The 72089-nt window shown below is 43.7% G+C and overlaps 2 long non-coding RNA genes across 3 annotated transcripts in view; one reads left to right on the forward strand and one right to left on the reverse strand.

Annotated features, from left to right (window-relative positions):
• Positions 1-1071: 1071 nt before the first annotated feature.
• On the reverse strand, positions 1072-60060 carry LOC137374897 (uncharacterized). 2 transcript variants are annotated; one of them, XR_010975913.1, is made up of 5 exons: positions 59991-60060; positions 58404-58504; positions 34634-34827; positions 3098-3155; positions 1072-1549 (listed from the first exon to the last, which is right to left on the reverse strand). It is a non-coding gene; the product is annotated as an uncharacterized lncRNA (long non-coding RNA). The 2 variants fall into 2 exon arrangements; XR_010975914.1 differs by lacking the exon at positions 59991-60060 and adding an exon at positions 59096-59179.
• A 2178-nt stretch (positions 60061-62238) lies between these two features.
• Positions 62239-72089, forward strand: part of LOC137374898 (uncharacterized) — a 26021-nt gene continuing 16170 nt past the window's right edge. The window contains exons 1-2 of the long non-coding RNA XR_010975915.1: positions 62239-62555; positions 68557-68603. This is a non-coding gene — a long non-coding RNA (uncharacterized lncRNA). The remainder of the gene's footprint in view (positions 62556-68556; positions 68604-72089) is intronic.

Genomic DNA, 72089 nt, shown 5'->3' on the forward strand with positions numbered 1-72089 from the left:
GGGTAAGAGCCCTTCATCGAATCATAGAATCCGACAGCACAGAAGAAGCCATTCTGCTCTTGTGCCTGAGCTGGGTCTTTGAAAGAGCTGTGCAATTAGTCCCAATCCCCTGCTCTTTCCACTGCAAACCTGCAATCTTTTTCTTTTCAAGTATATATCAAATTCCCTTTAACTTTTTTTGGTTATTCTGCTTGTTCATTATAGTCCAGTGACTGTTTAAATTGTTGCTATAAATACAACACCATTGTGGTACCTCCTGAAAAATTGTTAATGAGATGCTTGCAATATTGCATCAATGTAGTTACCATCAGTATTTGTAAGTTGGAATGTGACAGGTGTTTGGAGAGAAATTCCAATGAAGTTTATAGTGTTATGCTCATGTGAAGTGCAGCAATTGAAAATACAAGAACTCAAACTGAAAAGTTATAAAAATGGGCGTTTCTTTTTAAAAAGTGGACAAAGTGCTGGAAAAAATGGTCACTGAAGGTCAAAACTATCTTACTGTCTGGCAAGGACAAAAGGATAATTTCAAAGCTAAGAGGTGTCAATTACACCCATCCTGAAACCAACAAGAGAAATCTTTGAATTGAATGGGTTCTTTTGAAGCAAAGAAGGTGTGAAGTAGCCACATCCTGGGCCACTGTTGGTCACCACAGGAAGGAAGATCTATGTCTCCCAACATAGGCAAGATGTGAGCCCATTTTAATCTTAAATATAGCTCTCTGAAGAGAGAAAGAGAGAGACACCGAGGTAAACATCACAAAAGACTGTTCAGCTGAGAGCTGGGAGAAAATCCAGCAAAAAATTACCCTGCTATGAATTCTACACTTCACCTATCTATACTAAGGGCAATTTATAATGGCTAATTTACCTATCAACCTGCAAGTCTTTGGCTGTGGGAGGAAACCAGAGCACCCGGCAAAAACCCACGCGGTCACAGGGAGAACTTGCAAATTCCACGCCGGCAGTACCCAGTATTGAACCCGGGTCGCTGGAGCTGTGAGGCTGCGGTGCTAACCACTGCACCACTGTGCCGCCCACTGTGTGAGCGTGAGTGAATGTGTGCGTGGGTGCGGTTGTGATAATTTCAGGATAATGAATATTGCTAAATAAATAATTTTAAACCGACAAGAAAACCTGTCACCGCCTGTTTATTTGACAAATAAACCACAAAGGGGTTAAAACTCTAGTACCAAAAACACTTGCTGTGGTCAATTGGGAGTTGAACAGTGGGGCCATCCACATCCCTCACCACATGGCTGTGACAATAGGTATACATTATGCTAAAATAAAAGCAAAATACTGCAGATGCTGGAAATCTGAAATAAAAACAAGAAATGCTGGAAATAATCAGCAGGTCTGGCAGCATCTGTGGAGAGAGAAGCAGAGTTAATATTTCGGGTCAGTGACCCTTCTTCGGAACTGGTATGCATTGTGTTTGAACTTTGTGGATGACCAGATGGGCTGAAATAGTCTTCCAGTGTTATTCATTTGTACATTTCTGTATAAAATTGACAGTCAGGTAATTCAGGCTGTTCTGATCATTAATCTGCAGAAATATTCATAAAGACAAATGTAAATATACATATGAAAAGATGGACAGGAAAAGACCAGCTGGTCCATCAAGTATGTCCAAGCAGACACAATACACCTAAGTATCGTGATTCCCAATGTACCCTTCCATTTATAGTCATGTGATCTCCCAGAAAATAATACATAAAATACATTAAATGGCATTGATTTGCTGATGATGTAATTTATTTTTTTAATGATAAAACCATTTGCTGAATTCCAGCAGATTGAAATTAGTGTGTTTTAAAAAGAAAAGTAATGGTGCATCCATTATAGTAAATAAAAGCTTTAAATACGTAATAGTTGAAAGAGGCACTCTAATGAAAAGTGTCAACCGATTGTGTTTTTAATTTTGTTCAGCAAAGTACAAAGCCACAAACTTGTGATGTTACGATGAAAATAATCCAAGATTCTTTTGGCTCTTCTACTCTAGAAAACCTTTTAATGAACCATAATTAAGTTGATGTCCCTTTTAATTGGCTTATTGGAGGGATTGGACAGTATATATATATTTTTTTTAATTTAGAGATACAGCACTGAAACAGGCCCTTTGGCCCACTGAGTCTGTGCCGACCATCAACCACCCATTTATACTAATCCTACACTAATTCCATATTCCTACCACATCCCCACCTGTCCCTATATTTCCCTACCACCTACCTATACTAGGGGCAATTTATAAAGGCCAATTTACCTATCAACCTGCAAGTCTTTGGCATGTGGGAGGAAACCAGAGCACCCAGAGGAAACCCACGTAGACACAGGGAGAACTTGCAAACTCCACACAGGCAGGACCCAGAATTGAACCTGGGTCGCTGGAGCTGTGAGGCTGCGGTGCTTACCACTGCGCCACTGTGCCACCCCAACACTATCTAGTTCCTGATAGACATTAATCCAAATTGACGATTGCAATAATCTTTTCTCAAAGAGATCAGATTGGACAGAACATGTTGAAATTATAAATCTCCGACGTGCTAATCGGGTGCATTTCTGAATTGTGACAGATTGACAGTATAATATAAAAGGAGCCCTATGCCATTGCTAATATGGAATTATTGGACAATGCTAGTGAAGATAAACTGGCTAAATAGAACACTCCCACCACTATTGTCTATCTGTCTGTCTCTTTCTCTCTCTCTCTCAATTCCTCTTCACCCTCCTTGGGTCAAATAGGAATAAATAGGTCCCTAAAATAGTTTCTCAAAAATGTTTTAACTAATTTATATTATGGACTCCTTTGTTAAATGGAGAAAAGAGGAATCAAATTCCTCAAATAAAGAAATATATTGGTAGCTTGGCTGACATACATAATTTCCTGAGTATTGGCTGTAGTAAGAGGATAATTGCCTATGGGTTGGAGGAAATACTGAATGGCCTATACAGCTGTTCAAGTTTTCCAACAGGTAGGCCATCTACTAAGCCATCTTTTAAAAAAAATCCTCATGTGTAAGTGCGTGTTTACAAAGTGACTGCCAAGTAATTAATTATAATGTGGTTGTCATAAACATTTGCTTAAGCTTATTACCTGTAAACTGCTCCCAGGTTCACTTTGTCTTTTCTCCCAATCCCAACAGAGTAGCTGTCTGGAAAATGAAAAATGGGTATGTGCTGCAGTGAGTTGAAGCAAAAGGTGCTATCTTTCACAGAGAAAACATATGCTTCAAGTAAGGAGGTAAAAACATCTTGCTTCAGTTTGCCTTTTGCATATTTGTGCTATAGTGTAAGATGTGAATTTTACTGCAGCTTCAGTCTATTTTCCCTATTGTCATAAGCTTTGAAGTGGGGAGCTATGCTTATTAGCGCTTTACCGTCTGTATATGGTCATTCATCACTGGTCTTTTTGTATTCATTACTGTGACAGTGCATGACATGCAGTTTAAATGAGATATATGGGTTTTTCTTTCCATCTTCTGTTTCTTTCTGATCATGGACTACACATCTTCCCATTTGTCTACTCACTGCAGAAGACCTTTTTGAAGTTCAGCACACACAGTTAATATTGAATACTAAAATCAAGTTTTATTTTTCAGTACAATGTTAAAATATTTCACGTAATAATTAACTGCATTAATGTAATCAAGTCATTATTAGAGCAGGCACTACAATCGAGTGCTGCTGTACTGAAAAGTAACAATGTCAGTAGTCATTACTTTGTCTTGATTAAAAGAACATTCTTTTTTGCATTTGGTATGGTAGATTCATATTTGCATGTCTATAGAATAGGTCCATGATTTTGCGGCACATAGCACAAAAGGAAGTCTTTGTCTAAGGTTCTTAGAAGTTGACTTTATAAGTTAATGGCTAGGAAATTCCTTGGAGCTGTTCCCGCTCCACCAGTTTTAGTTTGCAATAAGCGTGACGGAAACGCTGCTCTCACGTGTAAGCGGGGTTTCCACCACACATCCGGTGAAGTAATTCTAGTGGAGTGGGAATGACTTTAAGAAACTTCCAGAACAAAGGGTGTGCTTAATGGTTACAAATTGGGATATAGACAACAAAAGGTCTAAATATTAGTGCCTTGCTGTTGTAGGACAACTGCCAAATGTTAAGAGATGGATTACGTTATTTTTAATTCACAGTTCAAAAAAATGAAGTGATACAATCATCACAGCAATGAGATTACAGGAAATGACTCAGCCACCCACCCCACCCCCACCCCACCTGGTGATATTTACACTGCACAATACATTTGACTATGTCAGGTATTGAAAGTGTAAAGTCAGACAAATAATTAATTTAGGTACCAATATTTTACAAGGCTATGCACTTTAGATAACAGTATATATTTAAAGATATTTGGATGTGCACTACTTTTAGACCACATGTACATGTACCACGTTTAGCATCTTTATGGATTGTGGTGTTTCATATCTACACAAGCTGGGCGTTTTGGCACAGATCATGATTCTAATTCAAACACGCATTTGAAAGTCTGCCGAGTGTAGGTTTTTATTTTACACTGAAAATTACAAAGTGACTTAATTGCTAACTTTCTTTTAGTTAATTTTAGTAGAAGTAATGGGGGCAATGCAGATTAATATGAAAAGGCATTGAGGGGCTTTACACTGTCACCTGACTTCATTTAAATATTTTAATTAGGCGACATCCATTATCGATGGGAGCACTGGGCACTTAAATCAAGGTCTTCCCAAAACTTGGAATAGATGTTTCTCCAGTGGTATAAATTGGTGTTCTATTCTCTCAATTTTCGCCTTGCTATCACAGCATTTACAGGTGTAAATGGGACTGTTGTGAGGCTCATATTGGCCCCATTACATCGAGCTAGCTTATTGCTTCTCTGAATGTGACTGGTAGTTAACTGCTAAATATTGATCATTTTTGTATTGGGGATTTGTTTCTAGTAAAATTTGGGTTGAGATTGCCAAAATTAATTTCAAGGAGGAATTTTATTGCCAGCCAAAGGAAGGCCAAACTAATCTGGTTGGGTTCATGCTGAAATTCAGAGATAAAAATTCAATGCCCCACCTCTCACATCACCTTTCCTTTTCTGTAATTTTTAAAATTCATGCCAATGTCTCTATGGTGGACAGAGACTGCAGTTTGAAACCAGAGCTTATAATTTCTATGCCAAATCATAAAAGCGATATTAAGAGCAACAAACTGTAGCTGACAGTACATACAAACAATTTTTAAAAATTCATTCATGGGATGTGGGCGTCGCTGGCCAGGCCAGCATTTATTGCCCATCCCTAATTGCCCTTGAGAAGGTGGTGGTGAGCTGCCTTCTTGAACAACTGCAGTCCATGTGGGGTAGGTATACCCACAGTGTTGTTTTTATTGACTTTGTAGTGGTTAGATACAACTGAGTGGCTTGCTAGACCATTTCAGAGGACATGTAAGAGTCAATCACGTTGCTGTGGGTCTGGAGTCACATGTAGGCCAGACCAGGTAAGGACAGCAGATTTCCTTCCCTAAAGGACATTAGTGAACCAGATGGGTTTTTACAACAATCGGCAATGGTTCCACGGCCATCATTAGACTAGCTTTTTTTAATTCCAGATTTATTAATTGAATTCAAATTCCACCTTCTGCTGTGGTAGGATTTGAACTCATGTCCCTAGAGCAATACCCTGGGGTCTCTGGGTTACTAGTCCAGTGACAATACCACGATGCCACCACCTCCCCAACATACATACAAACGTACAAATCAGGAGCAGGAGTAGGCCACACGGCCCCTCAGAGGGAGACCATCTGATCTATTGTGCTTGTGTGGAGCCATCTAATTAGTTCTGCTTCCTTCCTCTTTCCCCATTGCCCTGTAAATTTTCAAGCATTTATCCAGTTCTCTTTTTGAAGTTACATCGCATCTGTTTCTACCAGCCATTCAGACAATGCATTTTATCAGCCCCCCTGAGGTGGTGGGTGGCGGGGGGGGTGGGTGGTACAGAGTATTGTGTTGGGGTGGAGGGCCCATCACCAAATGATCTTCCTGTGGCAGACCAGGCCAATATGGCCTTCCCTCTCAGAGGCCAATTGAGGCCCTTAAGTGGAAAATTAAGGGCCTGGTCCTGCCGCCGCTGGGATCTTACCAGCAGTGGGAGGGCCTTGCCAGGCAAGGCACCCTCTCTGTGGGCTTCTGAGGGGGTGGGGGGGAACCGTCCTCCTTGGGGAATTTGTGGCCCATGGAGGATCCCTACCAGGAACAACTTTATCCCCTGGAACTACCCTCCCATCCCCCCTCTCCAGGGCTTTCTGGACTGGCCCCGGTGACCCTGCCTCACCTACCTCTTGCCCAGGGTTCTAGTCCTGGGCCAGGTTCCAAGGCCTCTGCAGTACAGTCAGTGGCTACCGCTCCTGGTGGCGTTGGCAATACTGCTGAGCTGCCGGCTCTCTGATTGGCCGGCAACTCATGGAGGTGGGATCCCTGTCTTTAAAGAGACAGGGATCCCAGCTTGTGAATCCTTAACTGAAAAATACCGGAGGATCGCTCTGGGGGGCCGGTGCCGGGAGACCCACCTCCTACACAAAATCCAGCCCTAGATCAGAACAACTTGCTGCATAAAAAAATTTCCTCATGGCACCTCAGGTTCATTTGCCAAACACCTTCAATCTGTGTCCTCCAATTAGGGACCCTTTTGCCAGTGGAAACAGTTTCTCTTTATTTACACTATCAAAACTGTTCATGATTTTGAACACCTCTATCAAATCTACTAATAACCTCCTCAGCTCTAGAACAATCACAGTTTCTCCACATAACTGAAGTCCCTCGTCTCTGGTACCATTCCAGTAAATCTCTTCTGCACCCTCTCTAAGGCCTTGACATCCTTCATAAAATGTGAGCCCAGAATTGAACACAATATTCCATCTGAGGTCTAAACAGAGTTTTATAGAGGTTTAGCAGAACTTCCAGACTTTTGTACTCTACGCCTCTATCAATAAAGCCAAGGATCCCATTTTCTTTAACAGCCTTCTCAACTGTTCCTGCCATTCAAAAATTTGGCTACATATACCCCAAGATCCATCTGTTCCTGCACCCAATTTAAAATAGTACCATTCATTGAGAATATTGAAAATGAGATTAAGGTGTTTCTGAGTGTACATATAAAGCAAATTACAGGCCTAAAAGTTGTACACATATTTTGTTGCGGGAAGGTAGATGATATTGGGGAAAAATTGGATGAGGCCCAAAAACGGGTGCAGGGATTGTGACATACAATTAAACCCTGCCTGTTTGTTGTGATGCAGGCAAACTCACCTACAAACAAGCTCTATCAAGCACGACTCCTAGTTCACATTCATAGCCTCACCTCACCCTCACACATTTAGCACTGCTGCAAGCCACACATCCACATCTCACAGCTTACACACACTGCTAGCTATTTAACCATGACAGACACATCACCCAAACACATTGCACAACACTCAAGCAACACACTTCCCTCTCTCTTGCAGGACAAGGTGGCACATAACTGGAGACAGCAACGCCCAACCAACAGGGGCAAGCTTGGCTGCATATCCTCACCCCAAATGTGAAGACAATGCTGGCTATAATTGGTGCTGCTACGACTGAGGCCGTGGCCAGCAAGGGGCTGAAACCATTAATGAGGGTGGCATTGTCCTACCCAATCCACCTTGCCACATCCCACGTCCCCTCATTCCACAATCTCTTCTCATTTCCAAGCTGCAGATTTTGTAAGCATCTACTTCTTGCTTTCCCACCCTACCCCCACTCTCTCACCACCACCACTGTTCTCACCACAACTTCATCCTTGTGCCTTTCTCGTTTCAAGTACCCAAGAACTGCCACCTGGTCAGACACAGGTACAGCAGTGCAAACTCCAAGAGGAACCAGAGACTGATGGTGATGAAAGACCATCACTCAATCTCACAGTTGCAGCAACAAGCTCAGATACTGGCACTGCACATATTTTAGAGGGTAGTTTAGAGGTGAGATCTGCACATGGTGGGACAGAGGACACAACTGGCCTGCAGCCAGGGCAGGGGAAATGGGACCCACAGGTGCCAGCTCCATGAAGGGCAAGGTCGCACACGAGTTCTGCTGCAGAGGTCTCAGATGAGCACTGGATAGAATGGCAGACAGAAAAAGGCTGATGGGCATGCACAATGAAAGATTTGGTGCATTGGCATGGTCTGTCAGTCAGCCATGTAACTGTTGGGGAGCATGGAAGAATCCAGCACCAACTTGGCTTTCAGCAGAACTTGGAGCCCATCCTTTCCAGCATGGAAGTGATGGCCAACTCCATGACAACTCTTTCAGACCTAACCACTGCAGCATCTGTTGGCCGATGTCTCAGCTTCCATGGCAGCACAAGCAGAGGCTACCCAAAGTCTGAGTGCTGCAGTGGAATCTCAGACTGAAGTCAAGCAAGCCCAGCTTGTTACCATGCAGGGTCAGGCTGTTGTCATGATGGCTCAGATATCAGTGCTCAGAGGAGCTTGCAAGGGCACACAGCAGTCCAGGAATCTGTGCTCCAGAAGGTTAGTAGGATTGCTGAGGCATCCCCTGGGTGAATGGCAATGGTTTTGCGGATCATGAACATCCTGTTTTTTCTCAGGATGACAGCATTCTTTCTCCCAGCATTTTCACTCTGCCAGTGCCCCTGACTTTCAGCCAGCCAGTCTAGACTGCTGCCATCCACGCCGAGATGGTGCAGTCTGCAGCCAGGCCCTCAAGGCCCAGAGCTGCTTGAGGTTGTTCTGCAAGGCCATTTGCAGTCTGCTCCACTGAAAGTCAGCAGTCTTCCACCAGATATGCTGCAGTCACCGGGGTAACACTGAGTAAGAGCACAAGGCCAGGCAAAGGCACACAGAAAACAGGCACTAAGGGGATGCACAAGGGTGATTAGTTGACTTTTGTATGGAATATTCAATGGTTTGTTTGATAAATTTAGTTTGGAATGTTTATTTTGTGGTGGCTTTTATTTCAGCATTTTGGCCAAAGGGAAGCTGTGATGGTCAGTAACAGAGGGAAAGTGAGGTGCGGGACTGTGGTTGAATGGAGAATTGGGGTTGTGTTCAGTGGTACCTTAGTTGGCTGAGGCAATCATGGACAGCCCAGCCGGGAACAGGGGTGTTGATTGCCTCTTCTCTCCACCTCTTCAGCTGCTGATCATATCCATGGAGGCAAGGATTGTGCCCACATGATGGTGAGATTGTGCAGGAAATAGCAGACCACAATGAGTCATGGCACATGCTTCGGTGAGTATTGCACAACTTTTCTAAAGCGGTCCAAGCAGCAGAAGCTTTGCTTGAGTACCTCAATGGCTTGTTGGATGTTGTTTCGGCTGGTAGCTTGGCTCTCATTATTTGCATGCTGGCCACATCTGGTTGGAGGCATGAGCTGGGGTCAGTAGTTAGCCCTTGTCACCCAGCAGCCACCCTCTGGTTTGACATGATGGCTTAAATACTCAGGGAACAGGGGACTAGCGCAGAGTAAAGGTATCATGACTGTTGCCAGGATAATGAGTATTCACCTGCATGATGTGCTGAACATAGTCACACACCTACTGCACATTCAATGAGTGGAATGATTTGTGGTTGTGGTACATCTTTCGTTTAGATGTGATTCCCCCAACACCACGTGTGCAGCCAATGGCACCCAGCACCATGGGGAAACCCACTATCCTAGTGAAGCAATGTGCATGCTCAGCCTACTTCTCTCTGGTCAGAGAGAGTTCAATGTATTCCCCTTTCCTGGCAGAAAGAGCATCAGTCACCACCCTTATGCAGTAGTGGATAGTGAATTGGGAGATGTTACAGATGCCACCTCCTCCAAATTTCGATACGAAGAAATTCATGGCCATGGTCATGGCCACTTTCACATCCACTAGCAGCCTGTCCTTGCCCTGCTCTGAGGTCTGCCTGCAAGAGGTGCCAGACTTCAGTGAGCAACTGTTTTCTAAAACAGAAATGATGCACACATGCGGGCTGGATTTTACCAGTCCATTGGGGATCGTCTGGGAGGTGGGGCAGTTGGCCCCGTAAAATGGTGAGGGAAGGTGGGGGGGGTGGAGTGCCAGAGTGCCCATCGTCTTCCCGCCACCATGGTATTTTACAAATGGTAGGGAAGATGGAGGACGGCCCTCCCACCCAGAGGCCAACTGAGCCACATAAGTTGCCAATTAAGACCTTCTTCCCATCACCACTGGTAAGGGTAGGCCCTCTGCGGTGTGGGGAGACCACCTGGTGGCCTTCCAGTGAACTTGGGCTCTCTCCTATTTAGCCACTCTGTGGCTCATGGAGGGGCTCCCCAGTGGCAATGGCCACCCGTGTGGCAACCCCCTCCTGCCCACACCAACCAACCACCCCCCCTATCCTCACCAACCATACCCCCCACCCTCGTTAGGGCATGTTTGATTGGCCCCGGCACACCCAGACCCACTTAACTGGTTGGGAGGCCAGCCTGCTTCCATGATGTCCTCTCTTCCAGGCGTCGTCCCTCCAATTGGCTAACAGTTCCTAGGGGCCCAATAAGAGCCCCAACGACAATAATTAGTTACCAGATGGCCGAATAATGCAGCCAGGAGTCCCACAAAAGGCAGAGGCGGGGTTGCCCCTGGCTTTCGGGATCGTCGTTGGGGTCCACAGTAAAATTCCAGCCACCGTTTCTGGCATAGGTTGAGATAAGAAAAATGCACCCTGAGCACCTTGAGTAGACATGACCTCCTGCTGAGAGCCCTTCTCTCCCTCCTCCCTCTGCGAGCAGCTTGTCTCCCACTGTGCTGCCTCTGCAAAATCTTCCTTTCATCCTGGAGGCCAAGGGGATGATAACTATGGCACCAGTGACTGGGAGCGAGTGGTCTGAAGTCAGAACCAAGGATACTTATATTCTTTCAATGCTCGTTCATAGGATCCCATAGAAGCTCACAAGCATTTTTCCCATAGTTGAATTAGGCTATCTGCACTCTAATGGCCCTACCTCTCCTTTTCTGGAGCTACATTTACCCTCCTCCAATTGTCTGGTACTTCAATGTTTAAGAAGCTCTAGCTGCACCTGTTTTACACATTACTGGCAGTTGTAAATACATAAATCTGAAGCCACATTGTAATGTGAAGAAGATTTATGCCATCCAGTTTCTGTGTTGCTGAGGTTTCATTGCTGTCGTTATATCGCCTTCAAGTTTTCTGAAGCAGCTTAGTCCTGGTCACAGTAATTTTCTTTAAATGGTACCACTTTCTCAGATTGGTCATGTAGGTGCTTGCACAAATGACCTATTTATGGTTTCAAATTCCCTTCCAGTAGATTTTGATCAGTTCCTCTAAGGCACAGATTGTCATCAAGTTACAGCCTCACTCCTCTGTCAAAAAACACATCTGGAAGATAATCTTGCAATAGAACTAGCACAATGATGATGCATTTCAAGTTAACATGAAATCTCTGGAAACTTTTGGATGGAACCCTTTGAGATTTAACATATTAATGTTCTCCACAATAAAAGTGATTCTCCAAGTATTCTCCCTGCAGGGTATTTTGTTGCCTCAACTACCTTCCCTCAGAACCCTCCCCCCTTCCCTCCGCTACTTTGACAAAAAAGGATACAGGAGTTTCCTGTTGGTTTTCTCTATTTCAAATCATCATAGATGTCCGCCAATTTGAAAATGTGCATCTGTGTGACTCAATATTGTAAAAGCTACAAAAATAAATTGTCCAATTAAGCTGATGACCTGGTTTTATGTTCACCCCTATTTATAACACCAGAGCAGAGCCGCTGAAAGCTGTTGGACAATTGCACCTTTCCAGTTTAAATTCATAACTGGGTCATCTCTCAGTGCTTCTTCAAAGAAGATTGGTGAGGGAGCTATACCTTTTACATTAATTGGTAAAGGAAGCACATTGATTAATAGGTCCGTGCTCTGACTGAAACAAGAAGTGCAGCCTGGGTGAACGTGGAACATGGTCACAGCCTGATACATTTTTAATAGGAATAATGCTTCAGGCATATTACTACTGGCCTTCTGGGACCTGAGGGGAAGGCAAACTCATTTCATCCTCCTTTAATCAGAAATTCTCTTAATAACTTGAGGAATAAAAGAGCAAAGCCTAGTGGGATGTGGCCCATTTCTCACAACAAGGTCATGTTGCAGTGGCAGGTAATAAGCTCCAGTGTTGCTCTACACCTTATGTTCTGACATTACATCCTATTAGCTGACACAGGGCTCGAATTTAGAGTTGACATAATTTCATTTGTCTGATAGCTACATTTTTTTAAAATTTGGATTTTATAGCAGCGAAAGCTGACAAACCCTGACTGCTCTTTGTACAACTTCTCAGTAAAAGGACAGGTGTTTAATTAATGCCATAATTTCATGGATGGAACTGAAAAAAAGGATACGCTGGCTGGATGATGTGATTTCTTGGGAAAGAAAATTTCTGCCGACGTCAGCAAGAATAACTGTAATAAACATTTGCACTGGAAAATATTTCTGTTGGCATATGCACAACTTGGTGTATACTAATGTTCAGTACAACTGCTTGTCATGAAGTCCTTTCTTGAATGTGCATTTAATATTTGAACTCATTTTAACCCTATAAATACTTTGGGATACAAAATGTCAGAAACGTCAGCAAGAATAACTGTAATAAACATTTGCACTGGAAAATATTTCTGTTGGCATATGCACAACTTGGTGTATACTAATGTTCAGTACAACTGCTTGTCATGAAGTCCTTTCTTGAATGTGCATTTAATATTTGAACTCATTTTAACCCTATAAATACTTTGGGATACAAAATGTCAGAAATGCTCCATCCATCAATATTGGCGACCACGCTCTGGAAGTGGTTCAAGAGTTCACCTACCTAGGCTCAACTATCACCAGTAACCTGTCTCTAGATGCAGAAATCAACAAGCGCATGGGAAAGGCTTCCACTGCTATGTCCAGACTGGCCAAGAGAGTGTGGGAAAATGGCGCACTGACACGGAACACAAAAGTCCGAGTGTATCAGACCTGTGTCCTCAGTACCTTGCTCTACGGCAGCGAGGCCTGGACAACGTATGCCAGCCAAGAGCGACGTCTCAATTCATTCCATCTTCGCTGCCTTCGGAGAATACTTGGCATCAGGTGGCAGGACTATATCTCCAACACAGAAGTCCTTGAAGCGGCCAACATCCCCAGCTTATACACACTACTGAGTCAGCGGCGCTTGAGATGGCTTGGCCATGTGAGCCGCATGGAAGATGGCAGGATCCCCAAAGACACATTGTACAGCGAGCTCGCCACTGGTATCAGACCCACCGGCCGTCCATGTCTCCGTTATAAAGACGTCTGCAAACGCGACATGAAATCGTGTGACATTGATCACAAGTCGTGGGAGTCAGTTGCCAGCATTCGCCAGAGCTGGCGGGCAGCCATAAAGACAGGGCTAAATTGTGGCGAGTCGAAGAGACTTAGTAGTTGGCAGGAAAAAAGACAGAGGCGCAAGGAGAGAGCCAACTGTGCAACAGCCCCAACAAACAAATTTCTCTGCAGCACCTGTGGAAGAGCCTGTCACTCCAGAATTGGCCTTTATAGCCACTCCAGGCGCTGCTTCACAAACCACTGACCACCTCCAGGCGCGTATCCATTGTCTCTCGAGATAAGGAGGCCCAAAAGAACAAAATAAGATCTTATTTTAGGTTTCTGTACCCCTCTCGTGAAAATGGTGACTCTCTGGTATCTTGCCCAAGTAGACATTACTTGGGCGGCACAGTGGCGCAGTGGTTAGCACTGCAGCCTCACAGCTCCAGCGACCCGGGTTCAATTCTGGGTACTGCCTGTGTGGAGTTTGCAAGTTCTCCCTGTGTCTGCGTGGGTTTTCTCCGGGTGCTCCGGTTTCCTCCCACAAGCCAAAAGACTTGCAGTTTGGTAGGTAAATTGGCCATTATAAATTGCCCCTAGTATAGGTCGGTGGTAGGGAAATATAGGGACAGGTGGGGATGTGGTAGGAATATGGGATTAGTGTAGGATTAGTATAAATGGGTGGTTGATGGTCGGCACAGACTCGGTGGGCTGAAGGGCCTGTTTCAGTGCTGTATCTCTAAAACTAAAAAAAAACTAAAAAAACATGTGAACTTAAAAATCAGTGGCAAAAAATATTTGGGGCCATCACATCCAAGTCTAATCTCCTCCTCATCTGGCATCCACCCATTCACAAACTTACAGCAGGGCTCGCTGGATAGTGATCAGGAGAGGGAATGTTGGCCAATATTATCTTTCCTCCTTCTGGGTATATTGAAGTCAATTGCTGTGCTGAAATATAATCCCTGAAAATCTGTTGGCCTTTGGTCTGAGAGTAAATGCCAAAGATATCCATCCAGAACTCTCTGTTACTGACCCTTCTGGAACATCTGAAGTCAGGGAAAGGTTCCCTGTTTTGTTAAAAACTGGCAAGTGCTGGCTGAACTGTGGGTGCATCTCAAGGGAGCCAATATCTCACTGCAGCTTGTGGATTTGCTTTGAAAGAAAAATAGTACTTGCATTTATATAGTGCCTTTTATGACCACAGGACATTTCAAAGCACTTTGCAGCCAATTAAGTACTTTTGAAGTGTAGTCACTTTTGTAATTTTGAAATTCTGGCAGCCAATTTGCACACATGCAAGCTTCCATAAACAACAATGTGATAATGACCAGGTAATTTTTTTTAAATGATTATTGAGGGATAAATATTGGTCAGGACACCAGGGGTAACTCCCCTGTTCTTCAAAATAATGCCATGGCATATTTTACCTGAGAGGGCAGATAGGGCCTTGGTTTCGCATCTCATTGAAAGACAGCACCTCTAACTGTGCAGCACTCGCTCAGTATTGCATTGGAGTGTCTGCTTTGATTTTTGTGCTCAGGTCCTGGAGGGGGACTTGAACCTACAAACTTCTGAAGTGTTACCAACTGAACCATGGCTCTGGGTCCTGAGTGTAGTCCTGCTCATCCATCAGCTGGTAGATTTAGCATGTCTCGTTTCTCCAGCCAGGGAATTTGCACTCATAGAATCATACAGCATAGAAACAGGCCCTTCGGCCCATCGCGTCCATGCCGACTCCTTGGGCTACAACCCACCCTGACATGAGGGATCACATTTGGGATTGATTGAGAGTTTGTTTCAAATAAGGTGCCCTGGAAACATACAACAAAGACTGAGACTTGGCATATCCAGATCCCAGCCTACTTCACAGACCGTCTGCCACACTTCCAGCTGAATTACACCAGGAGCGCATTGGAAGACCTGCAGATCTTCAGATCCATGATCTCTTGTGTGAATTTGATAGAGTCAGAGAAGTGAAGCTAATATTCACTGTTCCAAACAATGAAAACTCAAATTATTTGAGAATGTTTTGCGCTTTTAATTAGGGACAAAGAATTCAGTGTTTGGTTGGCCAGAAAATTATATGATGAAAAAGATTGTAAGTGATTTATTGGAATTCTTGGCTTAGATCAGATTATGTTTTGATCAAGAATTTATCTGGAATCAATTGTGAGGCTTCCTAATGGACCCAAACTTTGGCACGTCATTTCCTATTGGAACAAAATAAAGATGTGTTTGTTATGTTGAATCCTTCGTGGATGTGGGCACTGAGATTGGTCTAGTGCTGTGCCATGACTTCTGCTATCTGTTTCAGGTTCTCCTTCTGGTCTTCAGTGACTCCACATCAGAGTGGTAATTATTCAAGATCCATCTGTCCTCTATGTGTGCGAATATATAGTACCTTTCATGATCTTAGGACATCCAAAAACACTTTGGGGAGAATTTTACACTGTCCCCGACAGCGGGTTTGGAGGTGGGGAGAGTATATAATTGGGTGGGATGGTGGCAGCGGGGGAGCCCACCACCTTCCCACCTTCACCGAAATTAAGTCCAGGGAGCGAAGGCCTATGAACAGCCTTTCCGCCCCGCCACTGATGGAGAAGAGCCTCATCCCATAGCCACCACAATTAGCCGAGCGGTGGGTGGCCCTGTCACCACACGGGAAGCGCGGTAAGAAAAACTGTGCAGGCTGCTTGCCAGCTCCGCGACGTGGGGGGTGGGGGTGTCCCTCATTAAAAGGCTCCTCAGCTAATATGGGAATGAAAAACCCAAACCTGAATTTCTTTTTATTTAATTGATAATTAAATTAACTGTAGCATTAATTAGTACAGAGATGTAAATAAAAGCTTGGGAGAAAATTTCTTATTTTTCACGTACACAAAATAGAATTTGTTACGTCTTGGGGAGATTAGTTAACAGACAAATGGTTTAAATATAAACAACACCAGCAACATTCTAGGACGTTACTTGCTGAAGTCACTCAAAAAGCTAATTTCAACAATACCTTGCTATAACTTTGTGCATATACACTCTGAAATAATTTGTTCTTGTTTTATACCAGAACTGGAACGATGTATTACTGTCAATGTTATTCCATATTATTAGCGTGCATTACTAAGCATTTGATTTAACATGGAAGCCTTGATTCACAGACTGTTTTTGGTTTAAAATTCCAAGATGACCAACAAAGTTCCCTCTTGTTGTACTTCATTGCTTTGCTGGTACATTATCACAAAGTAAGGCATTAATATTGTACATAAGAAAATGGAACTGTATGTATCTTATCTTGCATATCTGTAATTATGTAGGCACATCTGCAGTTCATGAAATATGGTTAGATTCAGAATGATCAACTCCACAAACCTAAAATACAGCTTTACGTAAGTTGCCCAATACTCATAAAGGCACAGTTAGTCTTTAAAGAAGATTTTAGGGAGACTTCATTCCAAATCAGCCTGATCTGAAAGCTTTGGCCTAAAACTTGGATTGCCCTGTGCCTGTTTTTCAGGCATCTGCATCTGGCTGATCTCATGTACAAGAGGCCCAAGGCCCAATATCAGGCATGCCTCAGACCTAACTGCTTCAGCGCAGTGATATATCAGTATGAAAATTTCCTCGTAGTTTTCCCAAAATATAAGTAAGCTGAAAAAGCTAATTGTAATGTAACCCAACACATATGAATGTGAGAGCAAAATACTGCAGATGCTGGAACTCTGAAATGAGAACAGAAAGTGCCGGAAATACTCAGCAGGTCTGGCAGCATCTGTGTGGAGAGAAACAGAGTTAATGTTCCAGGTCTGTGACCCTTCATCAGAACTAGCAAAAGTTAGAAATATAACAGTCTTTGAGCAAGTGAAAGGGGAGAGGGGGAAAGAAGAACAAGAAGGAAGGTCTGTGATAGGACGGAGGAGGGAGAGATTAAATTAACTATGTGCTAGTCTTAAACTTATTTTTCATGTTTTTGTTTTCATACAGAGTTGTTCATTATTCTGCCATTAGCACTCTCTTTGGTCTCATACTTTGTCTTTTGCTGCAACTATTTAGCACCCCATTTGCACTCTCTGTTCCACGACATCTCAGTTATTTAGCCTCTCCCCCCTCCGTCCTATCACAGACCTTCCTTCTTATTCTTCTTCCCCCCCTCCCCCCTTTCACTTACTCAAAGACTGTTACATTTCTAACTTTTGCCAGTTCTGATGAAGGATCACAGACCTGAAACATTAACTCTGTTTCTCTCTACACAGATGTTGCCAGACCTGCTGAGTATTTCCGGCACTTCCTGTTCTTATCACGTAAGAATGTGATTCATACAGTATTATATAAAAAATGTCAATGTGCTGGATTTTTAGGCCCGGCTGGGTGTGGGCATGGGGGTGGGTATGCCTTAACAATAACACCGCTGGCCGGTGTGCTGTTCCCTGGCTCCATCCAGCCTCGGGCCATTTTCCTGGAAGTGGGATAGGGGTGTTGCAGAGGAGGTGAGAGCAGTGAGGCTAGCCGCCCGCAAGTGGTGGGTAGCCAATCGACACTTAAAGGCCTATTAAGGCCCATTGTCGGAGGCTGACAGGGATTTTCCAGTCAGCCTCCAGGTCCCCATAGGAGACTGGGGACAGTGCAGCTGCCCGGAGGCAGCCTCCTGGCAGAAGACCTGGGGAGGCCAGTGCTCCAGGCAGGCTTAGAGGCCTTCCCTGCCTGCCTGACTTCAGCTGCAGGTGCAGGCCACCTGGTGGAGGACCACCCTCTCCCCCCTACATCCTGCCCCTCAACCAACACCACAATGGTGGCCTGGCTGCAAAGGTATTTTTTATTTTAAATTTATGAAGGTTGGAGAGAGGGCACCTCCATTTTGGGGCGCCTTCTCCCTCACTTACCTGCCATGGCATCCTGCTGCTGCTTCCGGGTGGAGGGCGTCTTATTGTTTCTCCAGCTTCGAGAAACCATTTGCCATCCTTAATTTGATGCCGAGCCTGCCCTTTGGTCATTAATTGACCAATTCAGAGAATATCACAGGTGAGTAACTGTGAGTAACTGTTCCCACACAGTGCAGGCTTCGGACACTCATTTGAGCCTGACGGACGAGTCCCGAAGCCCACAAGGAAAATCCTGCTCAATATTTCTGAAGTGATTTCTCTTTTCGGAATTCACTCAGTAAGGTCTTTAGTGTTTAGTGTAGTGTGTGCAAAGAACTGTGAAAGAAAGAAGGCCTGCATTTACATAGCACCTTTCTTGACCATATGACATCCTAAAGTACTTTATAGCCAATTGTTGTAATGTAGTAAACACTGCAACCAATTTGCACAACAAGTTCCCGCAAACAGCAATATGACAGTGACCAAATAATCTGTTTTTGTGTTGTTGACTAAGGGATAAATATTGGCTAGGACACCAGGGATAAATTCCTTGCTCTTCTTTGAAATAGTACCATGGGATCCTTTATATCCATCTAAGAGGGAAGACAGGCCTCAGTTTAACATCTCCTCTCAAAGACAGCACCTCTGACAGTGTAGCACTCCCACAATACTGCACTAGAGTGTCAGCATCAATTTTTATGCTTAAGTCTCTGGAGTAAGACAACCTTTTGACTCAGAGGTGAAAGTGCTACCAACTGAGCCACGGCTCTGAGGGTGAAATTCGTCTTCGTCAAAAGCACAAATTGGGTAGGTGTGAAATGGATTTCTAATTCACTACCATTCATTTTGCTCTATTGCCGAAGACCAATTTTACCCCAACTGTCTTTTACCTTTTTAAAGCTCTGCTTTCAGTGCAGCCTGTTAAGAGATGACTCAGTATTGTATAACTGAGCTAAGTAAAAATACTTTGAAGTGGTTTTCAAATGAAATGCATGCTTTATCTATTCCCACTGAATGTACATTGCAAGAGGCTGGTCAGATTTATCAATACAGGAATTCCCTCAGGCAACCACTGATCTTCTTACTTACAGCAGAAAGCTTAAAGTGAACAGTGACATGCACTTTGTAAATTTAACTGAGCAGTTCACATATATCTTACCATTTTTACCTACTGACCTCAACAGGCTCACCAATCACCATATTCCTTTACTTATCTTATCTCCTGGCTTAGTATTCATTATTCTTTAAAATCCTAAACTCTAATCTTGCTAACTCTCCCTCAGTAAGATCTTATATCTATTTTATATCCTTTTACAATGTTACTTCTGACGCGATAACCATTGACCTTTTGCTTCAAAATTAATTTATTAGTAATCTAAAGGTTATTTTCTCTTCCAAGAGAGAATATTCTCCAAGGGTTTTAATTTTTGCACTCAGCAGCCAGTGTTTTTGTACTTGTGAAAATTAGTTGCTGGAAGATTGGAGATCAGAAAGTGTAGAAATGGATAAACCCAGCCCATTACTCTTCTTTCTTGATTGGGAATCATCATCTTTGAGAGTTTGCATTCTTTCTCAAGTTAGATCAGGAAGTAGACCTGGACCATTCTGGTCTGTTTGTAATAATACATGAGCATTGCATTTAGCCATCATGGAGCTTCTGCAACTGCTGATTACTCAATGTTTGTTGTTTTCCCTGGCTACACTTTACGGACAGGCCAGGAATGGCTGACCTAATGTTTTGTGTAGCCCTTCAGGTAACTATCAAACTGTCAATGCCTATTAACAGTTGCTGAGTTTATGCTCACTGTCTCTACACATTACTGTTGCTTACTTTTCTAGTTGGCAAGTTTAATGTATTATATAAGTGAAATCTGGTGTAAAAATCTGGCATTGCATAGCTAAGGTAGTATGGTTAGGACTACTAGTTAGTTATGTCCTTAATATTTCAAAAACAAGAGCAAGTTGAAAAGCTAACAATCAATAATTGTTTATGATTTTAATAACTAAGTGGAGCAGCTTTTGCCAAATATTTTAGGCACTAAAGAAGTAAAGAGGTGACCAAAGTGGGTCTGAAGCTGAAATGCTGGTTTACCCCCATTTAGTGCAAGGCACCATCTTGGTAAAGGTGCTAGGAACAGATATCCAGAAGCTTGTTAAACTTTTTTTTTCCAAAAATATACTTCATTCATAAAAATTAGCAAAAAATTACATTACAAAACAGTTTAAATTTGACATTTCAGAAAGTGCAATAGAGATCAGATTTCTTCAATACAGAACACATGAAGTGCCTCACAACTCTTGCCATTCCATTTTATATGCAATGTACATTGGCATTATATAGCAAAAAACATTTTGATGCATACAGCCCGAAGGATTTTACACAGGTTCCAGACCCTGGATATACTATGACTGGAGGACCTTACACAGTGGCCTTTCCCCATTGAACCATGCGGCGGCTACCCCAAGCTTTAGTGCGTCCCTCAGCACGTAGCCCTGGAACTTGGAATGTGCCAGTCTGCAACACTCGGTCATGAACAACTCTTAGCTCTGGAAGACCAGTGTTACGACCAGGTGAGAAAGGGGTCTAGGGCTCCCGTATCAGCCTCTTCCTGGTTTGACCGTAACAGGGTTTAACTTTTTAAACACCATGTTTTTAGCTTCCCCTCAGTGAGTCCTTGCTCACTGCTGTCAAATTGTAATTGCAAAGAAATCAATCAGACAGGTTTTCTCAGATTTAAACAAGAAAGGTATAAGTTTATTAACCTTAAAACTCTAACTCAGTTAAAACAACTAAAAATACGCAACACACCACGCTAGCATGCATACATGATACACACGCAAATAGAGACAGAAAAGGAGAAAGAATCAAAAGGGAAAGATTTGAAGCAATAGCTGGAGTTCAGTTACTGGCTTTGGGTTTGATGTAAAGTCTTTGATTGAAGTTAAGTCTTGCAGTTCTTGTTGGGGCCCAGTGCACACTTTCAAACTTGTTTTGCTGGTCTTCTATATTGAGGCTTAAGTTACAGCCATGGGTCCCTGGAACTTTGTGGGAGAGAGAGAGAGCTGCTGTCTTCTTGAAGTTCAGTTGCAGTCCCTTCCCAAACTGTTCTGTGTCAGGCACAATTCAAAAAACCCCCAGGTTGGCCAGCAGGCTAGTCATATGACTAGCTCCTTGTTTAGAGCAGCCTCGTCTGTGAGATTTGTGGATTCCTTCAAGCTCACCAGACACTCTCAGTGGGGGGTGGTGGCGGTAGGATGCTGGATCAATGACTCCCAAAGTCTCTTGATCATCACGATGGATAAAATCCATCTGGCTAATTGAATCAGGGAATAATCCCATTGTCTCCTTCATGCAACTGTCTTTTAGAATGCAAATATGCAGCCATGCTTTCAGGGACTGTTGTGGTCTTTTTAAACAAGTTATTTCAAGTGCAGTAACAGTTCAAAAATAACGTTCCATATAACAAAATTAATATGTCTCATTTCGGCAGGTGTGGTTTCTGTCACACCAGCAAGTTTTGGGACCAAAGTGCGTCTTTCACCGAGATGATGGTCCTCCAGTAGCAGTTGATGTTTACCTTGGTGTGCGTTCCTGGGAACAGCTCATAGAGCACAACATCCTGCATTATGGAGCTGCTCGGGATGAATCGCGACAAAAAACACTGCATCTCTTTCCACACCTGTTTTGTAAAGGCACATTCCAGAAGGAGGTGGGCAACAGTCTCTTCCCCACCACAGCCACCTCGAGGGCAGCATGGGGAGGTGGTTAGATTCCAGGCATGCAGGAAGGATCTGACGTGGAGGGCTCTTCTCACCACAAGCCAAGCTGCATCTTGGTGCTTGTTTGAAAGTTCTGGCGATGAGGCATTCTGCCAAATGACTTTGACAGTCTGCTTGGGGAACCATCCGGCAGGATCCGCCATCTCTTTTTTTCTTAGGGCCTTGAGGACATTGCATGCAGACCATTGTCTGATGGATTGGTGGTCAAAGGTGTTTTTCTGCACAAACTTTTCCATGAAGGATAGGTGGAGTGTTCCATGGCATTGTGGCCAGACCAATCCTTTGCAACACCGGGGACAGATGGAACCTCAGCACATAGTGACACTTGGTGTTTGTGAACTGGGGTTTTACACACAGCTTGATGCAGCTGCACACAAAAGTGGCCATCAGGATGAGGGCGACGTTGGGTACGTTTTTATCCTCTTTTATCCAGAGGTTTGAACATCGTGTCCCTGTGGACACGGTCCATTTTTGATCTCCAGTTAAAGCAGAAGATGACTCAGGTGACCGCCAAGGCTCAGGAGTATGGGCCAGACCTGCACCACGTACAGTGACAATGTGAGCGCCTCGCACCTGATGACCAGATTCTTAACCACAATGCAGAGAGAACGCTGCTCCCACCTGTCCAGTTTCTGTTTTACCATTTTTGTGGAGCAGTATACATGGGATCCTCACATCCATTTCCACTGGAGGTGTGAAGTGGACTGCCGGCACACAGGATGGTTCAGACACCAAGCAGAGGACACATAGGTTCTCACACACACCTCCTTCCAGTTTTTGGTGCATGCTCCGGCCCCTCATAACCATATCCCTAGCACCTTCAGGTAATTTGACCTGATGGTGAAGGGAACAAGGGATCGGTCAGGAAACAGATGATTGCCACTTAAAATGCCTGCCAGCACTGACAAAAGAGGCTACACTGCATTTTGGCAGCTAGCGCTTAAACTAACAACTTCTGCAATCAGTGACCAGCTATTTCGGAGTACATGTGATGCTGCTGTCAATTTCAAGTGCTGTTTAAAGGATACTTTCCATTTAAAAGGATGCTCACCTTTCGATGTTCACTTGCTACTGGAGCAGTGAAGACCTCTGAAACACATTGGGAGACTTTCTGGGACACTTTGTCAAGATTTCACCAACACTTGAATAACATTTATTCTGGAAATTCTCTGAGGACTTCACATTAAAGGAATAATTGCTGTTGTATTCCACTTTATTGGACACCTCATAAGATTCACCAGGAAAAACACTTGGTCATTGGCATCTTGCTCGGCGTGCCCCTTGGTCTGGATGAAGAATGGGAGGAGGACATGAGGCCAGACAGAGCAGCACTGGCTACAGTAGGAGAGAGGGTACAGACTGCCTCTGCTTCTTTGGACCTCCAGGACCTCCAGTGCTGTGCGTGAGAACCTGTGTGTCCTCTGTTTGCTGTCTGAACCATCCTGTGAGCTGGCAGCCCGCTTCACACCTCCAGTGGAAGTGGATGTGAAGATTCCACGTATACTACTCCACAAAAATTGTGTCTGATCAGCACTTGAGCGCTAAATCTGCCGGTGTCTGTTTAGCACCTCCAGACAAGTTCAAATTAGAGTCAGAGTCATTTACAGCACAAAAGGAGGCCATTCGGCCCGTCGAGTCTATGCCAGCTCTCCACGGAGCTATCCAGTCAGTCCCACTCCCCTGCTTGATCCCCATAGCCCTGCAAGTCTATTTCCCTCACATGGCCATCCAACTTCCTCTTGAAGTCAATGATTGCCTCCATTTCCACCACCCTTGTTGGCAGCCAGTTCCAGATCATTACCACCCTCTGTGTAAAAAGGTTCTTCCTCTCATTCCCCCTACATCTCTTACCAAAAACCTTCAATCTGTGTAATCAGCAATTAAGATCAATACTGATAAATTCAGAGTTTCAAAGAGCTTGGCTTATTAGAATAGCTCCCATTTTGCATCTGTTTTCAACCTTTGACCAAAATAGCTCCCAAGATCTTTAATATCTGGACCTAATTGCAATGCCACACAATAGCACATGTTCTTTATTTTTCATTGCTTATAAACTTTGAAGGTGAATTTTAACATACCTGCCTGGCAGAAACTCACTCTCACTCTCCCAAACAGATACAGGCTGACAAAGAACTAACAGTACTCACCCACAGGGGACAGTCAGGCCCAAAAATAAAACGAAGATTCAGATCTGGTCTTTCTCCTGGGATCCAGGGCTATAGCTCTTACAGCTACAGGGCAGATTCATGAACTTAAAATTGTCAGGCTGAAAGCATCTGAAATAGGAAGAGGAAATGGGGGAGAATGCTCAACTTTATTGTGTCAAAAGCCTTTTCGCATCCCGGGAGGATATTAATGCAGTTGAGTTGGTCCTGTTGTTGTGGCACATCACATTGATGATATCACTCATTAGATGGCCCAATATAAAATCTGTTTAGTTAGTATGGATCATCCCAAGGTTAACTGTTTCTAGTCTGGAGCCCAGGATCTTGTCCTGTGCTGTATAACTAGCAATGAGGAGCTATAAAGGTCTCTAACACAAGCACTGGTCAGTCTCTTATCTTCTTTTTTAATATGATGATGGTTCCCCTGAGAATCTCTGGAAGGATCTTAGTTTACATACCTCAGGGGACCTTTAACCCCCAAGGATGGTTGGGTTTGGGGCAGGTGGGAGCTAAAAAAAATTTTTAAAGTCTGAACCCCAACCCCAACCCTCCCACCACTTCCGGTTTTAATAGAGGCAGGCCAGGGGCAGGCGACCAATCTGCTCTCAGGAGGCTTTTCGGTCAATAAAATCTTTCAAGGAGGCTGCATTCCTCCATTTTAACAGAATTTTTATTTTCAACCCACGGAGGCTGAATTTCTCAGAGCTTGGGAATCCCAGCAGGTTAAAAGAGGCGAGAAGGGCCAAATCCCTGTGTTAAGTGCATTGGCAGCACTGCTTGTGGCCAGAAGATGCAGGAGGTTCCTCCAAGCCCAGCAAGCTTATTTTTGATACACCCTGCCATTGGCCTACTGCCTCTCATATCCCCTCTGATCTCCGACTCCCCTCCACTTCACTGTCCCACCCCCTGCAATCGCCTATTTACCTGGCATCTGCTCCTCGTCTGCTTTCCCACCTGACAATTCTACAGGACGTCTGGAACCTATCTGGAAATCCTCTCCCCCTTGCCCCACCCCATCCCAGCACCCATTTCTGTCTTGTCACGGCCCAGTAAATATTGGGCCCATAGTGTATGAGTTTCAATAAGAGGAAGTAAAATCTGGGAACGGGACTTTGTGAAACTTTATACAGTGTTTTCTTGATTGGAGGGTTTTGCAGCCAGCTGGTGTTTTTTTGTATTTTAAATGTTTTAGGGCCTACACTATACCATCCTTTTTTTGCAGCTGTCTTAACATACCATTACCTCTCGTGTCCCTCAAGGATCGATCCTTGGTGCCCTTCCATTTCTCGTCTACATGCTGCTCTTTGGCAACATCATCTGAAAACACAATGTTAGTTTCCCCATGTACACTGATGACACCCACCTCTACCTCACCACCACTTCTCTTGACTCCTCCACTTTTGCTAAATTATCAGGCTTCTTATCCGACATCCAGTATTGGATGAGCAAAAATTTCCTCCAGTTAAATATTGCGGAAACTAAAGCGATTGTTTTTCGTCCCTGTTCCAAACTCCATTCCCTTGCTACTGACTCCATCCCTCACCCTGGCAACAGTCCAAGATTAAACCAGTCTGTACGCAACCTCGGTGTCACATTTGGCCCTGAGATGAACTTCCAACCACATATTCACACTATCACAAAGCCCACCTATTTCCACCCCTGTATCATTGCCTGAATTCACCCCTGTCTCATCTCATCTGCTGCTGAAACCCTCATTTATGCCTTTGTTACTTCCATACATGATAATTCCAATACACTTCTGGCTGGTCTCACAAATTCTACCCTCCGTAAACTTGAAGTCATCCAAAACTCTGCTGCCTGTGTCTTAACATGCACAAAGTCCCATTCACCTGATCCCCCCCCTGCGCCCACTAACCTACACTGGCTTCCAGTCAGGCAATGTCTTGATTTTAGAATTCTCACCTTTGTTTTCAAATTGTTCCATGGCCTTGCCCCTCCCTATCTCTGTAATCTCCTCCAGTTCCACAACCCTCCAAGATAACTATGCTCCTCTAATTCTGGCCCCTTGAGCACCCCTGATTTTAATCGCTCCACCATTGGTGGCAGCGCCTTCAGCTGCCTAGGCCCTAAGCTCTGGAATACCCTCCCTACCCCGCTCTGTCTCTCGGGTTGGTATCATATTTTGTTTTATAATGGTTCTGTGAAGCGCTATGGAACATTTCATTACATTAAACGTTCTATATAAATAAATGCTTGTGATAGTATTCCTGCCTAGTTATCGGGTGTTACGAATTTATTGCATAGACTAAGGAAAGAAATATGTGGCTGATCCTGCAGTGGCTATTCAAGCTAACGTTTCTCTGACTTCCATAACTGGCACAAATTATACTCACAACTGGCACAAATTATCTGATGGCATGGGACCTCACATCCCACATAGTAAGTGATTTCTCCATATGCTTTTCATCATTCCCACTGGCGCATCACTGCTTCCACCATGTGGTGTGTGTGATGTCCTGTAATGTATTCCCTTCCATATTGGATTCTGCCAAGATGAAGATTCGGAACAAATGTTTGACCCAGTTCTGCTCTTTTTAAAAGAAAGTTGGTTTAGGCAGTTGGACAAAATGCAAAATTTTAGTTTTAAGTATTTTACCATATGACTGTTTAACAGGAAAATTAACCAGTTTTTGTATCGGGAAGGGGATATCAGGGTCAATTTATTACAATTATTAAAGGGGCCTCTTCCAATCTATATCTGTAATTTGAATGAATGGAAACTCATGGCCTGTGCTTCTTAGGTTTATCAAAGTATAGTCCCTGTTGGGGTACCAGATAACAGAAGCACCCCTTTATAATTTAATATGAAAAATATCCAATAATTCAATAATAACACAAATATATCTATAACCTTTCACATGTAATCTTTAATTTGTTCCAACTTCCCCCCCGCCCCAACTGTGCCCCCACTGTCCATGACCCAACAACACTCATGAAGATCATCAACCTCTTAAATACAATCTTCTGATACTTCATTACCCAGCCTACCTAGTTCAGACCTTATGTTCTGAATCAACTAATTGAACTACAATTCCCATGAGCTACTGTGCAATCCAGCCTCCATCAAAGTGCAAGGACATGGAATGTGTCAAGCAACCAGACTGCAACTCTCAAAAACCATCAGGGGTTCCCAGACTTGGACTTTCCTCTCCCTATTGTCTTCCTACCCATTCCACTGCAACCGCAGATCCCATATGTTACCATTCCCTCATGCCCTCAACTCCAATCTGGTTGCATTCTACTCCTTAGCCTGTCTCCTGATTTATGGGCCCTACTCAATTTGTGTTTGCTTTTCATATTAGCCCCCCCTCCCACTGCTCTACATCCAGATGGCAGTTTCCACTGTTCCTACCATTCTCTTGACTTAACAAGAATAGAATGGACATATAACAAAAGGCTTTAGTTAAAAAAAAGTATTAATCACAATTAAGGGATAATCACATAATTAACTGCACAGGCTGTTAAGCACAAAATTAGTTTGCAAGAGCAGAGATTTGAAAGTAATGGATGACATCGCAAGACAAAAATTGCTACATTGAAAATAAAAGTAAATTGAGGATTGAAGGTTAATTTTGCAGAAAGAAAATATTTGAAAAACAGATTGATATGGAGAACAATCGGAAATAAATAAGTTACCTGATAAAAATTCTAAAATTATGTTTACTATTTTTAACTCTGATCAACTATAGGAGGTGACCTAACATTTTAAAATGTATATGTTCTCTGACTTTACCAAGATGAAGAACTTCAACACCCAGAAATGAACACGAGCATTTTAACCTTCCTGGGATAGATTTTTAATTTGCCATCTTGGTGCAAAGCTAGCATTGTGGATCTGACATCCATTACAGAATCCACACAATTAATGGAAGTGAAGATCGGACCGTTTCTATAATGGGTGGTCAATCCATGATGCCAGTTTTACGCTGAATCAGCAGGTTGAATAAACAACCCCTTCCCCCGTCAGCATTTAGTATTCCCAGATCAGTCACAGATTGAGCTGAAAGCAGAACAAAGTTCTCTCTTCTCTGCTCTAATTTCCAAAGAAGTCACAGTTGCATTAGTGACAATTCCATTCCTTATGTAAGTTGTGCATATTTAGCTCAAATTGTTGCCAAAATTATCTACAGTTTTATGATGAAGAGCTGAACTCACTATACGTTGGTGGCTCTTTTGAACCTAGGTCCAATTTAATTTTATTTGCAATGTTGCCATGATGTTTATTTGACACCAATTCTTGTTTGTGTTTCTCTGTATTTTAACCCCTCCTCTTAGTTCAATTGCTGTTTGCAATCATCACTATATGTAGCTGCTAAATGATCCATGGTGGAGCTCACAGCACCATCCATGCTATTTTATAGACCTATTAACAGCCACTAACTGGGTTCTGTCAGTGTTGTTTGTCAGATGTTTTGTGGCTTTAACCGAAAATCACAGCTGGTTCACTTCCCAATAGCACCTGCTGCTAAGTGGCTGAAGGCTTCATTCATTCCAAATCCAGGTGACAAGAGAAACATGCCCCCAAAGATTTATAGACATTGAATTAATAGTTTGGGCCAACTCAAGGTTCTTTAGATTTATATTGAACAACTGGTACAACACAGATTTTCCATTGCATTACAGTCTTCTCTGTTGCTACTTCTAAGATTTGCAAACAGAACTTTTATTCTCTGTAAAACTCCACCTTCCAGTTCCTTGTTGTGCACGTTGCACCTTCTGTGTTGCCATTCATTTTTAGATCCCTGCTGAAAATCCTGCAGACAGCATTCACTGCTACTCTTCAAATCTCAGTTGGAATTTCTACAATTGTCAGACAGACATCAATGTCAATAGCCCTGTTATACTACACTATAGGAAGTTAATAGGCACTGACATCTGCTCTAATCTGGTCCCCAAAGTGTGGCATAATGACCTCAGTGCCATTCTAACCTCCTTGGTGCCAATGAAATGGCAAAGTGGTGTTCTCATCAGTCTAATGAGGTGCCAGCTGGCATCTCAATACCAGTTTAATGCTCCGAAAGGAATGATGTGGCATATGACTGTTGTGAGTTACCTTAGGGTTTCTTTTCCTTTGTGAGTCTTGAATAACTGCTACAATATCAGGTTTCTGACATGGTTACAATCCCATGGGCACTTGTGTGTGCAGCTAGAATAACTTACTTCACCTTGGTAATTCTGTTTTTGCAGATTCAGTCCCAAGAATTGGCTCTGCACTGACAGCATAGATATAAGAGAAATACAAATATAAGTACTGGGTTATTGCTACATTAGTCAGGGTAGTGGATCATTTCATTCACATTCCTTCAACACCGCAAGAATAATTGAGGGCAAAACAGGTTGTTCAGTATTGTTGGATTCTCCAGTGCCCAGAGAGTCATCAATTATATTCATCTGCCACTGTATGAACTTGCTGAATGAAATAATTTTCTGTACTAGGAAAAGCTTTCATTCAGTGAATATCAAGGCTGTATGCGACACTCCTTGTCTTAATTTTACTATCCTTGTATAGATTCATCGGCCCCGATATTTATGGAAAGGATCTGTTGGGGGTGGGGGGAAATGTAGCGGACAGGAAACCCAAAAGTATCAGGTCCAATGAATGTCGTGCTGAATTTAACAACAGGTACTGATTAAAATTTTTTGAATCTATTTCATGACTGCAGCCAGCCAGATTGAGAGGCTGATGGGAAAACCTGCTGCACCAGGCCATAGCCGAGGAACAGAGAGGAGGGAGAGCGATTGTGGATCAGGGGACATCAGGGAGGAGAGTGGGAAGGTGTGTGGGTGGGCCTGGAGAGATTGATTGAGGGGGCATTGTGGGGGGTAGGGATGAGTTCGAGAGATCAGTCAGGAGGACATCAAGGTGGGTTGCGGAGAGAGATCAGTCGGCGGGGTTGCGGGGTGGGGTGCGACACTGAGGGTTGGTGGAGTGGGATTGGTTGCAGGGGATCTCCTAGGGCTTTAGAGAGAGGAATTGCGGGAGACAGCCAGTGGGGATCCTGGAGACATTGGAGGGATATCAGAGGGATGGGACTGGAAATATCAGTCGGCAGCCACAAAGAATGCCAGGGGTTGTCATCTTGGAGGTCTGAACAGATTTGGTTGGGGTCTGGGATGGGGGAAGCACTCCTGCTCCTCCTGGCCCACAAGTAGTACTGGAAAGGGATCCGGTCACTCTTTCCTCCTTTCAACTGCTGGAAACATGGCCCACATGCGTTAAATATGAAGCAGCTAAAATCTGAGACACACAGACTCATTAAAATACTTAAATTATGGACCCACCTTCCCCCCCCAACCACCACCATCAACCTGCCTCTGTTAAAACAGAAGTGGTCGCATTGGAGGCGAGTTGGGGTCAGGTTTCCCATTTTCAAAATTATAGCCCCACCCCACTTCCCTCCTCATTCATCCTATGGGTTTTAAAATTACCCCCATTGTATTTGACTAGTGGCTGATTATTAAGCATTCTTTTGTCTTTCTGCGCTGAAACTGGTGTACTTATTTCCAGAAGTGAGATTCAAGGGTAATTGAAAGCCTATTGGGGCACAAGTTTGTCTGGGCCTATCTTCAGGCCCAAATTAGTCATTGCACAGACAGCATGCCCTCTCCAAATGAAATGGGGCCTCAAGCCTCAGTTCAATGAATTAGTTGAGTTCCTGCCACCTATCATGCCTTCACAGCAGCTCACCCATTGCAGCACTTGAATTTGGGGCCGCTTACCTCACTGGTAGCAGCCCTTGGATAGGTGCCGGGTGGAGGACACCAAGAACGAGATCATTGGCAGAGGGCAACGTTCTTCAGGAGTGCTGTGGAGCCAAGATTCTCCAAGCTTCTTATGAATTTATTCCTTTTTAAATTTACCTTTATGGTGACAGATGCGAGGCCGCTTCCAATCCCAGAAAACCAGAGAAGAGCAGGCCTGATGCCAGTTCTGCTCAGTGCAGCCCAATTTTTAAAACAGATTTTAAAATGGCTAATATTTTGAATTATGTATGCGCATCATGACATTATCTCATTACCTAATAGAGTTCATTACAATATAAAAAAAGACTGTGCTTCACTTTTAAGTATTCAACTGTGATGTTAAATTAGAGCAAGAACATAAATGAAACTCCCAAATGAGTAAGACACTGAGTGAACTGCCACTTCACTTCTATTAACACATCAAAATGCTGTAGGCTAAGCTGTTCAAATGCCTAATGGGCTACACTGATGAACAACTATAAATGTAAGCTGAAAGGAGCCTGATGAATAAAGTACTGGTTTTATAGCCTTTGCAACAGAGAGGACTTGCTTGGCTTTGAAAAGTCTTTGCAGGACTTTAAATGGAAGCATTTGGTAACTAGGTGTGATTGTGTTTATTAAGGAAATAAACTAATTTATGAATAGTATTTAAACAGCTTGTCTACAGAGAATATATCTACCGTTTGAAGCAAAAACGAAAACATGGGACTTCAAAGGATTTATGTTTTTGAAGTTTAATTAAACTATAAAATATTTCACTAAAAACTGACACCAACTGCAGGCTCTTGAAAGAAATCTGTATATTTCTAAATTTACTTTGAGACCAGACTACATTTTAGATTTTGCTACCTAGTCTGGTTTACCAAGTCTGTTCCTTAATGTAAAAATGCCTTGAGATGTCTTGCTGCATGTGAGCAGTGTTATAGAAATGTAAGTTTTTAATATACGGAGACGAGCATTTAGATTGGGTTTGGCCCATTGATAGAACTCTTGGGGGGATTTTTTGCTTGCTGGAGCATGTGGGTTTGGGAGCAGATGTGGGGTTAAAAGCATCGAAATTGACAGCATGTCAGGAAGCCAGCTTCAACCTGCTGATTCTGCATTTACCTGCAGAACGTTAGGTTGCATGCGTGAAATCCCCACAGGAGAGGCAGGTTGTTAATTTCAATATGCTAAAAGCTCATTAAGAACTTTTTTAACAGAGGTTTTGTGATTTAACTGAGGGTGCATAGGTTTCTCAGGATTCCTGGAACTCGACTGTCAAAGCAAGGCAAGAACACAATGGCAATTGAGAGGGCTGAAGAAACTACCACGGCACTATGGGTTCCAGGACATCACTGCAGGAGTTCCTTAGGTACTGTCCTAGGCCCAACCATCTTCAGCTGCTTCATCAATGACCTTCCTTCAATCATTCGGTCAGAAGTGGGGATGTTTGCTGATGATTGCACAATGTTCAGCACCATTCCCGACTCCTCAGATGCTGAAGCCGTCCGTGTAGAAATGCAGCAAGACCTGGACAATATCCAGGCTTGGGCTGATAAGTGGCAAGCAACATTCGCGTCACACAAGTGCCAGGCAATGACCATTTCCAACAAGAGAGAATCCAACCTTCTCCTCTTGACATTCAATGGCATTACCATTGCTGAATCACCCACTATTCTCGGGGCTACCATTGACCAGAAACTGAACTGGAGTAGCCAAATAAATACCATGGCTACAAGAGCAGGTTAGAGGCTAGGAATCCTGTGGCGAGTAATTCGTCTCCTGACTCCCCAAAGCCTATCCACCATCTACAAGGCACAAGTCAGGAGTGTGATGGAATACTCTCCACTTGCCTGGATGAGTGCAGCTCCAACAACACTCAAGAAGCTCGACACCATCCAGGACAAAGCAGCCTGCTTGATTGGCACCCCATCTACAAATATTCCCTCCCTCCACCACCGATGCACAGTGGCAGCAGTGTGTACCATCTACAAGATGCTCTGCAGCAACGCACCAAGGCTCCTTAGACTGCACCTTCCGAACCCGCGACCTCTACCAACTAGAAGGACAAGGGCAGCAAATGCATGGGAACACCACCACCTACAAGTTCCCCTCCAAACCACACACCATCCTGACTTGGAACTATATCACTGTTCTTTCACTGTCGTTGGGTGAAAATCCTGGAACTCCCCTCCTAACAGCACTGTGGGTGTACCTACCTCACATAGACTTCAGCGGTTCAAGAAGGTAGCTCACCACCACCTCCTCAAGGGCAATTAGGGATGGGCAATAAATGCTGGCCTAGCCAGCGATGCCCACATCCCATGAATGAATAAAAAAAAGAAAAAACAATTTGCAGCTTCTTTCAGATTGTGTTTGGCCTAAAGATTACAGAAGCTTTGTATCTCCTGTTGTAATATAAAGCAATGCAGCATTTCTTAAGGAAATGGTCCATATTGAGGATTATAGCAAAAATATATGGCATGTAACTATCTGAGGTATCTTTGGCATTTTTCCTATTTGCTGCAAAAGACAAATGCTCCAATGTAAATGTTCAATTTTCGATGAAGGTGAGACCTGCAAATGTACTACATAACAGAATATATATGTTGAACAGTGAAACATATGTGGTCAAGTAATACATAATTCAGTAACTGTATAAAAATATTTTTTTTTATTCATTCATGGGATGTGGGTGTTGCTGGCTAGGCCAGCATTTATTGCCCTTGAGAAGGTGGTGGTGAGCTGCCTCCTTGAACCGCTGCAATCCTTGGGGTGTAGGTACAGCCACATTGCTGTGAGGAAGAGAGTTCCAGAAGATTGACCCGGTGACAGTGAAGGAACGGCGATATCATTCCAAATTATATTGCTGTGTGACTTGGAGCGGAACTTGCAGGTGGTGGTGTTCCCATGCATCTGCTGCCCTTGTCTTTCTAGGTGGTAAAGGTCGTGGGTTTGGAAGGTGCTGTCGAAGGAGCCGTGGTGAGTTGCCGCAGTGCATCTTGTAGATGGTACACACTGCTGCCACTGTGCATCGGTGGTGGAGGGAGTGAATGTTAAAGATGGTGAATGGTGTGATTGCTTTGTCTTGGGTGTTGCCAAGCTTCTTGAGCGTTGGTGGAGCTGTACCCATCCAGGCAAGTGAAGAGTATTCCATCACACTCCTGACTTGTGCCTTGTAGATTGTGGATAGGCTTTGGGGAGTCAGAAAGTGAGTTACTCACTACAGAATTCCCAGCCTCTGATCTGCTCTTGTAGCCACAGCAGTTCAGTTTCTGGTCACTGGTAACCTCCAGGATAGTGGGGGATTCAGCGATGGTAATGTCATTGAATGTCAAGGGGAGATGGTTAGATTCTCTCATATTTGAGATGGTCATTACCTGGCACTTGTGTGGCGCGAATGTAACTTGCCACTTATCAGCCCAAGCCTGGATGTTGTCCAGGTCTTGCTGCATCCGGACACGGGCTGCTTCAGTATCTGAGGAGTCATGAATGGTGCTGAACGTTGTGTAGTCATCAGCGAACATCCCCTTCTGACCTTATGATGGAGAGAAGGTAATTGATGAAGCAGCTGAAGATGGTTGGGCCTTGGACATTACCCTGAGGAACTCCTGCAGTGATGTCCTGGAGCTGAGATGATTGACATCCAACAACCAAAACCATCTTCCTTTGTGCTACTTATTTGTCCTCCTAACAAGGTATTTGCAATAAAAATAGGTTAGTGTTACTGAGAAGTTAATGTTGTTAGATTTTTACCTGAATTGTAGATAGAAGTCCTGCTCATAATTTTCATTGTTTTAATGTATTATAACCCAAATGCTCAGCAGAATCCCAAAGCAGGTAAATTGAAGCGTTGTTCAGAATTCATTATACAATAGCTCTATCTGTTACAAGTCCAAACATGTCATACTTTCTTCTTTTGCTTGACAATAGGTTCCCAGGATAGCATCCTGAAATTACAACCAAACTGCAGTGAATTTAGACATATTCCATTCAATGGTTTGTGATTAGCATGTGAATTGCAGTAACAGTTCAGTCAATTTGATACAGGGAAATATACAGAGTAGTATTTGTGAACAGAACATGGATGAAGAAAATACTGGAATATACTATTAATGAGATGTTCTGTGTCCTTTTTCATCATTGCAATGAACTTTATCTGGTGCAGTGCAAGATAGCTGCATAAAGTTTCTACTGTCTGGAGGATAAAGAACTCTTATCCCTTGCATGCCTTAGCTACAAAAGATCCAGACAGACATCCTAATTTTATTCTTTCAAGCAGAAATTCTTAGATTTTAGGGAATTACTTAGGAATTTGGAGGATTGAAAGGGAATTTCAAAGTTCCTGTCACCCATCATGTATTCCCCTGGGTACGCACCCCACACCATGGTCTACAGTTTTGCATCACCCACACCTGCAGCAGATAGAATAAAGACACCTCACACTGTTCCAACATCATATGGTCTAGGATTGTTGCATTCTCTGGAGTCACAGGAACACACCCCAGCAAGATAACACTTAAAAATAAAAAAACATTAATGATACTTAATTGTTTCATGAATAAACAACTCTCAGACTTTGTGTTTCTATATTTTGTTTTTGTGTGGCTTTCTGTTCTCACTGAAATAATTTTAGGCTGAATTTTCAGGGCAGGAACAGAGGTGGACAAAGAATAGCACCTACGTGGATTCAATCACATTGGTTATTTCAATACATCTCTGTATTTCGATCATCGGTTTGGATAGCGGTGCTGGTCAATGTGCTGATTTCCTGATGCCATTCCTGGCGCTGGCCATGTTCACCAGGGCGGTAGGAAGGGAGGTATTGCGATCCCACCCAATCCCTGATTAAGGCATATTAAGCTGATTGAGGAGCTCATTTAGAGCTCATCAATGGGGGATGTTGTGATTTTCGTGAGGGTGCCTTGGCTCTGGGGTGGACCAGGTGATGCTAGGTGGGTAAACAGTGGGGAACCGGTCATGGCCACCCCAGAGAATTACCTGGGCCTCATAAAAGAGTTGACAGCACAGGCGACTCATTGGCAAATTAGTGCCCCTGGCACAGCGCAGGAAGAGTGGGTAGTAAGTGCATGGGCAGTGTGGGAGAGTGTCACTCTCCGAGCATCATAGGGGCATAAGAATAGGGGGCAAGGCTGGCAAGGACAATTGGGCAGCCACCTGACCAAAAGGAAGGCTGCAGCTTGCAATGGGGCATGACTCTCATATTTTGGGCTCAGTGGCAATAAAGAGCAACAGCCTCTGAAGGAAAGGTGGAACCTCAGATATCAGCAGGGCAGAGGACATGAACAAGGGGCAAGAAGGACATGGAAGCCATACCCTCAGCATAGGATCTACCGCTGAAGACGGAGCTACCTAGAAATAAACAAGAACCAGTGCAGGAGGAGACGATAACTCTCCAGGCAGATGGTCAGAGAAATCTGTGCCCTCTTCGCTGAAGACTCACACCTTGCAGCACTGATTGCCATGTCCTGCCACTAGCCATCATTGTCACAGCGGGATTGAACTTCTTCACCTCAAGCTCCTTTCAAGGATCAGCTGCGGACCTTGGTGACATTGTGCAAATGACAGCATAACACTGTATCTCGCAGGTCACTAATATACTATTTGTCAGGGCTGGACAGTACATTCAGTTCATGACAGAAGCAGCAATAGGAAGGGCTTCCACTCCAACAACATTCAGCAGGTCTGCAACCACAACAAGAGCTTCCTCCATGTGTGCGCTTACTTTCCTGGCAGCTGCCATGACTCCTTCATCATCCGGCAGCCCAGGCTACTGCAGCTCTTCACTCCCCCCTCCCCCCAATGTCCATGGATGGATCTGAGAGGACACTTACCTTCTGGGAGAGGAGCGGACCTGTGGGAAGAACACGGAGCGAGGAGCGGATAGGTAGAGCCCGAGGATCGCGGCCTAGAGCACTTACCTTCCGGGAGCAAAGCGGACCTGCGTGGAGAACATGGAGTGAGGAGCGGATAAATAGAGCCCGAGGATTGCGTCCGAGAGCACTTACCTTCTGGGAGAACAGTGGAGAGAAGCAGAACTGGGAGAAGAACATGGAGCGAGGAGCAGATAAATAGAACCCGAGGATCACGGACTAGAGCACTTACCTTCCAGGAGAGGAGCGGACCTATGGGAAGAGTATGGAGCGAGGAGCGGATAAATAGAGCCCGAGGATCGCGTCCGAGAGTACTTACTTTCCGGGAGAGCAGTGGAGAGGAGTCCAGGCATGCCAGAGTTTGAAAACAAACAGAACAGTGACATCACAGGAAAGCTGCAAGGTGATTGGTTGGTGAGTAATTGCTGTTAGGGAATAAGTCTAAAAAGCTGTGTTAGTACAATACTGTTAGGGTGTATCTGTAAATAGCTTAATAAGGAACAAATGAGTAGCTGGTTTTTTTGAGTAAGTTTATTTTAACTAGTGTACTGTATTGATTTTTAATAGGATTTATCAGTACTAGGAAGGTTTTATTAATAATTCTAAGCTGTTGTAGTATTGATAAGTTGTTTTTAGCAGTAGCAATGGGTCAACTAATTAATAAAGGAATGGCAGGATTGCTTCAACCTTGAGAGTGCACCTTCTGTGCTATGTGGAGCTCCAGGATGCTTCCCGTATCCTGGAGAACGATTTGTGCTGGAAGTGTCGTCAATTGAAGCAGCTTCAGCTCCAGGTTTTGGAACTTGAGCGGCAGCTGGAGACACTGCGGTGCATTCATGAGGATGAGAGCTATGTAGATAGATCGTTTATAGATGTGGTCATCCCACAGCTTAAGAGTATGCAGTGAGAGAGGGAATGGGTGACCATCAGACAGTCAAAAAGAATCAGGCAGGTAGTGCAGGAGACCCCTGAGTGCGATTCACTCTCCAACAGGTATTCAGTTCTGAATACTGAGGAAAGTGATGCTTCACCTGGGGAGTGCAGTCAAACCCAAGTCCATGGCACCATGTGTGGCTCAGCTGCACAAGGGGGGTACAAGGAAGACTGGAAGAGCCATAGTCATAGGTGATTCAATAGTCAGGGGAACAGACAGGCTTTTCTGTGGCCGCAGACAGATGTTGTGTTGCCTCCCTGGTGCCAGGGTCAAGGATGTCACTGAGTGGCTACAGAGCATCCTGAAGGGGGAGGGTGAACAGCCAGCAGTCGTGGTCCACATCGGAATCAAAGACATAAGTAGAAAGAAAGATGTGGTCCTGCAGTCAGAATTTAGGGAGCTAGGCAAGAAATTGGCAAGCAGGACCTCAAAAGTAGTAATCTCTGGATTACTCCCAGTGCGACGTGCAAGTGAGTATAGAAATAGAAGGATAAGACAGATGAATGTATGGCTGGAAAGATGGTGCAGGAGGGAGGGATTCAGATTCCTGGGACATTGGGACTGGCTCTCGGGGAGATGGGACCTGTACAGGCCGGACAGGTTGCACCTGAACACAGCCCGGACTGAGTTCCTTTCGGGATGTTTTGCTAGTGCTGTTGGGGAAGGTTTAAACTAGTTTGGCAGGGCGATGGGGACCTGAGGGTAGACTCAGCTGGGACAAAATCAGAAAGGAAAATGGAAGGTGGAAAATTAATGGATGAGTCTGGAAGACAGAGGAAATGAAGGTTAGAAAATGTTTTTAAAAAGAGTTTGGCAATGCTCAAGAGTATCTATTTCAATGTAAGGAGTGTAGCAAATAAAGCAGATGAGCTGAGGGCACAGATAAGACACATGGCAGTATGATATCATAGGAACAAAAAAGGGGCAATCACACTGCTGGGAGTGTACTATAGACTCCCAAACAGTCAGAGGTAGATCAAAGAGCAGATATGTAGGCAAATCTCTGAGAAATGCAAGAATCTTAGGGCAGTAATTGTAGGGGATTTTAATTACCCCAATATTAACTGGGATAGTTTTAGTGTGAAAGGAATTGAGGGAGCAGAATTCTTGAGATACATTCAGGAGAATATTTTTGCCCAGTATGTAGCAAGTCCAGCAAGAGAGGGTGCAATTTTAGACTTCGTTTTAGGAAATGAAGATGGGCAGATGGAAGGAGTGGCTGTGGGAGAGCATTTTGGTGATCGTGATCATAATTCAGTCAGTTTTAACATAATTATGGAAAAGGACAGAGATAGAACAGGAGTTAGAGTTCTCAATTGGGGCAAGGCCAATTTTACTGAACTGAGGAGTGATTTAGCGAAGGTGGACTGGAAAAAGCTACAGTGTCAGAACAGTGGGAGGCATTCAAAGGGGAGATTCAAGAGGTTCAGGGTAAACATGTTCCCACAAGAAAAAGGGGGAGGTGGTCAAATCTAGAGCCCCATGGATGTCGAGGAGCCTACAGGGTAAGACAAGGCAGAAAAGGAAAGCTTATGACCGACACCAAGAACTCAATACTACAGAAAGCCAAGAGGAGTATAGAAAGTGGAGGGGTGAAATCAAAAAGGAAATTAGGAAAGCAAAGAGAGGGCATGAAAGAATATTGGCAAGCAAAATCAAGGTGAACCCAAAGATATTTTATCAATACATTAAGAGTAAGAGGATAACTAAGGAGTGAGTATGGCCCATAAAAGACCCAAAAGGTAACCTATGTGTAGGAGCAGAAGATATTGGTCTTGTTTTTAATGAATACTTTGTGTCTGTCTTCACAAAACAGGGGGACAATGCAGATATTATAGTTAAGGAGGAAGAGTGTGAAGTATTGGATGTGATAAACAGAGGGAGAGGGGAAGTGTTAATAGGATTAGCAACCTGGAAAGTTGATAAATTACCAGGGCCAGATGAAATGTTAAAAGCTGTTAAAAGAAGCAAGAGAGGAAATAGCAGAGGGTCTGACCATCATTTTCCAGTCCTCACTGGATACAGGTGTGGTGCTGGAGGATTGGAGAATTGCTAATGTTGTACCTCTGTTTAAAAAGGGAGCGAAGGATAGACCAAATAATTACAGGCCAGTCAGTCTAAGCTCAGCAATGGGCAAATTATTGGAATCTATTCTGAGAGGCAGGATAGGCACAGGCACAGGTTAATCAAGGATAGTCAGCATTGATTTGTTCAGTGAAGACCTTGTTTGATCAACTTGATCGAATTTTTTGAAGAAGTAACATGGAAGATAGATGAGGGTAGTGCAGTTGATATGGTCTACATGGATTTTAGCAAGGCTTTTGACAAGGTCCCACATGGCAGACTGGTGAAAAAAATAAAACCCATGGGATCCAGAGAAACGCAGCAAGGTGGCTCAGTGGCAGGAAACAAAGGGTAATTGTTGATGGGTGTTTTCGTGACTGGAGGGTTGTTTCCAGTGGCTTTCCGCAGGGCTCAGTACTGGGTCCCCTGCTTTTTGTGGTATATATTAATATTTTGGATGTAAATGTAGGGGCATCATCAAGAAGTTTGCGGATGACACAAAGATTGGCTATGTGGTCGATAGCGAGGAGGATAGCTGTAGGCTGCAGGAAGACATTGATGATCTGCTCAGATGGGCAGAAAAGTGGCAAATGGAATTCAGTTTGGAGAAGTGTGAGGTGATGCATTTCAGGAGGTCAAACAAGGCAAAGGAATACACGATTAATGGGAAAATACTGAGAAGTGTAGAGGAAGTAAGGGACCTTGGAGTGAATGTCCACAGATCCCTGAAGGTAGCAGAACAGGTCAATAAGGTGGTTAAGAAGGCTTATGGAATCCTTTCCTTTATTAGTTGAAGTATAGACTATAAGAGCAGGGAGGTTATGCTGGAACTGTATAACTCATTGGTTAGGCCTCAACTTGAGTACTGTGTGCAGTTCTGGTCACCTCATTACAGAAAAGATGTAATTGCAGTAGAGTGGGTACAGAGGAGATTTACGAGGATGTTGCCAGGACTGGAAAAATGCAGCTATGAGGAAAGATTGGACAGGCTGGGGTTGTTCTCATTGGAACAGAGAAGGCTGAGGGGGGAATCTGATTGAAATGTACAACATTTTGAGGGGCCTGGATAGAGTGGAGGTGAAGGCTCTATTCACCTTAGCAGAGAGGTCAGTGACGAGGAGACATAGATTTAAAGTGATTGGTAGAAAAATTAGAGGAGAGAGGAGGAAAAACTTTTTCACCCAGAGGGTAGTGATGGTCTGGAACTCACTGCCTGAAAGGGTAGTTGAAGCAGACCCTCAACTCATTCAAAAGGAGTCTGGATATGCACCTCAAGTGCTGTAAGCTGCAGGGCTGTGGACCAGATGCTGGAAGGTGGGAGTAGATTACTTGGATCATTTATCGGCCGGCACAGACACGATGGGCTAAGTGGCCTCTTTTTGTGCCTTAAACTTTCTATGATTCTATGAAGGGATATCCCTTGAAGAGATGGCTACTCACCCCTCTTCAAGAGCCCCAGACAGCGGCACAGAGGCAACAAAACCAAAGGCATCTGCTCACTAGGACAACCATTGAGCAGGCCATCGGGCTTCCAAGATGCAGTTCCAGGAGGTCGACCAGTCATGTGGCGCTCTTCAATACACACCTGCAGGGTCTCACACATTTGTGATTCTCTGCTGTGCTCTCCATCACATGACCAGAGATGCCCTAGAAGGAGACAGCTCATTGAAGGAAAAGGTGAAGCAGGACGTAAAAGAGGAGGAGGAAGAGGAGGCGCAGGAGGTGGATACAGAACACTGAGGTGCTCCGCTGCACAGAGAGGAGCCAGGGATGGCACGAGGCACAAAGGACTCATCAGGATGCCATGAATGTCAGGGAACATTTTATTCAGGAACATTTCAACTAAGCCCCTCTGACCCAGGATAAAGAGCATGGTATGGAACTCACTCTAAGGTGCCTGTGCTAACACATCCATTAAGGACGCAGTCTGGAGCATCTAAACTCTTACTGCTAATGAAGGATTTGGTTTTGCCATTGAGGAAACCTTCATCTCCTTTAGCACCTCATACCTCTTTTCTTCTCCTGCCATCAATAAAAGGAGTCTTCAAGTGTCAGTATTATATAGTGCTCAGAAAGGAAAACAGTGCTCAGCTGAAGCAAGAAAACACCCCAGTGACCCACAGTGTTCCACGTGAAGGTTGGCCTCTATGCGACGTGGTGGCCTCCATGCTTGGCCACTCCTATGCGGTGCTCCTCTTGTGGCCTCGGAAGAGGTGGAGGCAGCCTGCTCACTTGTCTCAGCTTGTGACTGAGAGGCATGTGGCAGTTGTTCTTGTTGTGGGGGTGCCTGTGGTGGCATCTCCAGAGGTTGCTGCACCTGAAGTATTGCAGGGGCAGCCTCCATCACTTGGCCCTGCTGCACCGATGCTTTCACTGTCAAGGGAACCAAGGAGGCTGAAGGTGAAGAAGGGTGGCACCCTCATCCTCCTTAGCTCTTGGTGGGTGCTCCGGATTGCTAGAGGGGAACACCAGCTGGGCTGCAACTGGCTTTCCCTCCAAACATCTCTGAGTCACCAGCGCCACTGACCGGTTCAGGCTACATAGTGTGGCTTGCATCCTGTGTATGTCAGTGTGCAGTTTCCGCATGCACTCCAAGTTCTGCCGCATATGACTCTCCATCAGGTTAGCCACTCCCTCATTAAAGGGGCCCATGTGCTTATTGCCCTGTGCCATTGTGGTGCACATGAGCTGAATGGACTCCTCCATTCTCTACCCATGACCCCGCATTGCCTCAGGGAACTCTGACATGGGGACACATCTCCTGCTGCTGCTCCTTTCCAGTGACTCTTGAGGCCCTGCATCTGTGCCCAGCTGAGCATGGCTGTGTCTGTCCTCCCTCGTCCGAGGGAAACTGCCCACAGCTGCCTCTGCCTTTGGAACCTCCTCCTGCACATTTTTGCCATTCTCCTCACCCAGTCATCACCCTATCTAAATGTGCATGAGGACCCACCAAGGCAAGTGTATCTGCACTGGTGGATGGTGCGCTTGTAAGGTATGATGGTGCTTCTTTGGTTCCTTGTTGGTTATCCTGGGCTAGGGAAGGCGAGGGATAAGATATCCTGGGGTGCATATCAGTGCCTTTGAGAGACACAAGAAGAGATCAATAGTTATAACTTTGGAGAGCAGAAGCCTCTGCACTGCTGAGACTTCCCAATGCAAATCAGTGTTTGGCACATTGTTGGACAGGGTGGAGTGCAATGCACCCCCTTAATGAATGCATTGCCCCTCTGTAATTACCATCTCCACCATGAGTGCCTATTTTGCCGGGCCAACTTCCTTGTTGTCTGGGATCCTGTCTATCCATCACTCTATCCTCCACCACTGTAATGATCTGCAAGTATGGTACCCCTCTGCCTGTTTGGGCTCTTTCTCAAGCATTATCTGCCTGTTTCTCCTGAAAGGACAAAAGAGAACCTGATAGCACACTGTCCTTTCTGGCCAATGGCAGCTGCTCCAATTCATTGGAGGTTGCCTGTTGCAGTGCTGACAGGTCCTCAGCAGCACCAAGGCTCTGAGCCATTCTGAGGGGCCAGTAAGTGGCCTGGGCACATACTGCCTCCATGTTCAGGAGGAGCATAGACCCTGAGGCTCCTCAGCTGGTGTGTTTGCTGGAGGGTGAATACTCAGAGGCCTGTCCTGAGGGTTGGGGGCAGCAGTCACCTTGCCAGAGCAGATGAGGTCATTGAACTTTTTCCTGCACTGAATCCAGGTTCTTCTCACGATGCTTCTGATTCTGACAGTGGCAGCGATGTCCACCCCTGCCTGTTTAGTCTGTGTGGGTGGCCTCCTCCTGCCATCCTCCGGGAAGAGGACCACCCTCCTCTCCCTCATGGCCTTCAACATCACCTCCAGTTTGGAGTCTGAAAAACAAGGAGCTGCCCTGCCTTGGGTTACAGGCCTCTGACTCTCCTGAGACATCAAAGTTCTCTGTGAATCTTTACTATCCACTTTCAGCACTCAAGCAGCAGTCACAATAATTGCTGCCATGGTGAGTCCGGTCCGCACGAGTTGGCCCGCCTCTGTTCCCACCTCCGCGGCCATTAATTGGCCACCAACCCCATCTCCATATCAAATAGCTGGTCGCCCTCATGACATTCAGGATGCATTTCTGTTTCCCCCCAGGGGACGGTTTGGGATCTGGAAATGCTTCCAACCTCAGTTTCCCACCCCTGCAATGACAATCCAACCCTTGTTGTCAGTTTTAAGAGTGAATCAAACATGTATGTAACTTCATTTGTGATTAATGTTTGTATTTCAATGACAAAATGGCAATTTTGCATAATTTATAAATCAGCCCTGTTTGCTATACTTTGGAACTCCCTTTACATTTTCTGCATTACAACAGTGACTACATTTTAAAATAACTTCCTTGGCTGTAAAGCACTTTGGGGAATCCTGTGGTCGTGAAAGGTGCTCTGTAAATGCAAGTCTTTCTTTTCTTTGATATTATTCAAGCAACCATGACTTGTGTGACTGGGACAATCTGCTCATTCCCAAACATGGGAGAATTGCAGGCTTTGTTTGAGATACACCAGATTCTCAGTTGTTGACACAGACTTAAAAAATGATTTTAAAAGGGAATTAGTCGCTTGAAAAGAAAGACTATTAAAGAGTTTAGAAGAGTGGAATTACACTGGGTAGTTGCTGGGGAGAAAAAGACGGCATGGACATAATGAAACAAATGGACTATTTCTATGCCATAATATCCTGTTCTATGATTCTAGAGGTCATGGCTACACATGACAGGTTACTAACACATAAATAATTTTGAATTGTGTCAGCCAGCAAAGATTATTTCCACTATGTCAGGAAGGTCGCTGATGCTCTACTCAAAGAGAAATTGACAGAACTCATGTGCCACTCAAACCCCCATTTGACAGCCCCCTCAATTTTATTAATAAGAAGCTCTTTTTCATTCTATTAATGTGAAACTAGTGGACAATGCCAGTCAACATATCCTGCAGACAATGTCAGGTAGCCTGGGCACATATCCGAATCACAGGCTCTCAACTGAGGTTAATCATTCCTACATCCTCCATGGAGAAGCAGCTCTCTTCCAGTCACAGCATCACAGCAGTTCAAGCTCATGAATGTTCAGTGCTTCACTTGGTGAGAATTTTGCCTACTCAATAGTTATGTGCTCCTGATTATGTGCCTCGGGGGTGTGGGGGTTCAGTGTTTGTGGGAAAGGGTTGGAGATCGTGGTGTTGGGGGCAGAGGGTCAGACAGGTGATGGGAGCTTGGAGTGTTTACAAAGTAAACTTGTTGGCCCTGGAGGAGACACTGCAACTCCTCCTGGCTCACAAATCACACTGTAAAGGTTCTTTATGGATTTAGCCCTTCTCGCTTCCTTTTCCCTGCTGGGTTTCCCAATGACAGCAAAACCCAGCTGACATAGGTTAAAAATAGAAAACTTGTTAAAATAGATTTCAACCATCCTCCCCAATCAATCTTTAATCCACTTCCAGAGAATGGATTGGTTGCCTTGGCTTCCCTCCCACCCGCCCCATCCTGCCGCCCCCTGAAGTGGGCGGGTTAGAGGTGGTTCGGGTTTAGGTTTGAAATTTTTTAAATTTTAACTTCCCACCTGAACCATTTTGGGTGTTAGAATTACCCACAAGTGAGATTTTGTTCCCCCAAATATACATTATTCATAAAAATCTGTGAAAAAATACAGTTCAGAACAGCACTAAGTTGACATTCCAGAAAGTGGAAAGGAAATCAGTTTTCTTCAATACAGGACTAAGTTGCTTCACAACCCCTTCCATTCCATTTTACATACAATGTACATTTTACAGCAAAACCATATTTGGTGTATACAGCCTGAGGGGTTTTCCTTGGGTCCAGCCCCTCGATTCACTATGGTGGGAGGACCTTTCCCCATTGAGCCTTTGCAGTGGCTGCCCCAAGCTTCAGTACATCCCTCAGCACATAGTCCTGGACCTTGGAATGTGCCAGTCTGCAACACTCAGTCATGGACAACTCTTTGTACTGGAAAACCAGCAAGTTTCGGGCAGACCAAAGAGCATCTTTCACCGAATTAATGGTCCTCCAGCAGCAGTTGATGTTCATCTCTGTGTGCATCCCTGGGAACAGCCCATAGAGCACAGACTCCTGTGTTACAGAGCTGCTTGGGATGAACCTCGACAAAAACCACTGCATCTTTTCCCAAAAGTGAGATGCCATAATACACATGGTGAGGAAGTGGCAGTAGTTGAGAATTGTGACTCTGGCAGCCAATTCCCCATGAAAGTGCCTCCTGGTAATTGTCATGGTGGCCTCTTCCTGTAAGGGAAGAAGGCACTATAATTTCAGCTGTGCTTCTCATAACATTACTTTATAAAGAAATAGTGACTGAGTGTAACAACATTGTAATACTTGAGAAAATATGTGAAGCTGAGATTATTTATAGAATCTTACAGCTCAGTAGGAAGCCACTATTGGCTCTTTGAAAGACCTATTGAGTTAGATCCAGTCCACAGCTCTCTGCCCACCACCCTTTCAGGCAGTGCATTCCAGACCACAACAACTCGATGTGTAAAAGAAATTCCCTTCATCTCCCCTCTTGTTCTTTTGCCAATTATGTTAAATCTGTGTCTTCTTATTACTGACGCTCCTGCCAGTGGAAACAGTTTCTCCCTATTTTCTCTATCAGAACTCACATAATTTTGAACACCTCTATTACACCTCTCCTTTAGCTTCTTATTATTGAGCATTTCTTAGCTTTTAACAACCTTTTATCTTCACCTTAACTCCAACCCTGTCCCCTTTCTTGTCTGACTGTCTATGGATTTCCAATGCTTCCTTCTCTAGTGCTCAGTATTTTCAGTGCCGGTGCTCCTCCATGGTTATATTTCTTTGACATTATTTATAGGCAAGCCTTTCCATTGGAAGACCATGTTAAGGAGATGTGTGTGGCAAGGACGCTTGCCTCCATATGAGTGAAGAGTAGGAATGAGTGGAGTAGGGATAGATGTTGTGCTCATCCAAAGGTGACCAAAACTGTCCTCAGAGATAACCAAAAGGTCCATTGTGAACAATTGCAGTAGCAATAGCAAATTTATTTTTTGTAATTTTGGAGTTAGAAAGCAGTAAGAGGGCCATGGAAGATTCCTCAAGACCGAGGTTTGAAATGGTTATTTTGCATCAGTCTTTACTCTGGTTGACTGTGCTCAGTTACCATGAATGCAATGTTTGGCTGCTCCTACTGTTGTAAATGTTAAAGTGGATGCAGATGTAATCCTGGAGAGAATAAATCAGATCAAGCTCCTTGTCCAGGTGGCATTTCCCCAAGGCCCCAGAAATGGAAGCTATGCTAAATGAGCCCCATGCTTATATATTTAATTACTCACTGGAGTCTAGGATGGTTCCTATGGACTGGAGGGAGGCTCATGTTGTATCATTATTCACAAAAGGCAACAAGTCAGAACCAGGAAATGATAGGCCTTCTAGCTTGATGTCAGTTACAGGAAACTTGCCAGAAGGTGTCTTTAGAGATACGCTGTATGATGACCATGGAAGACAAAGGGTCATTCGGGATTTGTAGCATGGTTTCTCAAAAAAAAAGCTTGTGTTTTACCAACCAAGTTTAATTTTTCAGGGGATTGATGAATGAAGGTAGCCCTGCAGACATTGTGTATTTGAATTTTCAAAAAGCGGTTGCAGGGTGAAATGCACTGTGTGGATGTAATCAGCAACTTGCACTCAAAATTAATCCCATATGTGCACCCATTTTGCTGATATCTATTGACATTCAAAATTCCACTACTCATTAGGATATGACTGAATGCAAAAATGGGTGTAAACAAGCAGATGGTGAGAACTTCTGTTGACCCCCCCCACCCCCCATTCCCTCTGTGTTGTTGGACTACATGTCCAATATCCAATCCTGTATGAAATAACATTTCCTCCAGTTAAGCATCAGGGAAGCCAAAGCCATTTTTTTCGGATCCTGCCACAAACTCCCTAGTCAAGGATTCCATCCAACTGCTGTCTCAGGCTGAATCAGTCTTGGTGTACTATTTAACCCAAGCTGAGCTTCTGACCTTATACCCTCTCCATCACAAAGACCGCCTACTTCCACCTCTGTAGGATTGACCATCTCTGCCCTTGCCTCAGCTCATCTGCCTTGGAAGCCCTTATCCATTTATTTGTTCCCTCAAGGCATGTCAAGGCAAAGTTTTCCTGATGACCTCCCATCTTCCACCCTACATAAATTAAGCTCAGCCAAAACTCTGCTGCCCATAGCTGACTAACATCAAGTACCATTCATCTTTCATCGCTGTGTTCATTGGTCGATCTTGGCTCCTAGTCCACCAATGCCTCGATTTCACATTGCTCATTCTTGTGTTGAAATCCCTCCATGGCTTTGCCTCTTCCTATCACTGTAACCTCCTCCATCTTTGTAACCCATCCAGCCTTACAATGATGGAAATGCTTGGCACGGGCAGAGGCTCTCCCACCACTGAGGAAGTTTTGGCGCAATTCTGGGACCTGGAGTCAGCAGGTCTTGTTCTAATTTTCAATATCCTAATCAACTCCTACTCAAGTTACAATTGGAGTATGCCAAAATGGTCAGAGGTTTAATTTAACCTTACTTCTTTCGAATATAACTAAAATTTTAAAACACTATTTTGCACACAGAAGGGGCTAGAATAGAATAGCTGGCTTTTCTTGTGTAACAGATTGAATCACTTGCTGAACATTTAATCATATTTATGGTGTCATATTGATTTTGGGACTCAAAAAATTACTGAAGGAATGTGACTCATACTCAGGAAGGAATTTCTTGACACTTTAAGATACATTAAAAAGAATTATTAATTAATTTGTGGAACAGTAAACCTATTATATGTCAGATACTGAAATGAATTACCAATTTAATTTCAGGTTATTCACATCTTATGCATACGAGTGTCAAAAGATGTGTTTTGCATTTCAAACCTATGTTTAACAAATGAAAAGCAGCACACTATTAACACTTTTCTCTTGTGGAAACTGTGCAACTAAAGTACTGACTTTCAATCTCTAGCTTCTCAGACTCAGATTTCTTGCTGTTAAAAATGCGTGTTTAAAACCTGTCCCACTTTTACCACTATTCTATTGTGAAACATCATTGCAGATAAATAAACATATACTGTACTTTTCTAATATGCATTTTTCCCTTAAAATTTATTAAGAAGTTAAGGTGCATATTATACGTGGTAACAAATCAAAATGTGTTTGTAGCGGGTCAAGAACATTTTTTCCAGGCACATTGTGAATGACGATGCATACTGATGAGAAATTTATTTAGAGATACAGCACTGAAACAGGCCCTTTGGCCCACCGAGTCTGTGCTGACCAAGAACCACCCATTTATACTAACCCTACAGTAATCCCATATTCCCTACTACCTACCTACACTAGGGGCAATTTACAATGGCCAATTTACTCATCACCTGCAAGTCTTTGGCAGTGGAAGGAAACCAGAGCACCTTGCGAAAACCCACACGGTCACAGGGAGAACTTGCAAACTCCACACAGGCCTTACCCAGAATTGAACCCAGGTCCTTGGAGCTGTGAGGCTGCCGTGCTAACCATTTGTGCCACTGTGCTGCCCACATGTTATGATTCAATTGTATTTCCTTTAAATTATTCCTGTTTCTAAGGCATAAACTCCTGTTTCATGAATTCATGAGAGGTTCATTAATTTTCGGTATTTATAAACTTAATTTTTGAAAGAAATAACCAAGAAGCTAAGTCCTGAGATTTTTTTACATTTATTTACATGCGCGTGCTCCTGGAAAGAAACTGATTGGCTCCAGTTCAAAGTGTACTCAGACAGGAGGCCGACGAATGCCTCCAATATATCTCTTACTGCCCCAGGTTAACCTGTGCAAACGATTCACCTGTGAACGAACCATGAAGGACTTGTCAGATGATTCATTGCTAGCCTGCAAAACATTGTCTGCGGATCACAGGCTTCTTTTGATAGATCGATAAACACTTTTGATTTCTTCGGTCTACTTGAGTAGGTGGGAATGGACTGTTTTGTTTAGTCGGGTTTGCTCACTACTTTTGTCAGTAAAGGATCACTTTGACAGCAGTATTGCGAAAGTCGAGGTGCATGTTAAACATGGTGATAAAGCAAATTTTGACTTTTCATTCATGAAAATCAGTGCATATTATATTTGGGTAGGTATATTTGGAAAATTACAGTAGCTTTAATATTGTAAATGTTAAAATGAAGCTTCAAGCTCTTTCTACAGTTGAAATATTGGCCCGATTTTTAAAGTGGGGTGAAGAGGGAGCAGGGTCAGGGGGAACAGTTTAGCGATCAGGAAACCCGAAAGAATGAATTTCCTTCAGAGCATGCTGAAATTTAATGGCAGGAACTGATTAGCATTTTTGGAATCTGTCTCCAGGCCACAGACAGCCATATTGATATTCTGACTATTGGGTGGGTAGGTCTGTGGAATCAGGCCACTGCCAGAGAGCAAAGAGGAGGGAGAAAGATATCGGGGTCAAGGGACATCAATGGGGCTCCAGAGAGATCGGGGACGATCAATTGGAGAGCTAGAGAGCACATTGATGAGGGTTTGGAGAGACTGGGCTCAGGGGAACATTGATGGTAAAACTGGAGAGATCAGAGGAAAAGGGGACATCGATGGAGAGGAAAAGGGGACATCGATGGAGGGGAACAGAGCGATCGGGGAAGGAGGGGAGATGGTTGGCAGGGTCGGGAGAATATTGATTTAGTGGGGCAGAGTGATCGGAGCTCAGCTGGGAGAAGATTTTGGGGGGTCTGTGGAGGAGATTGGGGGGTAGATGAGTGGGCATGGAGGACATGGGAGCCACAGCTGTGCTGGAAAGGCACTTATCTGTTCCATCCAGCACTCCTTGCTTCCCTTTAGCTACTGGATTTCCCGAGTTTCAGGAAACCTGGCCAGTTATGTCAAAGCTGGAGCAGAGAAAAAAAATGTAGGCATGCAACCTCCCTGAAATGTTTAAATGAGGGATCCAGCTCCTGAGAGTGGGTTGATCGCCTGCCCCGTGTCCCACCTTAGTTAAATCCAGCAGTGGATGGGTTGTGGGGGATTGGGTTCAGGTTTGAAATGTTTTAAATGTTAACTTCTCACATGACCCAAACCCACCTGTTTTGGGGGATAAAAATTACCCCTATAATCACACTGATGACGTATGGTCTTTAAATTCATATCTTTCTGGTGAACATTTAGGGGTGATCGTAACTTAACACAATGCTGAAGCATTTGCAACCATCTTCAGCCAGAAGTCCTCAGTGGATAATCCATCTTGGCCTGCTCCTGAGGGCCCCAGCATCACAGATTCCAGACTTCATCCAGTTAGATTTACTAAACATGATATCAATAAAGGGTTGAGTGCACTGAATATAGCAAAGGCTATGGACTCTGACAACATCCTGGTTGTAGTGCTGCAGTCTTGAGCTCTAGAAATAGCTGTGCCCCTAGCGAAGCTGTTCCAGTACAGTTACAACGCTGGCATCAACCCAACAAAGTGGAAAATTACCCAGGTATGTCCTGTCCAAAAAAAGCAGGACAATTTAACATTGCAATGGAGGAGGTGTTGGAGGTTTTGAAGCGCATTAAGGTGGATAAATCCCCAGGGCCTGACCAGGTGTATCCTAGGATGTTATGGGAAGCAAGGGAGGAGATTGCTGGGGCTAGGCAGAGATTTTTGTATCATCGTTAGCCACGGGTGAGGTACCGGAAGACTGGAGGATAGCTAATGTTGTGCCTTTATTTAAGAAGGGCAGCAGGGATAAACCAGGGAACTATTTGCCTGTGAGCCTTACATCAGTGTTGGGAAAGTTATTGGAAGGGATTCTGAGAGACAGGATTTATCTGCATTTGGAAAGGCATGGTCTGATTAGGGATAGTCAGCATGGCTTTGTGCGTGGAAAATCATGTCTCATGAATTTGATTGAGTTTTTCGAGGAGGTGACCAAGAGGACTGATGAGGGAAGGGCAATGGACATTGTCTACATGGACTTTAGCAAGGCCTTTGACAAGGTCCCGCATGGTAGGCTGGTCCAGAAGGTTCGAGCACATAGGAACCAGGGTGAGCTAGCCAATTGGATACAAAATTGGCTTGGTGATAGGAGGCAGAGGGTGGTAGTGGAGGGTTGTTTTTCAGATTGGAGGCCGGTGACGAGTGGTGTGCCACAGGGATCGGTGCTGGGCCCTCTGTTGTTTGTCATATAAATGACTTGGATGTGAATGTAGGGGGCATGATTAGTAAGTTTGCAGATGACACCAAAATTAGTGGTATAGTGGACAGTGAAGAAGGTTGTCTAAGGTTACAACAGGATATAGATAAACTAGGAAAGTGGGCAAGGGATTGGCAAATGGAATTTAACGCAGACAAGTGCGAAGTGATGCATTTTGGGAAGTTAAACCAGGGCAGGACATATACAGTGAATGGCAGGGCCCTGGGGAGTGTTGTTGAGCAGGGAGACCTTGGGGTGCAAGTACATAGTTCCCTGAAAGTAGCAACACAGGTAGACAGGGTGGTGAAGAAGGCATATGGCATGTTTGCCTTCATCGGCCGAGGCATTGAGTACAAGAGTTGGGACGTCACGTTACAGTTGTACATAAAGTTGGTTAGGATGCATTTGGAGTACTGTATGCAGTTCTGGTCGCCGCACTACAGGAAAGATGTGATTAAGCTTGAGAGGGTGCAGAAAAGATTCACAAGGATGTTGCCTGGTTTGGAGGGCTTGAGTTACAAAGAGAGATTGGATAGGCTGGGTCTGTTTTCCCTGGAGCGAAGGAGGCTGAGAGGGGACATGATAGAGGTATATAAAATTATGAGAGGCATAGATAGTGAAGATAGCCAGAGTCTGTTTACCATGGTAGGGGTGACTAAAACTAGAGGGCATAGATTTAAGATGAGAGGGAGGAGGTTTAAAGGGGATCAAAGGGGTAAATTTTTCACACAAAGAATAGTGAGTATCTGGAATGAGCTGCCTGAGGAGGTGGTGGAGGCAGGAACAGTAGCAGCATTTAAGAGGCATCTGGACAGGTACTTGAATGAGCAAGGCATAGAGAGAGATGGAATTAATGCAGGCAGGTGGGATTAGTATAGATAGGCATTATGGTCGGCATGGACACGGTGGGCCGAAGGGTCTGTTTCTATGCTGTTCGACTCTATGACTCTAAATGCAATCCAGCCAATTGCCGCCCCATCAGTCTACTCTCAATTATCAACAAAATGTTGGAAAGTGTTGTTGACAGTGCTCTCAAGTGGCACTTACGCAGCAGCAACCTGCTCACTGTTGCTCAGTTTGGGTTCTGCCAGGACCACTCGGCTCCAGACCTCGTTACAGCCTTAGTCCAAACATGGCCAAAAGAGCTGAATTCCAGACATGAGGTCAGACTGACTGCCCTTGACATCAAGGCAACATTTGACCAAGTGTGGCATCAAAGAGTCCTAGCAAAATGAAGTCAGTGGGAATTGAGCGAAAAACTCTCCGCTAGCACAAAGGACAATGGTTGTGGTTGCTGGAGGCTAATCATCTTAGCCTCAAGATATTGTTGCAGGACTTCCTCAGGGCAGCGTCCCAGGCCCAACAAACTCTAGTTGCTTCATCAATGACCTTCCCTCCAACATAAGGTCAGAAGTGGGGATGTTCGCTGATGACTGCAGAGTGTTCAGTACCATGCACAACTCCGCAGATACTGAAGCAGTGTGTGCTCACCTGCAACAAGACCTGGACAGCATTCAGGTTTGGGCTGATAAGTGGAAAGTAACACTTGCGCCTCACAATTGCCAACAAAATCTCCAATAAGAGAGGATCTAACCATCTTCCTCTGACATTCAATAGCTAGTCTAATGGTGACGATGAAACCATTGTCGATTGTTGTAAAAACCCATCTTGCTCACTAATGCCTTTGAGGGAAGGAAATCTGTGGGCCTTACCTGGTCTGGCCTACATATGACTCCAGACCCACAGCAATGTGGTTGACTCTTAAATGCTCTTTGAAATGGCCCAGCAAGCCACTCAGCTAAGAGCAATTAGGGATGGGCAATTAATGCTGGCCTAGCCAGCGACGCCCACATCCCATGAACAAATAAATAAAAATAGCATTACCATTGCTGAATCCCCTACCATCAATGTCCTGAGGATTACCATTGACTAGAAACAATTGGATGAAGCACATAAATACTGTGACTACAAGAGCAGGTCACTCTGGGAATTCTGTGGTGAGAAACCCAAATCCTGACTTCCCAAAACCTTTCCACCATCTACAAGGCAGAAGTCAGGCATGTGATTAAATACTTTACACTTGCCTGGATGAGTGCAGCTCCAACAACACTCAAGAAGCTCAACATCATTCAGGACAAAGCAGCCCACTTGATTGGCACCCTATCTTCCACTGCAAGCATTAATTCTCTCCAACACCTGGATACCATGCCTGTCATGTGTAGCATCTGCGACAGCATTTCCAAACCCACGACCTTTACCACCTAGAAGGCAGCAGGAGCATGGGAACACCACCACCTCCAAGTCATGCACCATTCTGACTTAGAAATATATTGTTACTGGGTCAAAATCTCCATCAAACAGCACTGTGGGTGTACCTACATCAGATGGTCTGCAGTCATTCAAGAAGGTGGCTCACCTGAAGGTGCCCCTGGGCAGCAGCGGTCATAATATGATTGAATTTTACATTTTGTTTGAGGGAGGGAAGAGGAGTCTAAGAATAGTATTTTAAACTTAAATAAGGGTAATTATGGGGACATGAAAGCAGAGCTAGCTAAAGTGAACTGAGTCACCATGGTTTTGTGAAAGGGAAAATATGTCTAACCAATTTATTGGAGTTCTTTAAAGAAGTAACATGTGCTGTGGATCAAAGGATAAAGGATATACTGTACTTAGATTTCCAGAGGCATTTGATAAGGTGCAGGCACCGATGACTCTTGCCTTGGTGGCATCAGCTTTTCAAAGACAGGAAAGTGAAGGCAGGAACGTGAGTGCTGTACATCATGCATAAGATTGAGAAAATCTGGTAGGATGATGGCAAAAGACAAATTCATGCAAAACAGTATGTAACAGATTTAAATTACAATCCTGTTGCCTCGTGGTGGAGGTGTCACCACGGAACTTTGCCACCTCCGAGAAAATCAGAAAAAGAGTGTTGGGTTCAATGGCGGACAACTCTGCGCCAATTCTCCAGGCCCCTCCCACCCGCCAAAAAACTTGCCTTCGAATGGAGCATAAAATCCAGCCCATTATTTCCACCAAAATGGAGATGCTTATCCCATCACACTGCAAGGGAAACATGGTATGTGGTGGCTGAACATGTTAATGCCAGGAGTTTAACACCTCGGACCTGGAAGCAGTGTAGAGAGAAGTTCAATTACCTGATCTGGGCTGCTAAGGTAAGACCTCCATTCATAAACTTCTTGTCATTGTAAACACAGCCCTGCCCTACTTTACTGCAACAGCATCAATGAAGATCTTAACCTCCCCACTTCACTTTCACCCATCCAAACACGGCAACACCCTTCCATGCTTCTCCTCCTGCTGCCATTTCCAAACTCTGTTGCTTTCACTGCCGTTACTATTATTACCCTCTTTTGCACACACCTGCTGCTTCTTCACTATTCTATTCAAACTATTCTAGCTCATGCACAGATGTTCAGAAGTCTCAGCATGCCATTCACTAACTCCCTTTCCCCGAGCAGCACAGAGTAGTGCATCATGCCAGGGAGAGGACCCACACATGTTCTCATCTGCTGAACAAGCTATTATGGATATTGTGGGCAAAGGGAGTGCCAGTGCTATTGCAGAAGTGAGGCAGTGGGAAACCCGTCACAGAGTATTTGATCTCATAACCATCCACCCTTATCACGTAATTATCCCTCTCACCCAGTCTACATCACAGCCTGATGTTTCATTGAAAAACACCTTTTTGCAATGATATACCAAATCAGTCATAACTTAAACATTAATCTTCAAAGAATTTCTAAACTCGCCAACTTTAATGTTCGAAAGATGTTTTGATAAAATTTTAAAAACTGCAATTAAATTTTTTGACTATTTGGCTGGAATTTTACGCCCACTTCAGGAGTGGGCTGGAGGTGGGAAGGGGGTGGGGTAAACTTGAGTGGGAGGCGGGGGGTGCTATTCCTGTCCCCTTCCCGCTCCCGCTGCAATTTTACAAGTGACAGCAGTGAGGAACGGCCTGCCTGCACCAGGCCAATTAAGGCCCTTAAGTGGCCAATTAACTGTCACTTAAGGGCCTCCTCCTGCCACCAGTGGTATATTACCAGCGGCGGGCAGGCAGCTCAAGACTCCCAAGAGGTCGCCCAGTAAAACCTCCTTGCGGGCTGGGGGGGTTGCGGGGGTGCGGGGGGGTGGGGGGTGGCCTTTCTGATCGGGCACCCTATGCCCCACGGAGGCCCCCCCCCCCCACAGCACAAGCTACCTCCACTGCAGTACCGTCCCCCCACCTTCCAACTAACCTCCCTTGCCTCGGCAGGGTCCAGCCGATTGTCCCCAGCGAGGCCCAAAACCCCATTTACCTTTATCGGTGCTGGCGTCCACGCTCCTCTTGAAGCTGGTTTCTGTCCAGTGGCACTGCTGGGAGTGAGGAGTTGCCGGCCCTCTGATTGGCCGGCAGCTCCTGGAGGTGGGACTTCCTGCCTCAGAGGGGCGGAAGTCCTGCCAAGGCCAATTAGAGCCTGGGCCAGGTAAAATCTATACGTGGCTCCCAGGCCCAGTGGAGGCGGGCCTGACCCCAACTTTTAAATTGGTGGGCGGGGCCTTCTCCCTGACATAAAATCCCAGCCTTTATTTAGAATGTATAAAGACGGAGGGGAGGGGAGATAACATTTGAAGACTTTGGTCCTTGGCCAAAGAATAGAACCCACGTGGATTCAATCACATTGGTTATTTCAATGCATCTCGGGATTTCAATCATCTGTTTGGACTTTCTAGGAGAAAGCCAATGCCATTCTGTAAGAAATCTGAAGCAGTGCTGATGATTCCAAATTCCAAGCTTCAGATACAGAGCTTCACTTTTTTAAAAAAATATATAATTTCATCTGAAAGTACAGATTTAGATTAAGATTATGTTTTAACATTGCAGTCAATTTTCCAGGCAATTTCCAGATACTTACTGCCTCAAAAGTTCTTGTGCTTAGCTGGAACGAGTTAGTGTCCTCAGATAAAACTAATCCAAATTGCGCATAGTCAGCATGAGAACTGAATTACCAGCTGTTAGCAGCCACAGACAGGGACTACTTGTCCAGCACCTACTGGCACAATGCCTGATACATCCAATTTTTTAAGGAGAGAAAATAATTGCACATTGAAATTAACTAGAAATTGGCCTATTGATTACTTTAGGTTATAAATTTTGTTCCTATTATAGACTTAAATTACAAATATACCCATTTCAATCTGCATTTGAGACAAATAAAGTACAATTAATTGATTATCCCTAAAATTTAGAATTGGGAAATAAAATTGTTCTGTTTTCAATAATTATTTTCTATCTACCACATAGATATGCTTTTTCTTTGTTGTAATAAAGAACACAAGTGTCTTTCCTGTAACCCAGCTTTAAACCTTTTAAGCAAACTCAGTGAGCCTTAAACCAGGCACTCTCTCCATAACATTGCTTAACAGATGAGAACACTTAAATATTTGTCACCCAGGGTGTTAAAATCTGAAAAGAATTTTAATCCCTAGTTATTAATCCCAACACACTGCTATCAGAAGTTTAGCCATTCAGTCAAAGAACCTTGGGTAATCTAAATGAAGGCTGCGGGTAAACGAATATCAATACTGAGATACATTGTGAATATTTTTCTTTGAACTCTCAGTTGTATCTGGGGGATGGGCCGGTTGGGGGGGGGTTGGGGGTGGGGGGTTGGCGGTGGAGGTTGTGGGGGGCATGGGTTGAAGTGGTGCATGGTTTGCACAAAAGTGAATAAGTATGTCCAGGAAAACACATTTACATTTGCGGATCTTTAAACCATCTCTTAATTGGCCTATGCTTACCTATTAAAAAGGTAAATTTAATTGCTTTTGTTTTAAATTTAATTGATGCTCTTGTCACATGATACAAACATTCAAGAAATAACATTTCTGCAGATGATGTGTTAATTTTATTAAAATATGCAGAAAATTCTCCCACCACAAATATGCTTGACCTAATGCCAAGCGTTCCCACCCGAAAAATAGTATCTGTTCTGAGGTAAGCCAAGGACAAGCTAAGGCAAATATTCTGCATGTTTTATTTTACCTTTTACAGCTATTGTCAAAAACATATATGCAATAAAAGCTGCAAAGTTCCAATAAGGAACAGTTGTCTCTCTTTTCTGAGGGCTCCAGCAGCAGTTGGCACTTCAAATGAGAAAAAGAAACAAAACCAGTTTCTTGTTTTATTCTAAGAATGGCTGAAGAGATGTTTATGTTGTTGCATACATCTCTAAATCTATTTCATATAGTATAAATAACATTTATAAATGACATGATTTGGAAAAATGTGTTTGTAAAAGCCCAGAGGGCATTGACTACTTAAAGAGTTAATGATTTTTTTCTTGGAGAAAGCTAGATAAATTAATCTTTAGACAAAGGTCATGGTATTTTCACACGTACCACGTTTCAGCTAAATCCTGGCTTGAGTTCTTTTGCTTTAATGGTTGAATATTTACACATGACCAAACCTCTTTAGGCTTTGGCTGAGTGGACTATGGGGGCTGAAAATAAAACAAATAGTGTTAAGATTTGTAATTAACAACCTTCAAACCATCTACAGGCATATAGACCTATGGATAAGCACACAGTATGAAAATATATACATTATTTATTGCATATGTGGGTCTTTCGAGTGAACATTACATTTTCTGCATGGGTACACCCATCTGTGTCTACGCATAATGATTTTTCATGCTACATTAATTCAACATAGTGCTCAAAGCTGCAAAGGGCAGGACCCTCAGTTTTTAATTGTGTCGAAGGAATTTTTACATTCTGTCTTTCATTAATAGCTGGGAATTCTAACATGTCTTGTGTGAGCTGAAGACCAGGGCAGTTAATACAGCGGGCTTTTTTAACAATAATACACACACAAAGTTTTACTACAACAGAAGCACCTAATAAATACAGAATATTTATATGATCATTCTTAAAATAAAAATACTGTAATTAGTGTATTCTAAATTATCTGATGCACTATTTTACTCATGCTGTTTCCCCAACTTCATTTGATATAAAATATTTTTTGCATATAGATAAATTACAAAGAAAAGAAATTCCTTTTCATGACTCAAACCTTTAACTTTACTAACCTGAAGAGGTCTTAATCTTTTTTCATCCACTCTATCTTCCTTAACTTTTTGGTAAATTTATTGCATCTTCCACAGAAAATGCACTGTAATCACTTAAAAATTGTGTTTACAATACCTACAGAATAATAGATTTGCAGGTTGGTAAGCCAATCAAGAGTTGAGGTGACATTGCAAATGGCAAGAGTGAAGTTTAGGAGTTCAATGTTTAACATTTCAACACCTATCACTGTCCCCACACTGTCTTAATTTCACTGCATTATTGACATTATACTAATATACAACATAGAGAAGTTTCTTTCAATTATTTCCTTTACTGTTATACTGCTATACTCCCATTGCCATTGCCATCTGAAGATTATGTAGGACCTGAATGAATTTGTAACTGAATGAACAATTGTGGTTTTTAAAAACTGATTACTGAAAATGAACAAAATGATTTGCATATATCAATCTGTGCATATGCAGCAAAGAATGTTACATATTACAAAGAAATATTGTGAATGAATTAACATTTTAAATGTCACCCTTTGAATAAAGGAGGCAACCTTCATTTATTAACATTCAATGAAAAATAAAATGTTAAAGTTTAAACACTACTGTATCTCAATTGTAAGTCACGGTGTCTTTGCTAAAGTTAACATTTAAACTAATTGTTATACAGAACTGCTTTGTAAGTCTGTAAGTTTTAGTTACAGACTTTTCTTTGTAATAGCATAGTTCAGAGTCATAAACAATTTTACTGATAGAATTTTAGAGGAGTCCTAGCGACAGTACTGCTTTGAGGGAACTGAATTAACATTGTAGATTTAATAATTGTCTTCAGAGCTCTTGTCATTTCAACTGTGCATTTAATTTAGCTTTTTCAGCACGGCTAGGTTTAATAACTCCATCCTACCCGTTATCTGTACAGTGGCCAAGAGTTTTTGCTTTGAGCGCAATCAGCAGTCCAGATGCAAATTGCACATAGAATCGTGCTAGTTTTCAGAAGTGTTTTTTCTTGTTCACGTTTTCACTCAAACTCATATGCATATCACTGAACTGTAAAATCTTCATGAATCAGCACAATTAGGCAGTGTTTAAAAACATTGTTCAAAAAATGCTTTTTAAAAGTACCTATTAGCGCCCTTGCACTAAGAAGTAACTTTATTTTGAGAGCCCACAAAGGGGTGCAATTAGTGGAAACTTGCCATGGTGATTAATTTGATCTGGGGTATGGCCAGTTTTTTGGGCGGGCCAATCTTCCAGCATGCTGTTTTTTAAACCAGTGTAAAAGATTGCAGAAAGTCAATTTGCATTGATTGTAATTTTTGCTTGAATTTCCTTGATCTTTTGTGCTGCCTTTGCCAATTGTGGGTGAATTACGTTGGAAATACCAGCGCAATCTCGCAGAAACTCTGAGTCATATTGTTAAGTTAAAAAACAATAAAATTGTACAAGTACAAACTCCTGTTAATATTAATCACAGTTCTTCGTGATGGTTTAGTTTTTTTAAAGGACCTTATTTGTGGCAGTAATCAAACGAGATGTTAAAGGAGCAGAAACAGTAAATCTAAAACATGGGGCCCACTGATCCTGATCTATTCCAGCCATGAATAAAAACAGGAAATACTGTAAATGTGCAATGTATTGATTAGCATCTGAAAGAGAAAGATGTTATTGTTTTGGATATTTTTTTTTAATTTAGAGATACAGCACTGAAACAGGCCCTTCAGCCCACCAAGTCTGTGCCAACCAACAACCACCCATTTATACTAACCACCTACCTACACTAGGAGCAATTTACAATGGCCAATTTACCTATCAATCTGCAAGTCTTTTGGCTGTGGGAGGAAACTGGAGCACCCGGCGAAAACCCACGCAGCCACAGGGAGAACTTGCAAACTCCGCACTGGCAGTACCCAGAATCGACCCCTTGGAGCTGGGAGGCTGTGGTGCTAACCACTGCGCCACCGTGCTGCCCCTATAAACCATCTTCCTTTTCTGTTATTGACTGACATGCTGTATATTTCTAAAATTTTCAGCTTTTATTTCAGACTTCCAGGGTTCCTTGTTTTTCATTTTGGTTTAACTGAGCCAGCCTGGGTCCATTTGTCTGAATTATGCTCTCACTGTATTTCATGAAAATGGAATAATCACAATTTTAGCAAGGTTCTGCATTCCAAAAGTTACTCAGCAATTTGTAATTCAAAACAGCCTTCCATATTCAGCACAAAAAAGCCATTCATTTTCTCATATATATATGTCTAATAAAATAAAGCTTTTCCTGAAATATATAACTGAGGTCAAATTAAAATATTTATTTTCGAGTTAATAATCTTCATGAATCAGCACAAATGAACAGCGTTTAAGAATGTTATTTAAAAAATGCCAGAAACTGTTTAAATCCAAATTTATATGTTCAGAGGAAGACAATTTATGTGTATGAGAGGTGTTCATTTGTACACATGACTCTTGCAGAAAAAACACTAATTGAGACCTTATCCTTAAAATATGTTTTGTCACCTATTATACACCTACAAATATATTGCATATGTCACAAACTTAAAACCTTCTTAGCTTTGTTCAACTTGGCGTCCAAATATGCCCACAGGCTAAAATGACAGGTTATATTAGCCCAGCCGCACTCAGCATGTGGCAAGTAATTTGAGCATGACAAACAGCGCTGTTAAGTAAACAGCACTTACAGCCTGTGCAAAGGATGCAGACAAACCATCCAATTTGTATTTTCATGCTTGAAAACAGTTATAAATCTGTGATTCTGAATGTGAGTCTGCGAACCCCCATGGATTCAGTTATCCCTGTCTAACCACTGTTTGACTCTCTGCTAGCCAGCTCTTCCGTTTGACATTTCGTCATTCAGGAGCAATTTGTGTTCTGTCTCAACTGCTGTAAAAACAAGTTTTGTTACACATCATCTTGTGTAAGCATGTAACCTAGTTATCATCATAAGAATCCTGTGGAATTATCAAGGGTATGAAATTACATTAACCTATTATCCTTGTAAATAAACAGAAGCTCTTTGCCACAACAAATGCTGTAAGAATTGAGATTTGTTTGACCTGCAGTGACAATTTGCAATGTAATACTTTGTAAAATGCAATAATAAAGAATCCCTCCCAGTCTTTCTCCTTCCTTTCATAGGCAGTGACTCATGCTGGGTTCCAAGGGTGCTGGCTGTGCTGTGGCTGTTCTTCATGTAGAATGTCATGAGTGTCAGAAGGTTTTTCAACTGCTGGGGGTGTCACAGTAGCATTCAATTCTGTCTTCATCTGACATCCACACATGACAACTTTCCAGCAGGGATTACTGAATAACAATGAGAATCAGGAATCCTGGCTGATTTTTTTTTACTCCGTACTGAAGGAACTTTGACACCAAATGTTGTGCTTGCTGCTGCTCCCGAGATCAGTTAAGTCAATATCGCCAGGGAATGAAGCAGGGACCTCCCTGGTCTATATAGGTGAGTGCTACACCATGTGGTATAGTTTTACCCACTGAAGCAGCCTGTATAATGTTGAATTCAAATTATTTCAATTAATAATGATTTAGGCCAATATTGGCTAACAATCATAGATATTATCAGAATATTCACTTTAAAATTTTAATTGCAACATAAAATACAATTTAGCAGAAAGAATCTAGCTGTTGTGCCTAACTGTTAATCTAAGCAAAATACTGAAAACGAATTAACTCTGTAATTCATTGCTTAGTCAGTTCTTGTATTCAGACTTGTACTCACACTGGTTCAGTAATGTTCCCAGAGAATGGATGTTTTGGACTTCATCATTGCTTAATTATTAATGCTCATAACTTTGAATGTGATAATAACAATGGTTAATTTGTTTCAGGCAAACTCTTACCATTTCCTTTCTGGAGAAAGTTGAGATTAAGGCCATATTAAGAATATGGAATAGATATTTTTGCATTAACCCTGCATAATTACTACAATTTCATTTTTCTCTAATCATAGTCATAAGATATCACCACACAATTTATAAAACTGAGATGAATTCAATTATTAGAAGGCAAATCTAAGTAATGTAAGGCAACAGAATTTTATGTGACCGTTTTGTGTAGGAAACAAGTAGGCACTAAAGTATAATTGTAGTACAGTTTATCAGTGGATGAATTATCTTTTCTATACACAATGGGCTACCAGCAAAGTGTATGTAATAATAACTGGTTCAACATAAACAGATCCAATGTTAAAAATTTACATAAAAGATTAATCTTATTGCATTTACAACACAACTCGATTATTTTACGAAGCAGAAAACCTACCCTTTAGAGTCAATTAAAAGACAATTTTCTGATCAAGGAAATGGAAGACAGGTTAAGCAAAGCATTTGAAAATTTTTAAATAAAGAAAGATTGTGAAAGAGATTTGCAATTACATTAAGTACAAAAAATGTTATCTCTTTGGTTACATAATTGATGTCACGAGACTCTGTCAATAACTGGTACTTCTGACGGTGCTCATGCTATACCTTTGTAAACAATGGTTCTTACTCCTTTTTATATTCTTTGACATTATGCATCAAGCCACAAATAGCATTCAGACTTTGAGACCACAAACTCTAGCTGAGAAATTGGCTCGCACCTATAAATTAGAAACAGCAAATTGGGCCACTGGATTCATTATGATAGTATTGGTGAGCTGTGGCCAACATTTACAGCCCCAGAGGCAGTTTGATGGTCATGGAATGGGGTAGGCGATCTTATGGTTCACATGCTTGCCGAGATTCTCAGGAGCGTGGGGGAGGCAACCGGGAAGGGAGCAAGTGATGCTTTCCAGTGATCCATGAATTTAATGTAGAGCCAGGAGATGCGTTCCATCTGCCCCTGACGCCACAATGAGTAAAAAATGTAAAACTTACCTTTCAGGTGGCAGTCTTGAGCGGTCCCTTTAAAGATCACTGGTTTGGCTGCTGAGCACCTAAAGAAACTGATGGCAGAGTCCAATTGCACTGTCCTTAAGCATAAACACTGGGGTGTGTTTTAATTTCAGGTATGCCTATAGAGAAGGGGTGTCCATCCTTTTTGCTTTGGTGAGGAGGTGAGGGGGGTGCACATTGCAATTTTTTGTCCTACACAGGAGCAGGGGAGCAAATTTTGTAAAGGTAAAGGCATTAAAAAGTTGTCTTACTATTAATCAAAACAACAACAATTGTGTATTTTTTGTGAAGAAGACTTAAATGAGGAGACTAATTTATTGTCTTACTTTCTCGTCACTATGTTGAACACTGTCTTAGTAACATACCCGGCATTGTTTTCACTTGCATAAGTAGTCAATCTGTGCCAGCACACTTGATGTAGTGATGTGGAGTATTCTGGATAGATGTCTATCTGTCAGTAGAGATCTTGATCTCTCTCCCCTCCCTCTCCCCCTACCTCTTCCCCCCGCCTGTTCCCGTCCCCACTGTCTTTCCTCGACCCTCCCCTCCTCCTCCCTCCCCCTCTCTCCTTTCCCTCTCCCTCCCTCTCTCTCCCCATCTCTTTGTCTCTGTGTCGCCCTCACTTTGTGCTCCCCAGTCTGTGTTTCCCGCTACCTGCTTCCTGCTCCGTACTCCGTGTTCCCCACTACCTGCTCCCCCATCCCCACAGCAGCCATTCCCACAACCAGATACTTAACCATGCCTGTTTTATAGAAGATGGGGTGAGTGGAGGCAGGAACCTGCCCAGCATGCAGGATACAGGGTATTTACTGAACTGCACAAAAGCAGCAGGGGCGACCGATCCCAGGGCCCTTGTGCTGCATTCCACCAATCAGCGCTATGCCCGCCCAAGCAGCCCCTGTCAGTCACAGAGAGTGACCAATCACAAACAGGGGTTCCTCACCCTTCAGTTGCAGGTCCCGCCTACCCCTCCACCTGACATAAAGGGCTACCGTCAATCAGAGCTGAGCCTTGGGCAGATTGACAGGTGGATGGAAACCTTCAGTGGGCCAGGTTCTGGCCCATGGGCCATATGTTGGAGGAACACTGATACAATGGGAAGTGCATTTCCAGTGCTCATTGCCTGCCCTATTGGATCATTAGCTGTCTGTTTTACACAGACGGCTAGGCTTTTCTATGGAAGCTGTTAGGGTAATATGTCAAGTGCTGGCTAAAGCCCTGCAGCTCACTTCCAGCAGAAGAACAGCATTATCTGAACCAGTCATGGTCAACACTCCTCTGAATTTGTTTGTTTTTGTATCTTTACAGTAGCATCTGGTGACCTTTTCCACATTAATCAAGCAACTGCTAAGGATTTCATCAACATAGTCACTGATGCTTTATTCAAGAGGGCCATGTAATTCATATGCTTCACAATGCAACCTGAGAAATAGGGCCAATACCCAGGAACTGTCAAGACCATTGTTTCATGCAAGAATCAGTCCTTATGACTCAAAGCCATGTATCAGAGTAGATTAATTGGCATGCAAGGCTACCTTCTATATCTTCTGTGGGGGTCGTTGTGGGGGGAGGGGGGGGATGCAGTGGTCGGGGCCAGCAGATAAAATGAAATTTCTTCTGTGGAAAAATGTCTGTTTCACACTGTCACTCTCAGGTCCTTATGCTCATTGGCACTCAGTGCTTCACCCAGCAAAAACCCTTCTGACTCATTAAATACTTCCTTCCAAGTGGGTGCATTTGTGTTGGTGCTTGTGCAGGTAAGATGCCATGAGAGAGTTGATGATGAAGTGGTATGAAGTGATGAATCAGAAAACAAAGTGGACCATTTTCCATATCTTGGGAGCCTCCTCACAGCGAAGGCAAGCACAATGTGCCAACTCAGCCTTCGGCCGACTGAGGAAGAGAGTATTTGAGGATCTGAATCTCAAACCCAAGCCTAAGATCATTGTTTACTGTGTAGCAGTGATCTCTGCACTCCTGTATGCCTCGGAGACCTGAACAACCTACAGCAGGCACCTCAAAGCACTGGAGAAATGCCACCAGAGGTGCCTCAGCAAGATCCTCCAAATCTGGTGGCAAGAAAGGCGGTTCACAGCAGTGTCCTCTCCCAAGCTAACCTGCCCAGCATCGGGGTGCTAATCATCCGCTGGGCAGGACATGCCGTTTGCATGCCTGACACCAGATTCCCGAAGCAGCTGTTCGACTCAGAACTTGGTCGCGACAGGAGACTCCCAGGAGGACAGTGGAAATGCTTTAGTGATGTCCTCAAAGCATCCCTGAAGAGATCAACATCCTTGTTAACTCATGGGAGTCCCTGGCTCGTGACCATCCTAGATGGAAAGAGCTCATTCAGCAAGGTATTGTACACTTCGAGGGATTTCGTTGGGAACATGCAGAGGCGAAATTGAGACATTGGAGCAAGCGCACAATCTCCAAACAGCTTATCTACCAGACCCTTCAAGCACCACCTGTTCCTCATGTAGCAGAGTCTGCAGATCACGTATTGGACTTATCAGCCATCTCAGAAACCATCGTACCAGAGTGGAAGCAAGTCATCCTTGATCCTGAGGGACTACCCAAGAAGCTATTAGTTGCAGAACTGGATGTGGCTATACTTCTGGAATTGCTTAAGTAGTTATTAGAATGATTGGACTCTTCCTCAATTGCACCCCTTATTATGTGAAACACAGAAAATCTTGTTCCATTGTGCACACACTGACATTTATCATTACAAAAAAGTGGCTGAATGTGACGGCATTGCAATACTTTATGAAAGCACATGAAGCCTGAAGCTGAAGCCTTGCCCTGCTGTGACCTTAGCTCCAACGTCACTGTGTCCGGCACCTCTCCTGTATGTCTGCCTATTGTTTGCAGAGTTTCCGCTTAATGCATGCTCAGGAGTTTCAGTCTTGGTGCGCCTCCTGAGCTTTGGTTCCGTATTGGTAGTTATATGTCATCATTTTCTTTCTTAGGGAGAAAAGACATTGTTGAATGTGAATAGTTGAAGATCTGTTTTTGCCATATGAATGCTGGTACCCTTGATGAGAGGTGCTGTGCATTGTCCCTTTAAGTGAACTATTATTGAAGAGTAGCAGAACCTTTTATAGCAGGCTATGTGAATTGACACCATCTTCTTCAAATAGTGCCATGTGGTCGTTTATGTCCACCTAAACAGGCAGACAAGATAACGTCTCATCCGGAAGACAGAACATCTGATAATGCATCACTCCCTTAGTATTGTGCTGAAGTGTCAGCATAAATGATGTGCTCAGGTCCCTGGAGTGGGACTTGAACCCATGACCTTCTATTTCAGAGGCAGGAGTCAAACTGACACTTAGGAATTGAATTCTGTTAGACATTTGGGGAAGCTGTGACCTAGAGATAATTAATGCTGAAAACCTCAACAAATGTAAAAACAGCAGTGATGCAAACTCAAGCAAATCATGTGCATCTGCTTCCAACTGAGGTCCAAAAATGACGCTTTGACATAGTTCTTTCGCATAAGCTGTAAATGTTTCAAACTTAAGATCTTACCTCTGTTTTTCTTATATCTGACCATTGTTAATTTGTAGTTGGCACTAGCTATCCTTTGCTGATCTGAAATAGCAGCTGGAGAATCAAGCATAAAATTTAAAAAAGTCCACTACCCATTCCCAGACAAATATCATTCAGAACCAAGGACAACGGGTCCCAAATTTACTGGTAAATTACCACATGATTTAACAAGGTAAATTTGTTACACTAAATAAAGGTAACACTTTGTATTTGTAGAAGAACAATTCCTTTATTACACATTCATTTTATCTCTGCTAAACTGAACTGTCCTACACACTGATTTTAAGTTCTGCCTTGTAACATTTATTTGTTTAAATGTAAATATATATATTTCACCATAAGGTGATTAAAATATCCAAAGACACAATATGAAAACATTTTTTGCACAAAACAATTCCACTAATCTACTTTCAGTTATCAAAACATTCTTCACAACTCTGCCCAGTGCAGATTTATTTATTTAGAAATACAGTACTGAAACAGGCCCTTCGGCCCACCTAGTCTGTGCTGACCATCAACCACCCTTTTATACTAATCCCATTACCCTCTCACATCCCCACCTTCCCTCAATTCTCCTACCACCTACCTATACTAGGGGCAATTTATAATGGCCAATTTACCTATCAACCTGCAAGTCTTTGGCTGTGGGAGGAAACCGGAGCACCCGGCAAAAACCCACACGGTCACAGGGAGAACTTGCAAACTCCGCACAGGCAGTACCCAGAATCGAACTCAAGTCGCTGGAGCTGTGAGGCTGCGGTGCTAACCACTGTGGCACTGTGCCTCCCATTTCACAACTTGCTGCAGAGACCATGTTTTAAAAAAGAAAATCCCTCCATTTTTGGTTCTTCTTGATCCTGCATACCTCTGCACCATTACTCCCATAATGCACACTATTAACAGACACAGGGTAGCCAGCCTTTTCTGCTCACTTGGCTTTGCCAATGCTGCTTTCGTGAAGAACACAAGATAAACCTGTACTAACTCACCATCTGATTATTCTCCTTCCAGATGAATCAAATGGTAAACCTCCCCGGATCGCTTTCTAAAATGATTGGGTGAGATAAAATTTTTGTATCTGGTGCTGTATATCAGGAAACACTTGAACCACATCTACAGATAACATACAGATACTCAAGGTCATGAAACAAAACTACCATTTCACAGACTCCTTTGTATTAACTTGATCAAAACTACAAACTTATCTTAAATTAGCTTTACTTCTAATTCAGTTTTGTACCCCGTTTAGCTTTTGAAATTCTGTATTCTCATTTAATATTCAACTTTCCCCAGAAGTTTCGATGATGAAATCTGTCTATGTCCTGCAAACCTCTTGCTGATACTATCTGATTCCATGTGTTTCACACTTATATTAGTGATGACAGAATCACTGCATGATAAATCTGCTCTTTCATCTAAGGGTCCCCTTTCAGTTTTCTCCACACTATTTTCAAATTCTGTACAGTAATGAGGTTATCTTAGAAGTAAAACAGCTGAGATTACTTACTGGGAAAGATGTAGACTTTGGCCTTCTCGTCAGTTCCCCTATGCTCTTATTATACTTAGCTTTTAATATATTGCAATAAGCAAAAACCCAGGTGTAAACACTGGAAGGAAACATCCTTGTTGTGATGTAATTTGACTTACAGTAAAAGCTTAAAGGTACACTGTTTCCAACAGACTATGTTTAATAAACCTTTAACAAAAACAAGAAATGCTGGATTCACTCAGCAGGTCTGGCAGCATCTGTGGAAAGAGAAGCAGAGTTAACGTTTCGGGTCAGTGACCCGAAGAAGGGTCACTGACCCGAAACGTTAACTCTGCTTCTCTTTCCACAGATGCTGCCAGACCTGCTGAGTGAATCCAGCATTTCTTGTTTTTGTTTCAGATTTCCAGCATCCGCAGTATTTTGCTTTTATTTTAATAAACCTTTACTTGTTTGGCGGTTGACATTTTATGGAAGTGACGCAATGGGCAGAATCTTGCCGCCTTTGAGGATTTTCTAAGGTCAGAACTAAAAGCACGCCCTAACCCCGTTGGTGATGTCTGACTAAGGATCAGCAAATCCTTTTATGCTGGGCTGTACAATGTGAAGCCCACGGACAGCGCGGCCACCCAGTCCTTCCAGTCATCTATCACAGAGGTCTTAGATGACAGCATGCGGGAGACACTGGACAGATTGCTAATCTGGATGAGCTGGCAAACGCCGTCAGGTCCTTCGAGACAAGTAAAACTCCAGGAAGCGACAGCTTACCGGTTTAGTTGTATTCGGCTCTGTGGGACTGGATCTGCCCAGACCTGCTGGAAGTGTACGAGAGTATGTTTCTGGCCGGCAGCATGTCAGAATCCATGAGGAAAGGCATCATCAACCTTATGTACAAGCGGAAGGGGGAGCGGGCGGAAATCAGAAATTGGCGACCCATCTCACTGCTTAATGTTGACTTCAAGATTCTGTTCAAAGTCATCGCCAGTCGGTTCAAGTCTGCTCTGGAGTTGGTGATTCACCCCGACCAGACCTGTACTGTACCTGGCAGGAAGATCTCTGATAGTCAGGGATACGATTGCCTATGTAGGGGACAGGAGGGTGGACACCTGCCTCATTGGCTTGGACCAGGAGAAGGCTTTTGACAGGATATCGCACACCAACTGCTCTACACAAACATCAGTAGCGCAGTCTCAATCAATGAGTGGGAATCAGAAAGTTTCCCGATCCAATCTGGAGTCAGACAGGGCTGTCCTCTCTTCTCTGTCTTGTTTGTTTGCTGTATCGAACCTTTTGCTGAGTCCATTAGGAAGGATGTGGGCATAAGAGGGGTGACAATCCCAGACAGTGGAGGCACTCAGGTCAAGTCTCCCTGTACGTGGACGATGTCGTCGTTTTCTGCTTGAATCCGCTGTCCGTTCGCAGACTGTTGAGCATCTGCGACCAATTTGAACTGGCCTCGGGAGCCAAAGTTAACCACGGCAAGAGTGAGGCCATGTTCTTTGGGAACTGAGCCGACCGATCCCTTGTTCCCTTCACCATCAGGTCAGACTACCTGAAGGTGCTGGGGATATGGTTCAGAAGGGCCGGGGCATGCGCCAAAACCTGGAAGGAGTGAGTAGCCAGGGTACACTGTAAACTGAGCTGTGGGGGCAGCGATCTCTCTCCATTGTGGGTAAGAACCTGGTCATCAGGTGCGAGGCGCTCACGTTGTTGCTGTATGTGGTGCAGGTCTGGCCCATACCTACTCCTGCGCCGTGGCAGTCACCCAAGCCATTTTCTGCTTTATTTGGAGATCTAAAATGGATCGGGTCCGGAGGGACACGATGTTCAAACCTCTGGATAAGGGCGGGAATAATGTACCCAACATCGCCCTCATCCTGATGACCACCTTTGCATATGGCTGCATCAAGATGTGCCTAGAGCCCCAGTATGCAAATACCAAGTGTCACTATGTGCTGAGGTTCAATCTGTCCCCGGTGTTGTGAAGGATGGGTCTGGTCACATTGCCATGGAACGCTCCATCCAGTTGGACCATGCCATACCACCTATCCTTCGTGGAAAAGGTTCTGCGTAAAACTCCTTTGACCATCAATCCATCAGGCAGTGGTCTACACGGAATGTCCTCAAGGCCCTACAGGGAAAGGAGATGGTGGATCCTGTCGGATGGTCCCCCAGCAGACTACAAAAGTCATTTGTCAGAATGTCTCATCACCAGAACTTTCAAACAAGTACGAAGATGTAGCTTGGCTGGTGGTGAGAAGGGCCCTCACCATCAGATCCTTCCTGAACGCCCTGAGTCTCACCCCCTCCACATGCTGCCTTCCAGGTGCCCACCTCCTTCTGGAATGTGTCTCTGCAAAGCAGGTGTGGAAAGAGGTGCAGTGGTTTTTGTCGAGGTTCATCCCAAGCAGCTCTGTAACACAGGAGTCTGTGCAGTATGGGCTATTTTCAGGGACGCACACCGAGATAAACATCAACTGCTGCTGGAGGACCATCAATTCGGTGAAAGATGCTCTTTGGTCTGCCCGGAACTTGCTGGTCTTCCAGCGCAGAGTTGTCCATTACCGTCTGTTGCAGACTGGCACATTCCAAGGTCCAGGACTACGTGTTGAGGGATGCACTAAAGCTTGGGGCAGCCGCTGCAGAAGCTCAGTGAGGAAAGACCACTGTGTAAGGTCCCCCCACCAAAGTGAACTGAGGGGCTGGACCCAGGTTGTATACACCAAATATGGGTTTGCTGCAAAATGTACATGGCATGTAAAATGGAATGGAAGGGCTGTGAGGCAATTTACTGCTGTATTGAAGAAAACTGATTTCCTTTGCATTTTTTGGAATGCCAACTTGGTGCTGTTTTGAACTATGTTGTAATGTATTTTTACAGATTTTTATGAATAAAGTATATTTTTGGGGGAAAAAAGTGATGCCTGGCTCCCTGCCTGTGTGACCTTACTGGAGGTGGCCAATTAAGAAGCCACCTCTGGGAGTGCCGTCAACGGGCACCTAGCTGACCAAATGGGAGGGCCTGTAGTGATGTCCTTCCAGCAGCCCCATCGCGAGA

The sequence above is a fragment of the Heterodontus francisci genome, chromosome 11 (assembly GCF_036365525.1).
Source record: "Heterodontus francisci isolate sHetFra1 chromosome 11, sHetFra1.hap1, whole genome shotgun sequence".
Classification (NCBI taxonomy): Eukaryota; Metazoa; Chordata; class Chondrichthyes; order Heterodontiformes; family Heterodontidae; genus Heterodontus; species Heterodontus francisci.